We start from the raw sequence: 72,089 nt of genomic DNA on the forward strand, positions 1-72,089 counted from the left end.
GTCAACCTTGGATATCATTCATTAGGTACCATCCAGGACCTTTCAATACCTGAACTGCCCTAGGAATCCTCCTGCCTCTGTTTCACCGGCACTGGGATTGCAAGTGCGCACAGCCACACCATGTTTTCCACAGGCTCTGTCTGGACTGAACTCGGGCCCCATGCTCACCTGGCAAGTGCTTTACCGACTGAGCCGTCTCCCCAGCCCTGCAATTGAACTGTGAGGCATGGCTTTAGGAACGTGTGTTTCAGGTCACATACATCCCTTAGATTTATAATCCAGAGACCACAGATAAAGCTCAAAGTCAAGTTGCCCTGGTTACTGGAAACCCTGGTGGTTGACATACTTCAGTCCTTCTGTAAGCCTAAAGCTGGCTTCTGAAACTAACCATTCCTTCCGTTTTTATTTTGACACCAACTGTGCATTTCTTGGCCCCTTCACACACACACACACACACACACACACACACACACACACACACACACACACACACAAATAATGCCCGCTCCCATGAAATTCCATAGAGTCCTCTACCATCCTCATTTTATCTGTTCAATTTTTTTTTTGTCTTGCTATTCCTCCCTCGTGACCTCATAAATGCTGAACATTTCAGAAGCAGCAGTCGCTTTTGAAGGAAGGCTCTACCTACCCATCTGAAAGGTGTTAAAGGAAAAATCCAGAAAACGCCTTCACACGAAAGCGGGAAAGAGAAGAAAAGAAACAAACAAAAAAAAATTCCTCCCAGACTGAGTTGCTCGGGAAAGCAGTGGGTTTGAAAAGCCAGGCTTTCCCTGACAGATGGCAAGCAGGAGCACTCAGCTAGACGGGTGGTGCATGGGGCTTTGCTCTGTGGCAAATGCAGAGACAATAAAAAAGCTTACTGATTTTAAAGACAGCCGTAATTAACTAGGTCACTCTGATAGAGCTTTACCAAGGCAGAACAGCCAGGTTTGAGGCTCTTGCAAAAGGGATAGTGTTTCACTGATTTATAAGTCAACTCTAGGATAGCAGAACTTCTAGAATCCTAACGTGGGTGCGTGGGTATGTGTGCCTGTGTCTGGGTTTCTGTCCTGCTGCATGCACAACTGGATCTAAGGTTTCCCATGGCTTGTAGCCATCTGACGTGTTCTCAGGCTTAGAAAAGCGGATAAGGTGACCCTTGTGCTCAGTTGCCTTGGGCAAGCAAGAGAAAGATCTGTCAAGCCGCGGGTCTCACTGTTAAAGCTGGAGTTGAGAAATGTCCTCCAAACAGCTTCAAGTCAACATTCGCTGTGACAGAAGCAAGACTATTATTTAAGGTAACAGAGAATGTCAAAAACAAACTGCGCCTGGCGTTTTGACAAGACACTATTGAGGGAGAAATTCTTTTTCAGTACTTGTGTAACCGTTGGAGAGAACGCGACAATTAATATCCTGATGTCTGGGTAATAGGATTTCCAGGAGGCTCAGTGGCGGCCTTCTGAGCCACATGAAAGGCACAAGCAAGTGGAGGACATGGGCAAGAATAATTTGAGACGATGAGGTCCCCGGAAAGGAGCTGAAGAAGTGTCAGAAGCCAGCCAGGTACCTGGTGGCTAATTAAAACGTAACTCCTCCTCCTGGAAAGCTCACTCCTGGACAGGTGACACTGAGGAGGGGACTGCCATCATCCCAAGGGGACAATCGGTAGAGAGAACCCATCTCACACCTCTGGTCCCTGTCCTCCTTCTGGTGGTCTTCCTCCTTCTTGGGGCACCGCCACCGGGTCATCCCTCCACGGGCAGTAGCCCAGCCTGAGTCAGCCAAGGCCACAGCACTGTCAAGCTACCACTGAATCAGGATGGTGACAAGTGGCCAGGGTCCTGCCCTCCCTCCTTAGGAACCTTTGCCCTGTCAAGGAACCCAATGCAAGAAGCATGCCATGTAGTCAGCAGACGCTGTGTGTGGGTCACTGCACTAGGCTTCCCCTTGCTTAGACAAAATCTAAGGATGTGAGCAAGGTGGTTCAGGAGGGAAAGATGCTTACCATCAAGACCGAGGACCTGAGTTCAATCCTTGGGACCCATATAATAAAGGAGAGATCCAACTTCCACAAGTTGTCCTTTGACCTCCAGAGGCATACTATGTCAAGGATACACATACAGACAGACACACACACACAGAGACTGACAGACAGACACATGAGAGAGAGAGAGAAAGAGAGAGAGAGAATAAATAAAATGTAATAAAATTAAAAAAAAAACTTCAGAGAGATAACCTGTTCTACAGAGATGCATATGAGCTGTTTCAATGAGTAGATGAGAACAGGGGAGGAAGGGAGCTCATATGTGATGGGACATGGCTGGGGACACCCAGTATAAGTGATCATCTAGCACACACAAAGCTCGTGGCTCAAACCCAGCAAGCACTACATAAACCCGACTGGTGGTCCCTCCTCTAATCTTAGCATTTGGGAGGTAGAGTCAGAAGGATCAGAATTTCAAGGTCATCCTCAGCCACACCATGAATTGAAGGCTAGCCTGGGCTATATAAGATTATGTTTCAAAAACAAAAACAAAACAATATTGGATGGCCCTTATAAGCCAGGTCTTCTAAACAATTATATTCAAAGTTAATAGCTCTCAAAAGATTATATTGGGGTAAGGGTGGCTCACTGCATGAAGTACTAGATCCAAAAGAATGAGGTACTGAGTTCAGATGCCCAGCACCCATGTAAAAGTTGGGCATGGCAATATATGCCTGTAACCCCAGCACTGGAGGTATATGGAAACAAGCAGGTTTTGGAGGAATAGCCAGAACAGAGAACTCTAGATTTGGTGGGAGACCTTGTCTTAAATTCATAAACAATGTGGAGAGAAATAGAGGCAGACCTATCATTGATCTCTGGACTCCACACGTGCACGTATGGGCTAGCAACCCCCCACACACATTTGCACACCCATATAACACAAACACACACACACACACACACACACACACACACACACACACGCCCCAAAGTGATATTGTGCATATATCACGCAGATCACTGGAAGCAGTTGCCCAAACTGTAAGGAACTTACCCAGAATTCACGTGCTTTCTACTGAGTCCCTTCCCTAGCTTTCTTCACCACAGCCCGGGATCACACTGATCAGTCTCAGAACAGTTTTCCAATGAAATTGTGGCAATGCTAAAGAGAGCCATGAACTGTTGTAACGGAGGCAGTCTCAACTTGCATGCCTCCTGAAAGTTACCCCCATGGGCAATTGTGTACCATACCAATGCAGACATATATAGGTGCTTATAGATTTTAAATAGCAGTTTTTAAAAGGTTTATTTTAATTATGTACTCATATGTGCACATTGAGTGCAAGTGTCCTTGGTTGCCAGAAGTGGACATCAGCTCCCCCCAGAGTTGGAGCCACGTGATGTAAGTTCTGGGAACTGGACTTTGATCCTGTGTCCTAGCAGCAAGGGTTCTTAATTGCTGAACCATCTCTCCATCTCCACAGGAACCATTTAAAATGCCAAGAGTGGCCAGTCCCTCCATCTTAAGATCCATCTCCCACACTTTCTCTGTCTGTTGTGTTCACTATGCCTGTCTATCCCATCTCCCAGGATCTGTTATCCCATCTGTGCCTATAAACTCACAAAGGAGTTCAATCCCCCAAGTCTCCTATTAATGATATTCAGAGGGTTGGAACATAATCTATGATGGGCTAACAGTATCTTCACAAAGCGATTTATGTGCTGTGCAGCTATTTCCTCTAAATTAAAACACTCCCTCCCCTACAGAGAGGCTCATTAAGACTGAGGAACACGCTGTCTTCGACTCTTTATATATATGACCCATCCCTGTGGCTCCCTTAGGGCTGACACTCATGTCATACAGGTTATATACAAAACTCCACCACCCAATACAATAATTCATACAAGTTGCTCTCAGAACGGACTTTTTGAAAAAGTCGGAAATCAAATTTGTTAAAATTCTCTTTACTATTCTGTAAGAGTTCTCTATGGGACTGATTGGGTCTCTGGGAACTGCACTGGAGCATCTGCCTTGGGAAGAGGCCTGAAGTCCAAGCCGAGGTGCTCAGAGGAAGAGCCCTCTGGGAACACACTTACCAAAGTCTCAAAGAAACCTGGTCACACAAGGGAAGAGTCCATCTGTGAGTTACTCTTCTCGTTGTGGAGAAGGAGTTTGTCTGGGCTCATGGGTTGAGGGTATAGCCCCACAGTGGTGGAGAAAGCATGGCAGCAGGAGGGGGAGGTCACATTGCAACCACAGTCAGGAAGCAGAGAGCCTACAGGAAATGGGGCTGGCCTATGAAATCTCCAGGCCCATTCCTAAAGTTCCTGTGATCTTCCCAAACAGCGTCACCACCTGGGGACCAAGTGTTCAAACACATGAGCCTGGGAGACACTTCACATTCAAGCCATGGTCCACCTAAGGGGTCTACAAAGCCCTTTACTTGTGTTATTATTGTGTATGGAGTGTGGTTGTGTGTGCATGTTTCATGTGCACAAATGTGTACATGCTAAGGCGCACATGTGGAGGTCATAGACATCTTACAGGATTTGATTGTCTCTCGTCACCATGGAAGCCAGGAATCAAATTCAGGTTGTCAGGCGCCTTTACCCCCTGAGCCTCCTGACCCACCCCACCCTCACTTCTCTACAGAAAATCTTAGGTTGCTTTCATGTCAACAACGACTGCTGTGTCAAGCCATTCATTATCAGCAATGAAATAGGAAGCCAGGCACACAATTCATTATTGGTCAGAGCTGCTGAAGGACACTCAGCAGAGCAACAAGAAGACCCCTCAGTCCTTGAAGTCAGATGAGGGTCTGAACTCCCTTCTACCATTAATAAACATGGACCCAGACAGCCTCAGAAGGGTATCAATCAGGCTGGGAAGGTGAATCAGCTGGAGAGTGCTTATCCAGCAAGCATGAGAACCCGAGTTCAGATTCCCAGCACCCAGCTAAGAAGCTGGGCATGGTGATGTGGGTTTGGTATTTGAGTTCTGGGGAGGTGCGCACTAGTGGGTTCCTGGAGCTCACTGCCGCGACAGCCTCACCAAATCGGTGAGCTTAGCTCATCAAGAGAATCTGTTTCAAAAATTAAAGTAGAGAATGACAGAGGCAGATACCTCTGGTGTCCATGTGTGCATGCACAGGTAAATATGAATACACACACACACACACACACACACACAAGGACAGAAATCAATCCACACAAGGGTGTTCTGGGGATGTTTATAAATACAAAGTTGCTCTTGACATGTCCCCTTCCCCTCACTTCTTCTTTGAGAGGACAGCAGAAACAAAAGCAAACCCCTTATTCATTCTCACCATCCTAGGAATTAGGTAGAGTCCTTATCTTATGTATCTGAAATATATCATTATGTTACATTTTTACCATAAAATATTTCCTTGTAGTTATGCTTAGAACGTAGCACCAAGAGATACCATTCTAGTGAAAAATAGAATGCTACTTCTCTGCACCGACAGCATGGGGCATTCTGGGTGAACACTGGTATCTGGCTGTTCGCCCTCTGAGGGAAAAGTCACAGGGACTTGCTGCTGGTCAAGGCTGTAGGATGAATCAATGTGTGGCAAAGGAAGGTTAACATGCTGCTTCTGGGCTCAGCAGATCCCCGTGCTTGTAAAGGTCAACACTTTACCAACTGAGCCATCTCCCCAGCCCTGAAGCACTGTTTCTTTTCATACCAGACACTATTCTAACATCCCAACCAAGTTACATCTTTAAGCAAACTGCCTTTTGAAAAGTCAAATAAATATATCAAACATTTTTCACTATTTTTTTTTTTCTGGGGAAAAAACCCAACTCAACCTGACTCAACTTTGGGATAGGTTTTACATATATTCTGGAAAGACTGGCTTCAATGTGCAAGCGGTTACTTTTTCTTAGACATGCACGATCTTGACACACACCCAGTTTGGGGACACTGGAAAGTCCGCCAGGATCTGTCCTGTTGACAGCATTTGTGTGGTGTCTGTGTGTGTGTGTGTGTGTGTGTGTGTGTGTGTGTGTGTGTGTGTGTAGAGGCCAAAAGATGACCTTGGGTATCATTCTTTCTCTGGTGCTGTCCAGCTTGGCTTTTTAAGACAGGGTGTCTCATTTACCCAGAACACATTGATTTAGGAAGGAGAAAAAGCTAGGGGTGGTAGTACCACTGGGAAGAAAAAAAGATCCCTGGGGCTTGCTGGACAGATTTTTATTTATTTATTTATTTATTTATTTATTTATTTATTTATTTATTTATTTATGTGTGTGTGTATGTGTGTGTGTATGTATGTGTGTGTGAATTAGCACAGGCCACAGGTACCTGCATATATGTGTGTAGGTAACTATGGAGGGCAGAAGAGGGTGTCAGATACCCTGGAGCTGGAGTTATAGGCAATTGTGAGTTGATGGATGTGTGCTGTGGGATGGTCTGTATGTCAAATGTGTTGTTGATTGGTCAATAAATAAATCACTGATTGGTCAGTGGCCAGGCAGGAAGTATAGGCAGGACTAACAGAGAGGAGAATTGAGAGAACAGGAAGCTGGGTGAGGGAGACACTGCCAGCCACCATCAGGACAAGGAAGATGTAAAGTACCGGTAAGCCACAAGCCACGTGGCAAGGTATAGATGAATAGAAATGGATTAATTTAAGCTGTAAGAACAGTTAGCAAGAAGCCTGCCACGGCCATACAGTTTGTAAGCAATATAAGTCTCTGTGTTTACTTGGTCGGGTCTGAGTGGCTGTGGGACTGGCGGGTGAGAGAGATTTGCCCTGACCGTGGGCCAGGCAGGAAAACTCTAGCTACAGATGTGGGTGCTAGGAACTTGACTCAGGTCTTCCAGTACAGCAATAAGCACTCTTCACAGCCGATCTGTCTCTCCAGCCCCCCAACACACCTAGATTTTTATGCACGGATCCACATGATCAAGCTCAGGTTCTCAGTCTTACTGGGCAAACAGTTTCCCAACCTAGCCATGTCCTGGGCCTATCATCAACCCCTTCGATCCTCATTTTAAATGTGCCTGTCTACAGATTCCCAGGCCAGGCTGGTGGAGACTGTGCATAGCAGATGTACCCAGCTGACCGAAGGTGACAGGATGGCACTGCGTTCTACTGCCATGTTCTGCTGTAAGACAGCAAGCTCTTGTACAAGCAGAGGGATTCCAAGTGGAGCCACCACTGTCACACTTTGGTTGAGCAGACAGACGTTCCCAACAGATCCGTGAGTGGCATGTGATTGGGGGGGGGGGGGCGGAAATGGGACAGGATGAGCTGTGTTCCATGGCAGATGCTCCCAGGGAATGTACTGCAGAAACTTCTAGACACAGACTCGGCACTCAGCCTCTTTCTTTCCTTTGTCTCCTTCACTGCTAACCACAAGAAATTTGTCAATGACCACAGTTCCTCAAAAGTGTCTCAAAAAGAGAGGTGAGCTTGTGGGGAAACAATTCCAAAGACACTCAGTAGCACTAAAACTTTACTGTTTTCAGAGCAGTACCCAAAAAACATTTTAATATCTTCTTTATTGTTTGACAATTCATATATGTTTACAATATGTGTATCTTGATCATATCCACCCCAGCTCTACCCTCCCACTACCAACAGACATACTCCCCCCCAAACATACTGCCCTCCTTCCTTCTCCAAAAAAAATTGCAGATAGCTTGGTTAGTAAAGGGCTTGCTTTCTAGCTGGTCCCAGAAATTATAGAAAGGCCAGGTGTGGCGGTGCATTCTTGCAAACCCACTCTGTGGCAGCCAAGTCGGGTGTATGCTGGGGCTGGCTGGTCCGTCAGCTGAGACTGCACTGCAAGATCCAGGCCAGTGAGAGACCCTGCCTTAAAAACAAACAAACAAACAAGAAAAACAAAAAAAAACCAAGGTGGACAGCACCTGAGCAAACACACCCGAGGCCATCCTCTGGCTTCCATGCGCATTGCACAGACACCTATAAGCACACTAGTGTGTGCTTACACATTAGTTTCCAAGGACGTTGTTCCCCAAGTGCTGATCACTTTGAAAGTCCACCTTCAGGGAGACCATGGAACAACGGGCAGCTACATACCCTTTCATGAGAAAGCAGAAAGGAACACAGTTGTCACAGTAGTTTTGATTTGGAGCCAAAGCTGCCCTTGTTCGTGACAATCCCCACAGACACAAAACCTGTGAGATGGTGAAGGGGAAAAATCGCCTGTATGTGGCAATCAGTTTTGACACCAGGCTCATCAATAGCCCGGTCTTTCCAGGGCACGTCATTATCTATCCTATCTGCCAAAGCTGATCCCTAACAACGTTGTCTTCAGAGCTGTTGACATGCCTGGAGAAAGTCTATCTTGTAAATCACGGAAAGATGACAGGTTCTCCAGATCGCATCAGTGACAAAGGGAAGCGAGGCACACAGGAGCAGAGGCCGGGGCTCTTGCTGGCAAGGAACTCCAGGTACTACCTGTACTTTGACTAGGGAAAGAGCTGTTCCTACTCTTCTTGAGACCCAGAAAGAGATCACTGATTTAACCTACATATCCCAGCTTTTTAAGAAAACAAAAATGGAGAGCCAGTGAAACGGCTGACCGGACATAGGCATTCAGCATTCACTACCTTATGATGTGAGTCTGATCCCCAGCAACTACATAAATGTAAAAGGAGAGAAGCAACTCCCAGGTTGTCCTCTGATCTTTACCTGCACACCATGACACGCATGTCCACACAACAGAGTGACAGTAATCATTTTAAATGTAAAGGGGAATGATTAGAGACAGCAATATATTATGGTATAAGAGAATGATGAGAGCAGTCAGGGGGGTACTGAAGTAGTGAAGCCCTTGTCTCACATGAAACTAAGTCCAGTCCTAGCATCACACAACACAGATATACGAAAACACATACACATGCACATGTACACACACACACACACACACACACACACACACACACACACGCACACACACACAGATGGGAGGGGGAGATTCAATCAAGTCAGCAAAGGAGGCAGGGTACAGCTTCTCCCCTCTTCCTGCCAACCTATAGAAACAAGAACAATAAAAGCTTTTTAAAGAATTTGCATTTATACTGAAAAAAAAAAATGTGCCTTGGACCAGAACCTGTAAGGATTTCTTGAGAAGAAAGCAATCACAGGGAAATGCTATCTCAAGATGCCATGGAAAAAAACTGCTGAAAGAACCAAGGACCTTCTAAGTGCAGAGGTAGCTGGTGTCCAAAAGTGAAGAGGGTAGCTGACCTTCTTGGTCCCGAGGAAGGAGCCAGGCTAGCCAACCCTTCCACATTTTTCCCGTTTCTTAACCCCAGGTGGGCAAAAACAAATCAGAATTTGCATTATGTGAGTGTTGGCATTCATCTCTGATGCCTAGCAGGTCGCCCAAGGCATGACTCCGCATCAGAGGGTGGCTGGTGGTCAGCCCCTCAGGACCTGTCCAGCAATGCCTCTTTAGAAGACTGAAATTCTAGAACACAGATATGGTAGTTCACTCCCATAATGTCAGTACTCAGGGGGCTGAGGCAGGAGGACTGACTTCAGTTCAAAGTCAGTCTCAACCACACAGATATCCTGAGAGTAAGACTTATCTCAAAACAAACAACAACCATGGCATTCCTATCCCCTAAAAGAGTTTAGAGTTGACATCCTCCAAAGTTATGGACTCTTATAAATTTTCTTTAAAAATAGAGACTCTTGTGGTGCTTGGTGGCACACAAGTAATCCCTGACTCAGGAGACAGAGGCAGAGGCAGGCAGACCTCTGTGAGTTGAGACCAGCCTGCTGTACAAGGAGAGTTCTGGGATTACACAGTGAGACTCTTTGGAGAGAGGGCGGGGAGGAGAGAGGGAGGGACAGACAGATGGACGGATGAATGGTCAGACGGACAGACAAACAGACCCTGGAAATTAAAACTGATCACTGAAATTAAAAACACCAAATGGAAACCACTAAGGAGGGGCTCTGGGAGCTGGAGGGTCAAGTCAAGCAATTTTAGAATGAAGCATGACAGGGACCAGCTGAGCGGCATCCCAAAGTCAGAAAGAGAGTTGGGGATGCTTTGTTTCGAGGCAGGGTCTCACGTAGTCCAGACTGGCCTACAGTCTGACATACAGTTGAAGATGACCTTGAACTTCTGATCCTCCTCCACCTCCTGAGTGCTGAGATGATAGCCATTTGCCACACAGTACTCAGCTTCTGTGATGCGTGGTAGGCAACTGAGCCACATCCCCAGTCCTCTCACAGGCCGTTTGTAAGGAAAAGAAACTGAGATAATAAGAAATATCAGGAGCAAAGATGGGGGAAAATGTCTCTCAACCGGATTAAAAGATCATTCAGGTAGATTCTTTTCATGATAATTTTGCCCTGTGGCTTTATCAACCTGACATGACTCAGAGTCCTCTGAGGGGAAAGCCTGGGTTGAGGAACTGCACAGATCAGGTTGACCTATGGGCATGTCTGAAGGCACTGTCTTATTAACTGATGATCCTAGCCTGTATAAGAAAGCTAGCCAAGAATGAGCTTGGGAGCAAGTGCTTTTCAACTCCATGGTTTCTGCCTCCAAGTGCCTGCTTGATTCCTGTCTCTCAAAGATGGACTGTCACCTGGAAGCTAAGCCAAATAAAGCTTTCCTCCCCTCAGCTTCAGGTCAGTGTGGAACAGGACAACCAGGATAATGACAGATACCTTACAAAGTAAATAGACGATGTAAAGGACCCTAGTTAAAATGCTATGCAGACAGAGATAATAACGTCACTCCACTGACAAAGGGAGACATGAGAACCTTTCTTTGCATCTGATCGGAGACCATCCCAGGCAACAAACATCTCTATCAGCATGAACATCATCTATCTCACCCTTGTGTATGTCCACTGCGGCTCCCCTCCACCTACTCCAGTGAACTCAGTAAACAATTGTTTCAGTCATCCCTTGAACCTCATCAAGATCTGGAAATGGTCCAAGAGTTCCTGTCAGCCTGCAGACCCACAGGCTGCCTCAGAAAACAAGAGTATTGGTTGATTCCCATTGTTGTAACCAAATGCCTGACAAGCAGCAGCTTAGGGTTGGCTTATTTCAGCTTGACTTCCGTGAGACATGAAGGTAGTTGTAGCTGTAGGAGCCTGAGGTAGCTGGTCCCTTGGCATCCGGAGTCTGGAAGCAGGGAAATAAACAGTGGTGCCTAGCTTTATTTTTTTCCTTTTTATTCAGTCCTAGATCCTAGTTGTGGGACAGTTCCACTCTTATTACTGTCTGGGAACACCCTCACTGACACACCCAGATCCTGCCTCATAGGAGGTTGCAAAGCGCGGCCACACAAGGGTATAAATCTCCTTCAGATTTGCAATCTTGACTGCAATCACAGTTGTCTTGATCCGACCTTAGGACCCTCCATTTATATTTCACATCGGGTGGTGCCAAGCTGACCCACGAATATCAATACAACAAACCTACTTTCTTGTGGTTTAAATTCCTCAACTGTTGAGCCCATCCACACTTGACACAACCATACCCACTGGCTTGGTCCTTGACAGCCTCAATGTTGGCCGGCAATTGTTCCTTCCTTTCTTGTCCTTTCCCAGCTGTTTCCCCAAACTCCAAAGCTCTCCTGTTGCCTGCCCATCTCCTCATTCCCAACAGTGACCCAGACTGTGAGGTTTTCTCAATGGTATTAGTGTATGTGAAATATTTTCTTTTTGGTTTATCTGCTTATTTATTTAAGGCAGGTTCTTACTGTATAGCTTAGGATGACCTAAAACTGGCCATCTTCCTGCCTCAGCCTCCTGAATGTTGGAATCACAGACAAGCACTACCAAGATATAATGGAGGTGGTTCAGTTGATAAAGAACTTGCCATAACTTGGATCCACAGTAGCCATACAACAAACATCCAGGAATTGTAGTGTGTGCTCATAATTCCAGCTCTGGGGAGAGAGCCGAGTAGGTCCCTGAGCTCAATGGTCAGCCAGCCTAGCTTTCCAGGCAAGTTCCAGGTGAATGAGAGACCTTGTGGCTGGGGAGACACTATAGCCAAAGTTGTCACCTTGCCTCCACATGCAGGTGGACACATACACAGAGAAATGTAACGCATCAGAAAGATTGTTTTCTAGAAAGAAAATCAGTGAGCACCTCCCTTATCTACAAAGTTAATTAACCCTTCCCGATGCCGGGCCTGCTGCGCCCTGCCCCAAACCTTCTCCCCCTCCACCAAGGCACACTCTGGCTTCCTCCTATTCCTCTTTCTCCAGCTTCTCTGCGCACATTCTAGAATGCCCCACCCCTACCCTCCAAGGCAATCCCATCCATCCCCACAGTCTCCGTTATTGTCACATACAGGTGACACCTTATTTACATGCAGTCACCCAAATGCCAATGTCTGCGTTTCTCCAAATACCCCTTACAAACCTCAGTGTCAGCATGTCACAGCCAACCCCCTAACAACCTTCTCTGCAGGCCTCTCTAGGTTTAAGGAAACACCACCTACCTCTCTCCTCAAGCCCCTTGTAATCCAGGTGTGGTGGTGAATGCCGCATGTGCACACAGCACTTGCAGAGAGCTACAGGAGGATCAGAAGTTCAAGTCATCCTTCGCTACATAGAAAGTTCAAAGCTGGCTTGGGCTACTTGAAACATCAAGTAAAAAAGGGAGAAAAAAAAATTTCCAGAACTGAAGACATAGGTCCAAAAATTGAAATTGCACACTGAATCCCAAGTTAGAAAAAAGAAATCAGAGTGAGTGTGTGTGTGTGTGTGTGTGTGTGTGTGTGTGTGTGTGTGTATGTGTGGTGGTGGTGAAGCCTGGAGGGTAAAATCAAGTTAAAACACCCAGAGTGAATGACAAGCTTGTCTACAAAGCAAGAATCACCCTGAGAACACGGGCAAGTTCATCTTCTGCAGCGTCAGACCGCAGAAGACAGGGTTGAAAATCTTCAACGGGAGGGCCAGTGAGAAAAAGTTGATTCCTGCAGGCTGTGGCACGCACACTCCCAAACACCCCAAGTGCCAAAGGAGAAGGGAGGAAAAGGTGGACCCAGAATTCCAAAGCCTGGTAAGGGCTTTTCCAGCCACACAAGGCTTGAGATTACTGCCTGAGGCATCAGAGCATTGCCTCATGCAGCACACACTGACTTCAGGAAACTGAGCAACCATGAGTGCAGAGGATTCAGTTAGGCTGACTCTGTCTGCATCTCACCTCAGTAAGAGAGGATGTGTGAACCGTCTGCATTACCCAGAATGCCCTGGGCCTCAGTGGAGGGGGATGGGGCTCAGTGTAGATGAACATTTGAGCAAAGACTTAGCAAGGGCTAGGGAGAGGTGGCTCAGCAGGGACGGCACCCGCCTCACAGGCAGACCATCTGAGTTGGATCCTCAGAACCCATGAAAAGGCAGGAGAAAGCCGACTCTGTGAAGCATCAGCAGGACTCCAACTAGGGAATTTTCAGTTTTCTCAGAATTTAGTCTCAGTTTTCAGAGGCCCAAATTCCTAAAAGTTCAAATAATGAGAGCAGAGACACACCATTGACAATGTTTGCCATATTTCTAAGTGCAGAAAGATTTGTGTGATTATCAAAATAATAAAAACCATTTTATTTTTACCAGAATTACCCTTTCTTGTTTATCATTTTCATTTGATAACCCTTCTATCCCAATGGATTTGCTGAGTTTTCTTTCATCATTTCTTAGCATATCCAACCACCTGTATTAATTTTATAAGATTAGTCTACAGTCTTATATCTTAATATTTATCATGAAGAAAAAGGACTCACACATGGTGATAATTACATATTTAATACATCTTGCTTTCAACAGCAATTTTCAAAGAAAACATATCATAGACCTTATAACTTATTAAAGATTTTATAGTGTTTACAAATTTGATTCTAAAAATAGACCTTATTTACTCTAATGAACAGCATCTGAAAGACAGACTAATAAACGATAGTGGTGTGTTCTCCACTCCTGTCATTGGCCTTGCATACACATACTCCACATGGACACTCTTGGAATGCTCACACCCTTAGCCTGAGAACACAAAGCACATTACACTCTGGTGTACAAGATTTCAGCACTGCTTTAAAAGAAAAAGACTTAAAATATGTACTTGACACTGTAGGAACGCATGGGCACATGCACACACAGACACATGTATACATTTTCTCTCACACATTCAACACATAAGCACACGCACACCACAGTACTCAGAATCATTTACCCTCGTGTGCCAGATAATTAACCATTTCAGAAAGGAAGAGCGAGTGGAAAGTCCTCTGATACACTTAAACCGTAAGTAAATGGAAGGAGTTGTTAATGAGATGTGCCAGGAAGCTCTGTGAGTGCTCTCTCGATTCACTCTCCAAGGACGGAACCATTCAGCAGCAGACATCAGCACACAGGGAGTCCTGCATCCACCATCCTCAGACTGCACTTGTGAAGGCAACAGACTCAGGCGTCCCAGAGCTGGTGGGTTCCATGGCCCGGCCCCACCAGCATGACCTGCTTTCTAGACCCAGTAGTTCAGAACCTTCACTTTGATCCATGTGCCCAGTGTTCCTTAGTCATCCATGTGCTAAAGCTGTGAGCTTCAGAACCAAGTAACAGCTAATATCACTTTGGTTTCTGTGGCAGAGAAAAGGCCACACAGTATTCCCCAAACATTTATCTAGTCAAATCCCCTAATTTTTAGTTATGTTTTTCCAAATTGAGACTCAAATTAGGTTAATGCTGGTAACGCCCCCTGACATCACATATACCTCTGGTAAAGTCTGTCAACATAGAAAAGTAGTCTTTGGATGCCTGCAGTACTGCAGTTTAACACCATCTACGGAAGTTCATCGCTAACACAGTAAGATCGAAACTCTGAAACAGAGACCAAGCACACGCGGAGTGCTCGTAACGCACACAGCTGCTTAGAAACAGGAAAAGGCACGACAGTCAGTGAGAGGTAAGACCAGCTACCCATTTGCTTTCTGTTCGGTTTGTTTTTAGCTTTCTTCTTCTGTTTCACTAAATTTCTAAATTGTTCAAAGCATTCTTATTCTCTGTGACAGTAACAGCATAGTTTGGCACATCAACATTGTGATACAATGCATGGTATGTTTAAAAAATTTAGAAATTTCATGTACTCATAAACATATCTTTCATGTAGTGCACATATATCTTACATTTATTGAACTCAAACACCGAAAGGTTGGTAACTGATTTACAGAAGCAATCACAGACTGCAGAAACGTGTGTGTCACACACACACACACACACACCATCAAGGAAAAACTGCATCCTCGCAATTTTACAGTCCAAAGTTTCGTTGGTGTGCCTATCATATACACGTCGCTTTCCCATGGCTTCCTAGAGAAAAGACTGATTTTTGCCTTCTTCACTCTTGATGAGACTTTTCAGGAATAACTTTACATTCATACTGCAAGGTTAAAAGGTCAAAAGTTAACAGATTTAAAATCACTTGTGAATTGCAACTTCCAAACAAATTACAATGCTATAAAAATGAATGTCTTAATCTGTTCACTTTATTCCTCAGAGAACGAAGAGTTACACAATGGCATTCTCAAAGTGAAAAATCTACAGGCAGCAGTGGAGGACACAAAAAAACACAATTTCCATACTGCAGGCTATAGGAGCCGGTGATGCAGGGAAACCCTGAAATACGAAGGGCACAGTGTGTCTCTTCTGTGCTCATAGATCAGCCAAAGGTGATCCATGAGCTTCAGGACAGTGCTGAGTTTAAATCATTATTTCCAATCACTCTATGATTTAACAAAAAAAAAAAAAAATATATATATATATATATATATATATATATATATATATATATTACAATATAAAGGATCGAAATTAAAACAATCTTCTAAAAAATATAGCTACCAAAATGAATAGTTGAAATTTAAAGGAAAAGAAACACAGCGTTAGAACTGGGTGTTCAGATTATCAAAAGGACAGCAAGTCAATCACAATTCTCCCAGCTGGCCAAACTCAAGTAAGAGCAATTACTGCTGTGGCCTCTGAATGTTACTGTGTAACTCTAGCTCCATGACCTGGGTTATCAGTGTCTTTTTCCATTCATAACTAAAATGAGAATCTTGATCAGCTTGAAATGGTCGTAGTTTATAAACACTATAATAATATGTCCTTTTCATTTTCAAAACTGTCCCTTTACTAGGGGCTGAGGATGTGGCTCAGTTGATAAGAATGCTTGCTGAGTATGAAAAAGGCCCAGGGTTCAATCTCCAGGACCACATAATCCTAGTGTAGTGGTGCAGGCCTGTAATCCCAGCACTCAAGAGGTGGAAGCAGGAAGACCAGAAATTCAAGGTCATCCTAAGCTATATAGTGAGTTCAAGACAAGGTGGGCTACTTGAGACTCTGAATCAAGAAAAAAAGAAATAGTTCTTTGTTGATGGACTAGAAAACTGTAAACTAACAAAAACTAAGCAACAAGAATCAAGTATCACTATACAGCTAACCAATTCTACCATACCACCCATAACCTAGTTTTCCTTTTCTCTCCAGCTGTTCCTTAAGTATCAATACTCCTCAGATTAAATTCTTCCAAATGATTTATTTCAATGAAAGTACAAGAGAGTTCAAAGAACACTGTCTTCATCGAGGTGTTCCCTTGACCAATGGCCATTTTGAGGAATGGTATCATGCACCTCACACACTCCATGGGCCTCAGCTTACCATTGCCAGTTGACGACCAATGTTTCCCATTGTTATGCCTCCAGCAAAAAATATGCATGGCAACCAAGAACGGACATAGAGAAAATCTGGAGATGTGTATCTAGAACAATAGAAATATTTTAATAACCCATGGAGCAAAAACAAGGGCACTCAAGACAAGCATAATGAAAGTAAGTGATATTGTACGTTAAACTGGCAAACTCCATTGAGATCCTCAATTCTGAATGCAGTTTCTGCTGATTTACATAGCAGCCAGGTAACAAGAAGGTCAATACTTACTGATAAACACCATTGTAGACTAGCAGTTGAGTGACAACAGTTGCTAAGAAAGCGATTCCAACGCCAAGGCCAAAACCACTTCTAGATCTGTCAAAAGTCCACCACAGCCCTACTGACAGTGCAGCCAGCGTGAGAGAAAACTGGAAGCTGTTGTCAAAGTCTACTTTCTGAGACCTGTGCTAAGGAGCCATCACAAAATAAGGAAGCAGGAACTATGTCTAAATTCCAAATGCAGAGGGCATTAACAGATCCCGCCTTCTTGTAACCCATCCAGGAAAAAAAAAAAAAAAAGGCTATACACATTCCTAATTGTAAAGTCAGGCACTCTTTAGGAAGTGCCTTTGTGACTAAACATGTAACTGTGCACTTTGGATAGTAGTGCTAAACAACACACCTTTAAAAAAAAAGAAAGAAAGAAAAAAGAAAAGAAAACCAATAATACTTCTCAAAAGGGTTTAGAAGTACTTGAAAATCATACAGGAACTTGGAAATTGAAGACCTGACAGCTATTAACAGGGTACCACACTGGCTGTGTGATTTACTGACAGACACATTTTATAATAATGCAGTTCAGAACAAGAGCACCAAGGACACAGCATCCCTTCTATTATGTCAACTGCTCTGGTTTTAATTTGTTGAGGATAAAGCCTTGAAGTGAACATTACCTTCTCCCCTGCCAAAGTATTCTAGTGCCTGCGACTTTCTAGCAGGGCACTTTGCTCTGATGATATTTTATTTCTGGCACACACTTAAGCATCTATTCACAAATATATGGCCCCTTTTACTCAAAAATCTCTAAGTAGAATGAAGTTTTATGAATTCAATTTTCTGATTTTTTTATTTTTTGTTAGAGGATTACACTAAGAAAATTAATTCTGAGTGTCATTAAAAGGGAATTTTCTATGCCTCAAAGGCTCCACCTTGGCTCTGTAACTGCCTCCTTGTTGGACTAGAGATCTGACCAAACTAACTGGCCTTGTCAGTACTACAAAAGTCTCTCATTTCTTTGCCCCCCAAAACATGCCTATGAAGCCATTTCCGGATTCCAGGGATATCACACTTTCCCCCACCATTCCCACATTCTCACTAAAGCAGCATACAAAACCCCTGCTTGCCAAGTCCTCAGCCTCTGAGGACAGCTGTATGCCACTTTCTAAAGATCAGTCCTTGTGAGTGGCTGATTTATCAAGAAACTAACAGTCCATCTGGGAAAGTTTCTCTCTTCTTTTAGCTGTCCTTGTACGTACACTCTAAACACAAGGTTCTCAGCACCGATTCCTTTGTGCAAGAGGCATTCACATAAATAAACAGCAGGAGACAATAGTAATGGGGTCCATCTTGCTAACTAGATTAAGTTATTTAGCACAATAAGGAGGCTTTTAGGGTAAATCAGTCAAATATATCAATTTCAGAAGCTATACCTTGTGGTTTTCCAAACGCTAAGTAACCTAATATGAAAAGTCTTTGCTATAAATTTTGTAAACATCTTCTATTTTCTTTAAAGGGTAGACGTGACAGCTAAGATTGCTATGCTTAAGTATTTCATGTAGAAACAAAGGGAAAAGGGAACAAAGCCAAAAACACATATTAAACGCTAAGGCTTTTAAAGTTGTAGAAAGGGCTGTTCAAATTCCTCCACCTAAAAAGCAAACACAAGGCTGGGGAGACGGCTCAGTGGGGAAAAGGGACTGCTGTGCAGGCAGGAGGACACGCCAGGATCCAGCACCCACAGGAAAAGCTGCGGGGAGAGGCAGGCAAAGATGTAGGAAAAAGTCATAGAGACGCTTGGCAGTTTGTAAGCCAATTTCAAATCTTTAAATTAGAGAGAGAAGAAATTAGAAGGGCGATACCCTGCATGTCTGGATAATGCTGCGCCTGAGAGCCAAGAGCTACTAAATGAAAACCCTAGTGCCAAGTGTGAAACACTTGCTCATGAGTTGTTGGCCAAAGAGGCCCCAGAGGCTTCCAAGACAATTCAGGCTCTTGCTATTCCTCTTGGTTACCTACCAGAACTAGTTGGTGATAAGACCCTATTGCTGAAGATAACATAAGGTGTACTATGTAATTGCAAGGTGAGTAGAAATTAAGCCACAACTCAGCTGCCCCTGCAGGCTAGCTTTCATAAAGCTGAAGGCAAGGCGCTATACTAGCTGGTGGGGGAGAAAAGGCATCTTACTGACCTGTGAGCCCTATGATGTACAATACCAACCTGCTAGGCCAGGTACGTGCACAGGTGCAATAGTGGTACCCCGGTTATGTGGGCACCAAGCACTCTCTTCTTACATGCCAAGCTCAGTCCACAAGGGAGAATTCATACCTGTACTAAACGCAGTCAAAACCCCAAGGCTGTGGGGGACTTGGGTCCTGGAGGTGATCCTGCTGCTGTCAAGCTGTCATGGTGCCATGCTGTCTCCTAAACATTTACATTTACCCCCATAGATAAATGCTACCCCCATCCGTCCTTAATCAGATAAGTCTCTTTTTACAATGAAATGAGTGGGGGGTAAATACAAAGACAGATGGCTGTTCCAAGTGCCAAGAGTAAGGGATGAGTGAGTGAGTGGTCCTACACAGGACTCTACACTACTCCCTGCAAGCTTCAAAGGTTACTGTAGAAGGGGATGTGGAGAGGATAGAAGGAGCCTGAGGGTGAGGAGAAGGGCGGGCAGTGAATACTGTCTTCTGGACATGCCACAGCTCATACAGAAATGACTTCACAGGCATGGCTGCCTACAACAGGCCTACTGATAGCCAATCATGGCTACAGAGAGGCTCATGGAGTCCTTCCTCCACCTCTCCCTGATGAAGTCCTGGCTACTGATGGACTGTGAGGGAGAGCAAGTCATCCTCTTCAGATGTGTACACACTGAGGAGCCCACCAAGCTCCAAAGGATACTTCCAAAGGATACATCCACTGCCACACAGGTGAAATCCCGGTGAAATTCAGTGGATATCAAAACAAATAAAAAGGAAAAAATCGACAAGTCAAGGATGGGGGGAAAGGACTTGCAGAGAGGAAAGATTATTATAAAGACAGGGTGGGGTCACAGCCTCAGAGTGTGCTGTACACACAATGTATGAAACTGTCCAAGAACAAACTCAATAAAAAGTATTAAAATGAAAGAAAGATAGAAGTCAGGATGAGACGCTGAAGATCACTGGTAAGGATCCAGATTGCATTGATACAGGTTAGCAAGTTGGTCACACTGTTCCCCAATGAAAAATACAAAACAGAAATGTTGAAAATAAACCCCCAAACAAACAACAACAACTGCACAGAAAACTACGCCAGAGGCTAAAGCGGAAGGGCTGAAAGTCAAAGCCAGCCGGGGTTAGCTAGCACAGTGAGACCCGATCTTGTGATGAAGTTGGGGGAGCACGGGTGCTTTCTGGTGTTGAGTAAAACCAATAAATGTCAGTATAGCCTCTTTAAAACTGTACTTTTAAAAGAGTACCTAAAACTACCTTACTCGCAAATCCTGAGTCCTTACCTGCAAATCCTAAGAGAAGAAAGAAGGAGGGAGGGGGGTTTGAAAATGTACCTGTTTCATTTTTGAATGAACAAAATTACATGTAAGGAATTAGCAGCCTCACAAGTAGAGTTTGGACATGGAACTGCAAAGGAGCTTAAGCAAGGCTCTACCCCTCTGCCAACCTCACACTTGCTACCCTGGTGTCTCAACAACTGGGTCAGCACCTTGTGACAAAGTGAGAAAATCCGAGTTGACTACAGGGGCTACAAGCCTCATTACTGCATGTTTCATAAAGGATACAGCACTGGCGTGATTGATACCCACGAACACCGCTACGCAGCGCATGACACTGGACCACTCTCTCTTAAATTTATGTGGTTCTCCTAGATGCCTGTCAATGCAGGGGTACAACAACCCAATCACAGCTGTGAAAAGAAGAAAAAAAAGTCAGTCAGCACCAGCACTGCACGGGCAGCATTAACTACACAAATTACCACAGCCACTGCCTGAATTCAAGGCTCTTCAAAAAGAAAACTGTATCTGAATGTCTGAGTGATGCTGGCATCTTTAAACTTACCTTCCAAAGGAAACAGGAGGAGCAGCACCCCTGCAGAGAGCTCTGAAGAAGCTGCAGCACTCTCAAGGCTACACACACTGGAAGAGGTGGGGGGCGACTCACAAGGAGCCAGAGACTCTAACTCATGTAGCTCCTAATGGTATCTTCGAGAGTTGAAAGCACCAAGTCGGTCCACGGTTACCCTCTCCTCACTTAAGTATGCTACTTATCACAAGCAGAATCTAAGGGAAGCTAGGCAGCTGGCCTGTGAACTCACACCAGGCTCCCCAGGTCCTGACTGCCCTGCCCTGCCCGCCTCCTGTCTGCACCCAGCACTCTCTCCTGACAGTCTTTCACCCCATCTTTCTCATAGCACCACTCCAATGACAACAAAAGGCTGCAGGCAATCGTCCTTGTACACACAGAAAAGAGGAAGGGCACGGGGTGCACAAAAATTACAGATTCGCTAGGGATGACAGTACACACCTTTAATCCCAGCACTCGAGAAAAAGTTCAAGGACAGCTTGGTCTACTTAATACATAGTCAGACCCCTGTCTCAAAAACAAACAAAAAACTACAAATTTACAGATAATATGTAAGTTTGCTGTTAAAAAGTAAGAAGAAAACCTCAGTGTGGTTTTTGCTTTGGGAAATAACATCTTGACTCCTACCTGGGTAAGTAATAATAAATACAGTACCTGTGTATAAGATATCCACGACTAAGACCTCAACTATTCTCATCCTATCCCTAACTTTACTTAGCAAATCTCAGCATTTTACTCACTTAGAAGACATAACATTAACGTGTACGTTTTGTGCATGCTCAGGAATGTGTTCTGGACCATGTGGAGATCAAAGAACAAGCTTAGCTGTCACTCCTCAGCCACCAGTCACTTTGCTGTTTGAGACGGTCTCTCACTGCCCTGGAACTAGGTGAGTGGCCCAGTAAGCCCCAGAGACCCACCTGCATCCACCTCTTCTGCACTGGAGTACAAACACGGACCACCATGCCCAGCTTTCTTTCTTTCTTTCTTTCAAACATGAGTGATGAGTGGTCAAACAGAGGTCCTCACGCTCCCAAGGCAAGCACTTCACTGACTGAGCCAGCTCCCAAGCCCACAGGAAAAATGTATTTATTTGCTAAAGATTACTTCTTAAATTTGTGTGTATGTATGCATGTGTGTCTTTTAGTACCCATGTGCATTTGGGTGCCATGGAGGCTAGAAGACGACCCAGGATCCCCTGAATTACAGGAGGTTGTAAGCCAATGTGACCAACTCAGGTCCTCTGAAAGAACAGTAAGCACCATCTCTCCACATAAATACACACCCTTTTAAAATTTAAATATAAATTAAAAAAGTAAAAAAGAAAATGAACACTGGAAACCAACTAGTGTTCAAAAGCCACAGGCAAGTAGAGCAATGGAGCAGCATGGGAAAGAGATGACCAGCTCTATGCTCTTTACACCTTAGCTTTAGCTGGGCACAGGTGGTTCACAGGCCATCCTGAGACCAAAGCTCAGCAATGCAGAGAGCTCCAACGGCTGCTAGAAAATGTAAGTCTCAGGGCCTGGTGACAGCTCAGTTTGTGAGAGCTGGCCTCGAGAGCCCAGGGAACTGAGTGCAAACCCAAACAAGAAAAGCCAAGGTGGACTGTGTCTGAGGGGTGACAGCTGAGGTTATCCCTGGGCCTCCGCATACATACATGCGTGTGTACCTACACATGCTTCTACATACACATGCACACACACAAAGAAAATCCATGTTATGGTCCTATTTAAAACGCACTACTGAAAAATCCCACGGGATGAAGTGACAGCATTTCTAAATTTCTACATGATTAAAATGACAAGCATGCCTAATAATTGAAACATGTCTAAATGACACTTTTTCCTCAAGGGGTATCGCAAACAGCTCATCTGCCTCGCCATTCCACCATTCTCTACAGAACATATGCATACACATATACAGATGCATACCGATGCTGATGCATCCACCTATCACCTCTCTACCATCTATCATCCACCTAGCCACTCTCTGTCATCCACTCTCATCTATCACCTCTCTAGATATCAATTAATTCTCTCGATCCCCTGCATCTTTCTCCTGTTTGCCTGTGGCTGAGAAAAATCCAACCAGAGCAGGCATTCCAAGTCAATTTTCCTTAGCAGCTGATGCCACAGGTAAAGAATTATCATACAGAGATGCTGACATGTACGTGCAAAAGTATAAATAAGTAAAACTGACTCTGTTCCTATGCAAGCGAGAGACAACTGAGAAGAGAAAGGGAAAACACAAAGAAAAAATTTAAACGGCCATGCTGCCAACCTTGGGATTTGCCAATAAAAAACCAAGTCCGCTGAGTATGCATGGTGCTCAGCTGCTTACTGAGAGGGAGAGTTTGGGGAAGCTTGTCACTTGCCATTAAACGTCTCTCTTTCTTTCCTTTAAATAAAAGCATGGCAGTCTGATAGGAATATACACAGCGCAGTGCGGATCCACTGTCTGAGAGCTCAGTGGAGTATGCCTGGCCTTCCTCTTCTCTCTGTACCATTTTTTTTTTTTAAACAAGAGGCTTAAAATCATGCTGTGTAAAATCGTATGCAAATACAATCCTGCTTAATCAGATGGTTCTCTGATGTAAAATCACGTGTCTTCTGATATCTTTACGTGATTCCCAGTAACAATGTGCCAAGAGCAGAGACAAAAGGAGTCTGTGCAGGACCAGTAGTAAGCCGTCACTCTCTCAGGGTGGTGTGCTCAGCGCAGCGAGGCAGGACAAGGAGCACAGTTAAATTAGACATCCAGCAAGGAGGGGGCTGAAGACAACCAGACCACTCAGCAAGACACTCTTGCACGGGAGACACAGCAGAAGCAGATCATGTTTTCACTCAGCAACACTTAAGCCCCATAATGGACCTTGCTCTTGGTATTTGCTGGGGATTTTCAAAGGGGAAAAAAAAGAGGGCTGGGGAGATGGCTGAGTCGGTGAAATGCTTGCTGTGTGAGCCCAAGCACTGGAGTCTGAGCTCCAGAATCTACTTTAAACACACACACACAACACACACACACATATACAAACATACACACCACACACACACATACACACACACACACACACACACATCACACATACATACACACACATCACACACACACACACACACACACACATATACAAACATACACCACACACACACACACACACACACACACTGAGGTGCAGAGACAGGTAGATCCCCAGAGTTTGCTGGCCAGCCAGCCTCCCCTACTTGGTGAGTTCCACGCCCGTGGGAGATTGTCTCAAAAAACAAAACAAAAAGGTCGATGGCATCTGAGGGAGAACAGCTGAGGCTGTCCTGTGACCTACACACACAAACACACATACACACACACAGACATGTACACATTCATAAACAAGAGCTGTGTTTTCTCGGCAAAGTGACACACCATTCCTGAAGGCTGGACCAAGTGCTGACAAGCTGCCGAGGGCTTTCACCTTGTTCCTGCACATGAGCAGGGTAAAGTGCTGGGCTGTCTGGAAAGTTCCACAGAAGTGACCCTGCAGGCAGAAGCATGGAAACAATTCTCTCCTCAAAGGGAGGTGCCTGAAGGAACCAAGGCACAACCAGAGACAAGCAGCATTACCAGGAAACTGTAAGGTTTGAGCATGAAGGGAGCATGGGGCCCAGAAAGGCTCAGAGTATTATAAAAACAGCCCCGAGTATGTCACAAAAGGCTTTAACCCTGTGTATGTTCAAGATTGGGCTGGGTGGTGGTGGCGCACGCCTTTAATCCCAGCACTTGGGAGGCAGAGGCAGGCGGATCTCTGTGAGTTTGAGGCCAGCCTGGGCTACAGAGTGAGTTCCAGGACAGGCTCCAAAGCTACACAGAGAAACCTTGTCTCAAAACAAACAAACAACAAAAAAAAAAGATTGGGAAAACCATGCCACCACATTGTGTGTCAGAGACAGGCAATCATTCTCACAGCCCAGAGTGCTCAACAAAACATGGAGGCGGGATGGGTCAAAACAAAGACAGAAAAAAATGACTAGTATCTCCAAGCCCAGGGGGTGGGGCCAGGACCACCAAAGGGAACCCTGTGAGCTGTGTGGGCTCACCATGGAGGTGGAGCGGGGGAGGAGGGTCCACCAAAGGGAACACAGTGAGCTGTGTGGGCTCACTGTGGAGGTGGGCTAGAGAGGATGGAGACCTCACTAGGAAAGAGGTAAGGAACTGCTTGACTAGAAGAATCCTTTATATGACTTTCACAGGTCTGGCTACTTGTGACTTTGGAGACAACTTCTCTGCTTCTTTTAGCCACAAAACAGCAATTGTCTTTTAAAATATGTATTCATTGGCGCTAGTAACAGTAAGCCTCTAATCCCAGCACCCAGGAAGTGAAAGCAGGATAATCAGGAGTTCAAGGCTAGTCTCACCTACAGAGTGAGTTTGAGGTCAGCTTGGGATGCATGAGATTTTTATTTTATGGTTTCAAATATAACAAGACTATAAGAAGACATCCTTTAGAAGGGTTCCTTGATGATCTCACAGACACAAATTTTCCAATTCCAGCTCTGGTGCACCACACATAACACCAGCCTTCCTAAGCTCTTCCTAGACCTCTGTGATGAAGACATCACACACTTTGGTCACAAGGCATGGAGAAATCAAGCTGGTGCTGACAGGAAGCTTCCTCCGTGCTGGCTAGCTTTCATAGTACTAAAGGTGCTGTGCAGGCAACGGGGGTGGGTGGGAGGGGGAACTCATCAACAGTCTTACTTAGCTGTGAGCCTGTGAGTTACAGTAACTGGCATGGAAAGATCTGCCCATGGGTACAATGATGGCAAGAATGTTAGGGCGATCCCCAGAAGAAAATACATGCCGAGAACATAAGAGGTGAAGCTACTCCTATTATTTTGCTAAGTGGACATACTATCAAGCTCCCCTCTAACCTGTACCTATGGCCGTAGATTAGTGCAGCTATCACATCTCACTGGGGAAGTTTCCTTGTGTAGCAGATGGCAGTCAACACAGAAACATACAACCGGTGAGAGCGCAGAGAGAAGTGTCTGCAGAGCGCTCAGGCACAACCGGGACATCTGTGTCACAGCCCCCCACTCCAAGGCTTTAAAACCATCCGAGACGATAGTGGAGAAGGACTGTCAGCACCAATGGTCAGGGAGGGCCCTGGGGAGACAACTTCCGGACATTACAGGGCTGTGGCACTAGTGAACAGCAGCTGCGGCTGCCTGCACAAGATGACGCCCGTCAGCATTCCAGCAGGGAGCAGGGGACACTGTCCAGCTGCCACCCCTAGCGGAGGAGCTGACAGCTGATGGGTTGCTGAGGGAGGAAGAATCAGTTTTCTGTAAGCACGTGGCCCTAAGTAGGGTAGCCACTACCCAATGGCTAGTTCCACATCCATTAGCATATGGGAAGTACAAACTGTACTTGGAGTCTGTGAGATTCAGAAAGGAGGTTAGGGTGAGGACGTGAAGTTGGGATGGGGTGGGAGGTAAGGGAGGAGTAGGAAGTGAATCTGATCAAAATACACCGGACGGGATGGGTATGGTGGCACAAGCCTTTCATCTCAGCACTCAGGAGGCGGAGGCAGGTGGATCTCTGAGTTTTGTCCAGCCTGAGCTACACTTTGAGTTCCAGGCCAGAGTTACACAGCAGCACCCTATCTCAAAACAAATAAACTAAAAGCAAAATCCCGTATGTATGAAATTCTCAAAGAGTTAACACAAATATTTATGTGTATATACACATGCAAGTAACATTATGTGGACAGAGCAGGTTGTGCTTACATATTTAGGTAGGGGTGTGTGTGTATGTATGTATGTATGTGTGTGTGTGTGTAAAACAACAATTACAGAAATAGAGGCCACAAATTAGAAAAAGTAAGGTGGGGTACATGGGAAAGGCTAGAGGAAGGAAAGGGAAGGGGAAAAATATTTTTTAATTTCAAAAAAAATTAAAGAAATTCTCCCAAAAAATCCTCTTAAAACAAGAAAGAAGATGAGAGGAAAGAAGTGTGATCCACAGAAGCTTGTGAGACCCCCCCAACAGTGCCTCAAGAAGCCACCAGCTTCCCAGGACCACACTATAGGGACAGGTGACTCCTGTTCCTTTACAGTAAACAGGATGCGACCCTGAAGCGGACAGCTGCTAGATCTAGAACCCAGGTGATCTGCACCCTGGAGGAGACAAGAACTACAAGTTACTGGGAAGTGTTTTCTCTTCTGCATTTAAATGAAGGAAAATACAGGTAGGTCAGCAGATAAGTGAGAAGATACACATTCTCTTCTCTACTTGGACCATTACCCAGGAAAACCAGGACGAAGCACCGTGAGGACTTCTCTTAACTGAGGGCTCCAAAGGTTCCAAGGCTACCTGAGCCACGTGGAATCTGACTGTCCACATAGCAGGGCTACGTTACTGTCCAGCAGGTTTCATGAGATTACTTGAAGACATCCCACCAGTCAACCTCAGCTCTTGGACAGACACACCTGCAATCTCTAGCTCTGGGATGTAAGGCAAAGAGTGCCCACGTTGTGTCACAGAGTACTCCTGTATACTACGGACATATAGAATTACAACCATTTTCTCCCACATGGCTATGAGCACCTTCTATTACTGTATTATATAACGTAGTGTTGACCTACTGACCTTGTCATTAGACACAACTAAAGAGCTGTCCATTACAGAGCTCGGCATCATTTGAGCATCTGGAAATGCTCTACTTGGCCATCAACAGGCCACTACTGAAAATAGTCAAAGTCACTAACAGAATTATCAGGATTTTGTGCAAAGACAGTCTACCTCATTGATCTTTTCAAGTATTTACTATTCTTCTGGTACACTTAAAAACCAGACAGCAAAAATAAAAGCATATATAAAAATATAAAAATGCATTAAGTTTTCAACTTGAATAAAATTATTCCACTTATCAAATTTTTATCTGCTTCAAACATAAAATTATAGCCCATACATCAAAACTTTTAAACAACAGTGAATTATTACCAAAATAACTTAGTAATATTTAGATGAAGTGAGAAAAATAAAAGATGTTAACTGCCCGACCCCGAAGAAAATGAGAATTGGTTTTATGGTTAAATTTGAAAGGTGCAGGGTCAGGTACCCAGAGTACCTACTGGATGACTCCAGGGACAACACTGAAGGCAGAGATGATCCCGGAGGACAGAAAGCAGAGCCCCTGCAGCCTGAGGCTGGGGTACAAAGGAATGGAAGAGAGCACAAAAGAATCTGGGAATGACAGAAATGCTCCACAGCTGGGGGCCCGGGGGGGGGGGGGGAGGCACACTACATGATGGCATACATGTGCCAAACATATCCAACTTCACTCACAGAGTCCACTGCACTCTATTTAAACTATATCCTCAGCTCGGAGGGTAAAGTGCTGTCCACAAAAGCGTGAAGCCCTGAATTCAGATCCCCAGCACCTATTAAAAAGTCATTGTGGTGATACACACCTAGAATCCCAGTGCTGGAGAGATGAAGACAGGCAAGATGCCAGTCTACCCAACTGGTAGCATCCAGATTAAATGAGAGAGTGTCTCAGAAAACAATTTAGAGAATAATTGAAGAAGACCCCCAACACTGACCTCTGGCCTCAACATGCAGGCACACACATGTTTATGCAGCACACCCACACACATGTGCAACCCTCAACCCCCGACACCCATCTGTCACTTAGACAATACCCTATTCATTTGTAAGCAACACAGAACACAATGCCTCACACATACCTGAGGCTGTGCCGCAGCATGGTGGTACCCACCATGCAGATGAAAAGATGCTTGTGACCACATCAGGTGGAAAAAGTGTCACGTTTCTCTGAATCTGGAGCAAGTTCAACACTAAGGCAAGGAAGACTCCAATGAAGAAGAGCACCACCCCTCGGATCACCACATTCACACTCTGGCTGGTGACAGAGGAAATGTAGGGGCCACACTTTTTGGGCCCAGGTGACTCGGTCTTTCCTTCCGCCATGGTTTCATAAGTCCAGTAGGCCTAAGCCGTAAAATAAAATAAGGCTTCTCAGTGGAAAAGGTGAATTATCTGTGAATCGAAGCAGACCAATGTTTCAATGGTACCACATCTTGTCTGAACGTGGAACCTACCAGAAATCCTACAAGAGAAAAGAAGAAAAAAATCAGCATGTGTCTGATACATGACTGTACAAGTTTTCACACTTCAGTACTAGGTAGCAGATACGGAATGAAACAACAAGTTTGTACACTAGTTTATTTAAATTACTTACTCAATAAGAAAACCCTTTAAAAGAGCCTTTATATGCATGCTGTAAAAAATAAAACATAAAGTGCTACATGTATATTTACTAGGGTACAACAGGTGACTTAAGAGACCTGAGCCAGAGAGCTAGAGAGACGGCTCAGCAGTAAGAGGTCTTGCAGAGAACCTAGGTTCCCAGCACCTACATGCAGCTCACAAATGCCTGTAGCTCCAGTTCCAGAGGAGTCGATGCCCTCTTCTGGGCTCTGTGAGCAGCAGGCATGCATATGGTCCACATACACACATCAACACTCACAAACATAAAACACAAATCTTCAACATCTGAAATGACAGCTCAGCTAGTGAGGTGTTCAGAGCACAAGCAGGAGGCCCCAAGTCCGATCCCCAGCACCTACAGGAAAAAGCCGGGTGTGGTGACTTGTACCTGGGATGCATGCCAGGGGTGGAGACCGGGAGACAAGAGGATCCCTGGAGCTCACTGGCTGCCCGGCCTAGCCCTATCTCAAAATATCAGTGGAGGACAACAGAAGAAACCCCACGTCTAAACACACGCACACACCCCTACCCCTCAGCACTAAAATAATAGAAAAAGTTTTCCCTACCTCAGAGAACAGCCAACTAGGTAATCAAAAATACTTCTACTGGGATCTACAAGATGAACACCCACATCTCTAGATTGTCTGATTGTCTGCATAAACTCCACCCCCTCAGTTGCAACTTAATATCTTTTTTTTTTTTTTTTTTTTTTTTTTTTTTTGGTTTTTCGAGACAGGGTTTCTCTGTGTAGCTTTGCGCCTTTCCTGGATCTTGCTCTGGAGACCAGGCTGGCCTAGAACTCACAAAGATCTGCCTGCCTCTGCCTCCCGAGTGCTGGGATTAAAGGCATGTGCCACTACCGCCCGGCACAACTTAATATCTTATACTTCCCCCAAAAATACCCAACATATTCTGACTGAAGACAATGGAGTTTTTGATAATAAAATGTGACTTGCTCATGAGGACAGTGTCCACAGAACAAAAACGACCCATCCCTGTGTTTAATGCTTACATTGCTGAATTTCTGCACCCAAGCATCCTTTGAAAACCAGCCCAACAAGCACCCACCTACACATATACCAGCCAGAAAAGCCAGACCTCAGCCACTCTTCCCAGAAGTGTGCCCCCAACCCACAGCAGTGTGGTCAGCCAAGTGTTGCAACCATGGGGTAACTGTGATGAAGCAGAGGAAGCAGAGGAAAGGCATCAAGATGTGCAACACAACTCAGTAACTGCCTTCTGAGGGTAAGGTTCAGTGTTCGTTCACTCCTCTAGAAAAATGATTGCTGGGGTCCAGCTGGGGTCTCCCCAAGACTGTTGTGTTGACAGTTTAGGCCTCATTGTGATGATGAGATCTTTAAGGGGTAAGGTCTAACCTAGAGGTGGTGGTGGGGCAGCCTGGGTTTGGCACATTTATGGTGATGATCAAGAATACAAGGTTACCCTCAACTCCATAGAAAGCTAGAGGCCAACCTGGGCTATAAGACATCTTTTAAAAAGGGGAAGAGACACACACCAAAAGAATGTTCTTAGGCTAGTTGGGGCCACTGCTCTGGGAGGGAAGAGACTGAGACCTCAGCCCCTTTGCTCCCTAGCTGGTAATGTGATCCCACCCTTTCTCCCACACTCCTGCCTTCGAGATCCTTCCCAGAGCACAACTGATGCTAGCCAGATATGCCCTTGGATCTCCAGAATGGAGAATAAAATAAACCTGTTTTCTTTACAAAGTTAGCCTGCCTTCAGTATTTCCTTGCAGTAACACAAACTAATCAGTCAATGCAGTGATCGTTCACCTGTGTTAAATCACGTGGGAGACTTTGCATGTCCCTTTCCAAGCACCTGACACACGTGATTCACTTAACCCTCACAATATCCCTAGAGGATGGTGACCATCCTGGGCTGTGACACTGTCTCAAAAACTAAAATAATAACAACAACAACCCTGAGAGCTAAGTACAATTACAAGTGAGGCAAGCAAAGAAGGGTTAAGTCTATGCACCTGGTAAGAAGCATAGCTTGAATCAAACCCATCACTCAACTCCCTTGCTTTCTCCATGATGGTGAGCTTCTCAAACGGCCATGCACCTTGCTCTCACTGAATACTAACAGTTTTGAAATGTGAAAACTCTAGGTTGGTATTTTGCTTTGTCATTTATTTTCATCTTAATCAACTACACTCTATCTTGGGCGTCTCTGTAAGTCAGTACCTAAGCGGCACGTCCTGTGACTTTGTGAGTGGGCAGGCTTGCCACAGCGCACATGTGGAAATCAGAGGACAGCGGTGGATGTCAGGGCTCCTCTCCCACCACGTGGGTCCCGTGGAATCAAACCCAAACTGTCAGACTTAGCACAGGCTTAGCTTTACTGAGCCATCTCACACAGACAGAACTTCGAACAGCTACCTCGTAATTATCTGTAGACCTGCTTTATGGGTTATAAACTTTTTACGTCGCTCTTATTCACCATTAGATCTCCACTGTATCTCTGCATGTAGCAATCTTCCTGCTTAGCCCACAGGGATAGGTGCTCCACACAGTTGAAGTCAGGTTCATTCTTCTAAGATCAAACTCTCTTGGGCTCAGCTCAGCAGTCCTTTGAAAAGGCAAATCTAATCATCTAAAATACACTGCCTCTAAGTTTCTAATTTTCAAAACTACCTTAAACATAAATTTTGGAACAAAACTCAATGTCTCAATTTCAGAGTGGTGCTTATGTATGGTCCACAGCCATTATGAGCTCAGCAAGATGGCTCAGTAGGTAAGGGGTCTTGCCACCAAGGCTGATGACAGTGTTTGATTCCCAGAATCCATACAGTAGACAGAATGAACCAACTCCTGCACACTGTCCTCTGAACTCTACACACATGTCGCATGTGCACACATGTGTGCACACACAGAGATGCACACACACAATACATAAATGTAGTAAGAAACTTTTAAAGAAATTGCTATTATGAAACAGAAAACCTATAATTTTCAATCCCATTTAATGAACACTTAAAACAATAAGCTTTGTTTTTTTTTTAAGGTGGGGTTTCACATAGCACAGGCTAGCCAAGGTTGGTCTTAAATTTCTGATCCTCCCACCTCCACCAACCCCCTTATGAATGTACCCCCTACTCCTGGAGCTGAGATTATGTGTGCTACCAAACCCGACTGTGAAGTGCTGAGGCCCAAGCCCAGAGTCTTTCCTCATTGAACCATCTCTCCAGCCCTACGGAAGAGAAATATACATGCACTACATCAAGGTGAAAAAGATGCTTTAAAGTAGAAAACAACAAGAAAACAAACAAAATACCACAAATGGCTCCCTTCCACACTGCATGCGACCAACAGTGTGCTCTCCTGCCTCGACGCTAAGCAGGCATAGCCATCTTAGCCCTCCACACAGCATGAGTCAAGAAACCACTTGTTCTGCCCATGAATCTTTCCAAAGTGGAATTAACAGCAACATATACCTTTGGTTCAACAATATTTTTAGAACAATAAATTACTTTAATTAGCTAGTCCCATCCATTTCCAGAGATAGCTGGCCAGAAACTGCCAGCGAAGCCTTGTGGAGTTTAGGTCAGGCGATCTCTTGCTGTGTGGAAACTGTTCTGAGCCTGGCATATTATTTAGCATCCCTGGCTCCTGGCCACTAAATGCAGGCCTCCCCTGCTTGTGATACCCAAAATTGTACCCACAGTATTTCCCAATCCCCTGAGGGAGGTTCTGTCCTCCAAGGGAGCTGCTGATTACTGGAGACTCTTTCCTCATCCTGCCGGTCTCCTGAAGACCTTGGGAGCCGTTCATTTGTGTTTTTTCCACTGCTGTTTATTTGACCTTTCCTGGCAGCCCTTCTTCAGTTCCTACTTCACCCCCACAAGTCTTCTTGAAAAAGAACACAGCATTTGTTTCATGTTTATTTGAAGCAGAACCAAAGGACTAACTGTGGTTACATCACAGCACAATGATATATAATTACCAGGGACAAAAATAAAGGCTACAATACTTCACCATCAATGTCCTAAAATTTAAGGACTGGAAGGGGGCCAGGAGACCATCTAGTCTATGCAAAGTAAAAACAAAAAAGTGTATGTATGCATTTTTTCAGAGTTTATACACATACTCAAAATTCTCCAGTATCCAAAGTCAACAATGGGCCATCAAGCCAGGCAGGCAGGCCAGTGTGGTGGCCTAAACCTGTTGAGGAAGAGAAGGAGGCAGGGAGGGAGGGAAGAAGGGAGGGAGGGGGGGAGGGAAGGAGGGAGGGAGGTGGGGAGGGAAAGAGGGAGGGGGGAGTGGGGGAAGCACAATCAACCTAACTGTTCTTTCTCACTTTAATAGTGTTACAAAGTCTTCAGGTGAATTAACAACTCCAGGAAAGAGTGAATTTAGCTGGGCATCCTGGAGCAGGGATACAATCCCAGCACTTGGGAGGTGGAGGCAGGAAGATCTGGAACTCAAGGCTATTGTCAGCTATACAGTAAGTTCAAAGCTAGACGTGGAGGCATGAGACACTGCCTCAAAACACAACAAAGCGCAGTGCAGTACTGCATTTGGGGAGCAGGGGGTCGTTTCTGGATCTTTCTATGACAATTACATATAAATGCGTACAATAACCAGGTTGGTCAAACAGGAAATCCCAGAAAAATCTTCACTACCTCCTGGACAACAGTGTAGTTTCTTCTACCTGGCAGCCTCCATTTTCTTCTAATAGAAAACCATGTTTAATGGGCTGGGGAGGAGGCTCCAGAGTAACAGATCCAGAAGCCCAAGGTGGAAACAAAGAATCAACTCCTCAAAAGTTGTCCCAGCATCCATACATGTGCGGTCTCTCCCCCACATATACACTGATGATAACAGGAATAATAAAGAAAAATTGAAGAATACAGTTAAAAAAGCATGCTTATAATCTCTGTACTGCACTAGGAGGGTGGGTATTTTAAAGGCTTTGGAACAAATGTAGCGTCATTTATTTTAAAGTCCCTTTAGCGATTCACATTTTCTTAAAACAAATGCAACTATATTTTTAAATATTACACTTAAATCAAGTGGAAATTTGATTTTCCGAATCTTTAAATTTTATCAAAAAACTTAGATTATTACAAATAATTTTAAAGCACAATACCTCAATGGCTCCTGATGAGTCAATGTTAATAAATAGTCAGGTGTTTTTAATTCCCATTGTACAAAGTCGGAGAGGTTAATCTGTAGTTTTGTTTTGTTGTTTAAAACAAGATTTCACTATGCAGACAGATCTCGTGATTCTCCTTCCTTGTCTTCCAGAGTGTGGGGATTACAGACTTGGGCCACCAAACCAGGCTTCAAATAGGCTGGGAAACTTTGCAAGATGGCCAGGTGGTTACCAGGTAGCCTTATTTGGGCCAACCTGGCAGCCTCCGTGAACAGAGTCCGCTCCACTGCCCTTCACAAACACCTCACAAACAATGTGGGTGACGCACAAGAAACTGCTTTTAAGGTCCTGTTCAGGAGCTACTATTAACTAAAAGACAATGCTTTGCACATTCTAAGAGAAAACTTACCAGAGGACAGGCAGTATTCTACCTTGAGCCCTGACCTACAATTCCCATGAAGTATATGAATGAACACAGAAGAAGAGTTCACACAGTTTTGGCAAGATCCATGACAAATGATCAAACCTAGAAAAATACTGTCCCGTGTGATTCGTGTTAATGGACTGATACCATTACTTTCAGACAAAAGAGAGGCATAAGTAATTCAAGGCATTTCACAAGTAAATAGAAGTTTGTGTTGGCCCCCAAAACAACTTATAGGTAATAAGCATTTGAAAAAAAAACACACACAAACAAAATAGACGAACAACCAGTTGGAATCTAGGCTTTTGTTGTTGTTGTTGTTTTTTGTTTTTGTTTTTGTTTTGTTTTGTTTGTCTTAGAAGTAGGGTCTCATTAGCCCAGGCTGACTTCAAACTCAATACATAGCCACAGATGACCTTGAACTTCTGATTCTCCTGCCTCCACCTCCCAAGTACTGGAATTTCAGGCATGCACCCCCACACCTGGTTAAAATCTAGTAACTTAAGAACCATTTGATTATTAACAATTATAAGCAAACAAGATTATTCATTTTCCAGAAATTAGTGGTCACATTGGTAAGTTTTTTGCATCCGCTGATGACTGCCTCTTCAGGGACCGAGTCAGATACATAACCAAATAATAAAGTTCAATTACTACCGCCCTTTTTCTTTTCAACACATGCTGCACTCATTAAAACAACATTCACAAAACAGAACAAGCACCAGCATTACAAAAACACAATTCAAGGACACGGTTTAACTCTCCTTAAAGAAAAGCACACAGAAAAGACTCTCAGCCTAGATGCATCTGAACTCTGGAGAGAAAAAAGTATTCCCTGAATATACTGAAGCTCTTTTCTCTCCACATTAAAACCTAAATACAGAAAAAAACTAGGCAAGCAACAGTCACATAGCTTACTGCTTTAAACAGAAAGTTTAGTCCTTGAAAATGCCACTCTACTGTTTGAGGGTAATTTTCTAGAAACAATGAAAACACTATTCTTACTGAACTGCACACTGTCTTTTCCTTTTCAATGTCCTCATCTAAAAACACAATTATCAGTTTAAAAAGCATCAACCTTTTCCCCAAACACAAATGATTCACAGACTGGTCATTCCATACCAGATTGTTGAGCTGAGTACCATGAAAACAAATAAAACCACTAGGATTACAAACCCAGAAAAAGAATGGAGGAAGAAAACAGGAGAACACAAGCTCATTGTTCTCCCTACAGGGCACTGATGAGTAGGGGGCACCCCTTTATTCGTTTTCATTCAGTGGTTCACCATCAGGGCCAAACCCCAAAGGTGAGGGGGTGGGTGGAAACGGGACACACACGACATGGAAGCCTTCATTTTTCTGGACCCAGGACTGGAGCCTGTCTTTCACGGGCACGATCAGTTTCCCTGCGATGCTGATGCTAGCCGGATTCAGCGGCCCAACTGTCAAGCCTATTCGCTCTTTCTCCAAGAATTTCCTCACCAATCCTACAAAACAGCAAGCCCTTCAGGGTCTATTTCCCCCCACGACATAGCTAACACCACCCCCGAACAACTTTTCCCAACATTAACCGGACTCGAGTTATTTTCACTCAAGTTGTAACACCCTTTTCACGTCCCTAGCCCCATCCTCAGCAAAGCACTGTTTTCCTTTACCAGGCAGCACATCCCCACTGAACGACCCTAAAACCCCAATTACTGTCACCAACCGACTTCTAGGCCCTGGCAAGGGCTCTCTCTGGCTGAACCCACGGATCCACCTAAAAGGGTTTCACTTCCGATCCCAAATCCCTACTCTCTGAGTGTCCTCTTATTTCGGTAGATTCCAAACTCACTACGATTATGTACCTAATCTCGACCCATCCCCTGTACAAGCCTGAGTCTTTCTCCCTGGCTACAAGTCATCCAAGTCCTGTCAGGTGTACGCTGGACAGCCTGCCCATCTCTGTCCCCAAACAGACCTCCAGGGTCGCCCTTCCCGCCGTCCTCCAGCCGTCTTCCACTCGGACACTCTTCCTCTGTCCCGAGACCTCGGCGCCCCCTACAGCCTGCCCCCCACCCCGGGCCCGCTGCCCCCTTCTAGAGCCCGCTGACCTCTCTCCAGGTAAACCGGGTCCCCTCGCCCAGCAGGCCCCACCTGCGGGTCCTGGATCCCCCAACACCTGCCACCAGGATGCCCAGCCTGCAACGTTAAAGCATAAATAGTTCCTCTTCCCGAAAGCCACCGCACTCCTCGAGCCGTCCCCTTCCAAATAAGCTCACCTGCGCTCTGCCGGGAGACCCCCAATTCACCCCCGCCTCCGCCATCTTCAGGGACCGGCCCCCGGGACCTACTCCCCTCCCACAGCTCCGCCGGAGCCGCACTGCGCCTGCGCGGACCGGGCGCTTCGCGCAGAGGGTAGGGGCAGAGGTACTTCCGGTTGCGGCTGCGCGCCCCTAAAGACGGGGCAAAAGGGCTTCCGGTCTGCAGGAAACTCCGGGCTGGAAGGAGGCGGGGACCTTGTCTGGGATGAGAAGCTGCGGAATCTGCTGTTGTTGGCGGACTCCGCAGTCAAGGTTTCTGACGGGCGCCTCGGCTCTGTGGGCGGAGTGAGGGAATCGTGCACGGACGCACGCACGGACGCGCGGCCCGAGGCTCCGCCCTCTGCGTGGGCCTCGCTGGCGAGCAAGGTGGAGGGTTCTGCACTGTTCGCCTTCCGCTTACTCCCTCCCTGGAGTCGGACCTGAATATCCTTTCTGAACACGTATTAAAGGCAGCTGTTCTCATTGCTCTATAGAGATTTGCACCAAAGAACAAGCAACACAAAACCTTAACACCTCTTAACTGTCGAAATCATCATCTCCTTTGAATTAAAGAACATCCTCTTTTTGAGACAGGGTCACACTACGTAGCCTTAGCTGGTTTGAAACCACCTAAGTAGACCAGGCTGGCCTCACTGAGAGCTGCCTGCCTCTACTTCCCCAGTGCTGGGATCAAAGGTGTGCGCCAGCATGCCAGCTAAGACCTTCCTTTTAGAACAGGAACCAGTCATTAGAGGGTGAACAGAGCTTTGGAGACTGTGCAGATGAACTTTTGTTTTGGATGAAAAATGATAAAGGGAAGTTCTGTTTTGTTTTGTTTTATTCCTTGAAATTTTTGAAGACTCGAAGTTCGTGTGGGGACGTGGAGGATGGATCTGGGAGATGTGGGGAGGTAATGGGGGGTAAATATGATCAAAATAACATTGTATGAAATCCTCAAAAAAATCACATTTTAAAAAGAAGAATCTCATGCATGTATGCAATGTATTTTGATCATACTCCCTGCCCCTCACTACATTCCTCTATAGTATGTTTTTGAAACCCAATACCAAAATCTGTCTTGATTACCTCTCCTCACTGGGCTGTTCCATGTATCACTTTTTTGGGGGCCCAGCCAAAAATATGTTACCACTGTAGTCTGATGATGTTGGTCTTAAGGAGAATTTTGTAGGAAATATGCACCTGAAGTAACTGCTATTGGTTAGATGCCTTTGTTGTGGTGGTGGTGTTCTTTGAAATGGCAAACAATCAAATGTACTTTTTTTTTTAAACTGTTTCTGGCCCTTTTATCACGTTTATTTCTGAAAATTAAAAGAGAAACTAAACTCAGCATGTATTAATATGACCTTTCTTATATTTCTAATGTTTTTCTCTACCTCTTAAATTTAATTCCTGCACGTTTGTAATGCATAGTATATGAAGATCTGAGCTAATTGTGCTGCACAGATGAAGAATTTTATAAGGAAAAATAAAAGCACACATGCTGTGGGATGATCCTTCTGTACTCTATGATTATGTTTGACTTGCACTGGTTGATAAAGCTGTTTGGCCTGTGGCAAGGCAGGAAAAAGTTAGGTAGAACAATCAAACTGAGGACTGGGATGAAAGAGGGTGGAATCCAGTGGGAGAGATGCTAGCCAGCTGCCCAAGAAGCAAGATGCCAGAGGCCCGGTAAAGCCATGGCTACGTGGCAATACATAGATGAACAGAAGTGGGTTAATTTAAATGTAAGAGCTAGTTAATAATAAACCAGAGCTAACTGCCATGCATTTTGTAATTAAGCTTTTGTCTGTTTATTTGGGACTGGGCGATCCAGACAGAAAACTCCGCCTCTGTTTACACACACAAGTGATGGTTAATCATCTTTGTCAACTTGACGGAATTTAAAATCGTCATGGAAACACCTCTGGGTGTATGTCTAAGGAGGAATTTCCAGAGAAGTTTAAGGAAAGAAGGAAGAAACACACTGCATGTGGGCAGCACCATTCCTTGAAGTGGGGTCTTGAGCTGAATAAATAGGAAGAAGCTCACTGAGCATCCGCACTCATGTTTCCTTACTGCACATTCAGTGTGACCTCACACCCAAGGCCATGCCTTTCCTATGATGATGGTCTGTGTCCTCTCAAAATGTGAGCCAAAATAAACCCATCCTCCCTAAAATTCTTTTGCCAAGTTAAATCCCAAGTGAACTGCTGTGAGGATATGAATTAAGTGGGTGGTGAAATCATACTTACTTTGGATTACTTTGAAGTTAGTTCCGTGCCACTGGGTTGCTGGTGATTTTTTTTTTTTTTGTAACCTCAGCTGTGTCTAGGCACTGACTGCATGTATGTAGTCATGTCCAATATGTCCATTTTCTAGGTTTTTCTTTTTATAGCTATTAAGTGAAATAATGGTTCCGGTGATTTTTACAGTTATTTTTTCTTCGTTTTGGTGTTTGTTTGTTTGTTTTGTTGGTTGGTTGGTTGGTTGGTTGATTGGTTGGTTTTGAGGCAGGATTTCTCTATGTAACAGTCCTGGCTGTCCTGGAACTTGCTTTGTATACCAGGCTGGCCTCGAGCTCACAGAGATACACCTGCCTCTGCCTCTGGAGTGTTGAGATTAAAGGTGTGCGCCACCATGCCTGACTTTTAAAGTCCTTTTAACTGTTAGAAATATCAGTGATATGATAGTTCTGCTGCTCCCTCGGCCCTGTGTTACATGTTGTTTGTTCTTTCAGTGGAACAGACCATTAGGCCAGTTGGAAAGAATAAAAACTGTGTAGCTAAATACAAGCAAACATCAGCAGAGGTCACTGGAGGGAGACACTGGGCCACTTAACGTTAATCATTGCTTCCGGGTGACACTTCACTAAGCCAGATTCTCAGTTTCTGAGAACCAGACACTTGGAAATCTTACCCAAATTAAAAGCACCCAAACATTAAAAACAAAGACTATGCCCATTTTTCTATTCAGTAACTACTTCTATTCAGATCAAACTCGTCCTCACACCTGCATGGCAAGCATTGTACTACCGAACCATCTCGACAGCCTTTAAATTCACTCTTAGACCATGTGTTCAAAACCCTCCTGAATTAGACACCAGAGTAGTTCTCAACCCTGACTGTGTATTAGGACCACCTGTAAATTTATCGAAGTAATGTGCATGTGCTCTGTATGACATCTTCTTAGGACCCAAGCTAGACCCTCTATGTATTCCAGTTTAATAAGCTGAAGGACAGACCTGGGCTCTTTTGGTGAAGTCCTTGTATAATCCTAATGTATTTCTGGAGAAACACTAATGCAGGCATAATTCAGAAGCACTGGCTTCTTCTAAGTTTGTCTGGCATTATTTGGCAAGAGAAAAAGGAGCAGAGGAGGCAGCAATTCAACACATATCCGTTCAGTCCCAGTGCCTGTGTTCTTAGCCACTCTGCACAGCCTTGTCAACAACTGCATACAGCAAGCAGCCCGAAACTCACCTAGACACAGAAGTAAATGAGAGCGAGCGCTTACCTTCGATAAGATCGTCTAGGGAAGCAGAGGTGTCCGTAAAGCAAGCCAGTCCGGCTCACGGAAACAGACACAAGCTAACTGAGAGCTCCCCTGGAGAGCAGACATGCCCTGCTTTAATCGAGACTGGTGTGGAAGGTGACCAATGGCAGGGCATGGAGGGTGGCAGGATTGCAGGTGTCAGCTGGGAGATGGTGCAAGCATTCACTGAGGCAATGGCAGAGGTCACAGGATTGGCAGTGCTAACTGGCCACCGAGGTGAGAGTGACAAAGAGAACTAAGTGGAAGTGGCCTCCGAGTTCTGAGCCAGAGAAGCTCAGAGGAACGGCCCTGTTGCTTTAGATCAAGAAGTCAGAGCTGAGGGTGGGGTTGAAGGACTCTGAAGGACTTTGAATGTTCAGATTGAAATGCCCTCTAGAGCCCTGGAAATGTGTGTCTATAACCCAAGTGAGCAAATATGCCCAGAAATTAAGATCCTAAGATAGTTCAATTGGTGAAGCATTGGACTTAAAAGCTTGAGGACCCGAGTTCCAGCCCCAGAACCCACATAAAAAGCCAGGTGTGGTGGCATGGGCTTACAATCCCAACACTGGGAAGGTGGAGAGAGGTGGATGTCTAGGGTTTACTACCAGTCAGCCTAGCTGAATTACAGAGATCCACACCAATGAGAGCCTCTGCCTCCAAAGCAGCAATGTGGAAAGCACCTGAGAATGATTGACATTTGAGGATATCTTCTGGCCTCCTCATACACAACACACACACACACACACACACACACACACACACACACACACAGATCAAGCTGTGGAATCACTGGCTGTTAGTGGGTGGTTGGAACCACACCTTGTACCATGTGCATGCTACATATGATTTTTTTTTAAGAAAAAAATATTATAAATAAAGAAGGAAAAACTCCTGACCTTGCTATACTGAAATATTTCAATAAGGTTATTTTCTAGCTGCAGTGATTTTAAACACAGTCAACTCATGATTACCCATATGAGTTTTAATACTTCCAAGACAGACCCTGGGGTCACTGCAAATTTAGTAGATGATACATAGCCATAGAGTACAAATCAGTTTTAAACGCTAGCTTAATATTTAAGAATGCTGCACAATGCATTTAGAAATATAATGGAAATGTCCTGCCACTGTCCCCTAGTGTTTCCACAAGAATGACTTTTATAGTTTTGATTTAAGCTATTTTGATTGTAGTATTACTTAAACTTACTGTAGTGACACTGCTCTAAATTTAAATTTAGATAAAAAAAATTCTTAGGCCTAAGCTCATAAACATATAGAAACCCTTTCAGAGCACTTGCATAAAGCACATAGAAACTTCAAATAACAGTAATATACAAGACATTTTCATGACGTTGTGCAACATGAATATTGAAGTAACAAGTCTTGTCTAGATTCTTTGGAAATAAAAGATGCTTTTCATTCAGTGCCCTGTGATGGCTTGATCACTCACCAATCCCTTTATCAAACCCTTGTTCACACACTCTACCCAATCGTTATTTGGTCTTTATTTAAAACACATGACAATTTACATTCCCTTAAAAAGAAAAAATCTGACAGCTACGGTTCTTTTCCTTCATTTGGTTCATTTGTTCATTTGAAAAGAGGGTTGTTTGTTGTGTTACTCGGGCTGGCCTTAAACTTGTAATCCCCCTGCCTCCAAGTGCTGGAAATACAGGCAAATGCCACTAGGCCTGGCTAGAAGCCAATTTTGAGAGAAACTATGTGGCAATATCGTGTTCAAATTGGTTCTACATGATCCAGAGCAGCTACTATTTGAAGGTTGTTATGTTGTTCAAATCATATCATTTCAAGATCAGCTTGTGAAATTGTGGAACATTGAGAATATAATCCTGACAACACAAAAAAAGCTACAAAGGCCAGTGTCTTAGTTACTTTTCTATTGCTATGACGAAACACCATGGCTAAGACAATTTTTAAAAGAAAGTGTTTAATTTGGCTTATGGTTTCATTGGGCTGGAGTCCATGATGGCAGAGCAAAGGCCTGGTGGCAGAAACAGCTGAGACCTCACACCCTGACCCATAAGCAGGAGTCAGAAAGAGCTAATTGTGAATGGCATAAGACTTTTGAAACCTCAAATCCCATGCCCCAGTGACACACTTCCTTCAATAAAGCCACATCTCTTATCCTTCTCAGTTTCTGAGGATGAAGTGTTCAACTATGGAAGCCTATGGGGCCATTCTCATTCAAACCACAACAGCACTTTGAGAAGCACTACCCTAGGGGTGATGCTTAGCTTAACTGTCAGCACAACTTGGAATCAACTTAGAATCACCAGGGAAGAGAACCTCAATGAGGGATTAGCTACATGGAGTTCTCATGTGGGCCCATCTGTCAGGATTGTCTTAACATGCTAAATTGACAATAAAATATATCAAAGTTCCCTGATTTAGGAGTTACAAATGTGAACTGGTTTTATAATGAGGAAATGTATGTTCTTGGATGAGTCTCTGAGAAGTCTATTAAGTCATTGGATGAAGTCATTGAATATTTTCTGCAGTCACTGACCTTAGTCTTGTTTGAGCTAGTAAACTGGACCACATTCTTGTTTAGGTGGAAGCCTTATCAGCATCCATATATATCCAAAAAGTTTGGGAGGTTGATCTCCAGCTTGGGGCCCATTACATGATCAGGTCTCACTCTTCCCATTCCAGACCCTGTCCCCTCAAAAAGCCCACCAAGGGTCAGCTCCTACCCCAGGGCCTGCTCCAGACCATGCCTACAGGCCACTTAAGACCTGGTAGCCATGTTTGCCACGTGATTCCTCTCCTGCCCTCCTGAGGGTCACCCAGGAGTTGCTTTGCTCTGTTCATTAAACCTGAATTTATTAATTCAGTTTGATTGGCTTATTACATGCTAGTTAAGATTGGCTTATTAGCAATGGTGGATACCCAATTACTGGGAATTCAAGACTTATCAATTCTAACAAACTATGAGGGGAAACACAATGAAAATGGCAGATATACTCATAAATTGATCTAGTCACAAGCAGGCAACCCCAACTGAATCCCATGACCTGTAGTCCCCCAGTCTCTGAATATTGCTAAGGGCAATACTGGCTACAGAAAAAAATAAAATAAAAGCCATGCATTCGAGGGCAAGGATTAGGAGTCGGGGCTCTCTGAATCACTAAGGTTCTAAAACAAGAGGGTGGTGAGGGCATTTACCCTCTACTGTTGTAACTCGGATGTTTTTCAGATGATTATTTTAGATAGCATTGATAATTAAAATCAATAAATCAAGTCACATGATCTTTGTGAGGCCCGGGATGGCTCATCACTCAACAAACAGAGCTCAAAGGAAACCAGGTCACTGTGGATGAGCAAGCAAACTCTAACAAGAAGTCATTGAGATGACCGGAAGATTACACATTGTAAACTGTTTGTCAGGGAGGCCATGACAGAGACCAGGAATACAGAGGTCACATTAGCTGTAATTACCAAAAGAGCCCCTACAATTTAAGGCCAAGAAAACATAAGAAGGTGTCCTCTGAGGTTTCTGGCCTGCTGTTTATCTGTCCTGCCGGGAACAGATCTCTGGGTACACAGCCTTTAAAAGTGAATTCATACCACGGGGCTTGCAAAGTTTTCGGGTCTCTCATCTCTAACTGAACCTAATGGATAGACATTATCCATGTGTGTGGGTGTGTGCACACACATGCACACTGTGTAGAGAGGCCAGAAGTCCATGTAGGGTGTCTCTCTCAGTCACCCTTCACCTTACATTTTGAGACAGCATCTCTCACTGAACTTGGAGCTCACCAACTGGCTAGACTGGCAAGTCAGAAAGCCCCAGGGATCCTCCTGTGTGTATCTCCCCAGCACCGGCATTGTGGGCATGCACCACCATGCCAGGCATTTTGTGGGTTCTGTGGATCAGACTCAAGTTCTCGTCCTTACGCTGCAATCACTTTTCCAATTGAGCTATCTCTCCAGTTCTGTCTTTATAAAACACTGACAGACATGGGAGAGGATTTCCCTTTTTTTTTTCCAAATATGTATGAATCTATATAAATATTTCATTTGATAGAAGACAAGGCACACGTATAATCCAATAGTTAAACTTCCCCCAAGAATATGTGTGAAAGCCAGATGATGTGATGGACATAGCTCACATCACAGGAACGAAAGGACTTGGATTTAGATTGGTTCTGGGATTTGAACTTGCCCTAAACAGAAATCTACCCATAGAAATAAAGAAAATACAGGGAAATGACTTTGAACTGAACTCCCTCATAATTTGAAAATCATCACCTTTTTAAAAGGATAGGGATTCATGTTTTGGCACGAATTAAGAGAACTCAAGCTTTTCAAACACATACCTTAGGTTTATAGAATAATTTAGTATTGAACAATCAGAGAAGTGAGGAGTTTGTTAGCTTGTGGGTGGCCTGGGGAATCATGAAAATGCTTGATAGTCTCCACACATCTCTTGTATCCTGTAGATTCTTAGCTCTCACTGCTCTCCTGTTGTTTTAGAGATTTATCTGCTGCCTTCAGTCTTACACAAGGAAGGCATGAGGAGTGCAGTAACCTGTACTCATTTGGAATCAGGCACATCCGGGTTCTAGTCTCCTCTCTCTACAATCAACCAGGTATTCCAAGTCAAGCTAGTGGACATCTCTCATCCTCCATTTCCTCATCACTAAACTGCTTCCTGTGATAAATCTGGGGAGGTCACTCCATCTGCAAAGTGGTTGCTGTGCAAGCAGAAGGTCTTGGGTTCAATCCTCAACATCCACAAAAAAAAAAAAAAAATGCAGTGGACAGTAATCTCAGCATGGAGGAAGTGGAGACAGGACCTAGCCAAATCTATGAACACCTGGTGAAAGACCTTGTCTCAAATAATAATAATAACAACAACAACAATGATAAGGCACAGTTTGAGGAGGTGGCTCAGAGGTTAAGAGAGTGTGCTGCTTTTGCAGTGAACCCAAGTTTGGTTCCCAGCACCCATTGCCTGGGGCTTACAAGTGCAGGTAACTACAGCTTCGGGGGATCCCACCCTCTCCTCTGGCCTCTGAGGGCCCCTGCACACACATGTACATATATACACATACACATAAAACAAATCTTAAATAAATAAGATGGGAAGCGGAATGACTGAGGATTAGACCCTCCAGTCTTCATAGACTGCTCACACCCACACACAAATATGTGCGTGCACACAGCGTACTTCATGTTGTAAGGAGTAAATACGATAGAGTAGTGATAAATGCTGATAGCTTTATGGGTATTGGGCTTAATCATTTTTATAGTATCCCTGTTGACAAATGACCTTCCCATCCCTGTTGAATGCCACCAGAACTGGGAATTCCTCACCCGAGGAAAAGACTTCCAATACGGGAGTCTCTCCTAGGGTTCCCTGGTTCAGCTTCCTTATGGCTCCTACCCATTCCTTTCTACATGAATGACAGCCTTTAAATTGTGAGAGTCTCCTTCCTCTCGCCACAGATTCGACTTACTTCTTTAGCCCCTATCAATGAGGGAGTCTTTATCCCTTTACTTCGACAGCTAATTTCTTCAATGACCCTTCTGTAGAGGTGTTTCCGGAGCAAGCAACAGGCTTTTATCCTGGATATTTCTTTTAACATAGTGCCTCGTTTTAGTGGCTTTTAGAAGGGTAATTTAAAATTTTTATTTTATTTGTATGGATGTTTTACGTGGAGTGTGTCTGTGCACCACAGGCAGGTGATGCCCGGGGAGTCCAGGAAAGGACATCAGATCCCCTGGAACTGGAGTTACTGAGTTGTGAGCTGCCACATGTGTGCTGAGACTCGAACTTTGGTCCCCTGGAAAAGTAGCAAACGGCTGGGTGGTGGTGGTGCATGCCTTTAATCCCAGCACTCGGAAGGCAGAGCCAGGCAGATCTTTGTGAGTACGAGGCCAGCCTGGTCCAAAGAGCGAGATCCAGGAAAGACACCAAAACTACACAGAGAACCCTGTCTCGAAAAACCAACAAAAAAGCAGCAAATGCTCCTAACCAGTGAGCCATCTCTCCAGCTCTATAATAGCATTTTTGACAGTCACATTCTACTTTCAAGTTGTAGTGAACTGTTAAATTTAGATAACTGTTTAAACGTTTTTTATTTATTATTTTTATTTTCTGTGTGTGGGTGTTATGTCTACATACCATGTGCATGCCTAGTGCCCACGGAGGCCATAGGTGTGGGATCCCGTGGAACTAGAATCATGAACCATCACATGGATGCCTGGGTGTTCTGAAGAGCACCCGGTACTCTTAAGCCCTGAGCTCCAGCCACAAATTTAGACAACTCCTGAATCATTCCTATTGCATTTTCTCCCTTCTGCTTTTTAATCAAAAGGGGGTGAAATTTTTGATAAGGGGTGAATGTTTAACTAGGAGGTTTATGATTTCCCTAGAGAATCTCTTCATTTTGAAACATGTTTACAATCACTACCTCTTGAGAGTTTTGTGATGTGAAGTCCATCACTCAGCCTCCTAGTGGCCCTCTTAGCTTTATGGCTCTAGTTTCATTTCTGTTGCTGTGATGAATAGCCCGACAAAATGCAATATAGGGGAGAAAAGGGTTTATTCATCTTGCAATTCCAGGCTACACTCTGTTATTGTAGAGAAGTGGAGGCAGGGACTTAAAAGCACCACATTCACAGGCAAGATCATAGACAATAAGTACATGGATCCTTCTGCCTCCTGCTTAGCACTTGCCTCCTCTTCTCTGCTCTCTACGGCTCTGGGGCCAGCCTAATGGATGATGCTGCCCACGGTGAGCTGGGTCCATTAACAACCATGACAACCCCCCACTAACATGCCCACAGGCCAGTCTGATGCAAACGATTTCTCAACTGAGAGTCTTTTCCTACGTGATTCTAGATTGTGGTAAGTTACTTAAGACTGGCCAGTATGTGTCTGCAGCTACATCAGCATGCTGTGAGACTACTTGAAACTTACTCCAGTGTCTTGGTAGATTTAGAAATGGCAGCACCAAGCACAGAGAGCACTAAGAGAATCCGCAGGCCTGCCTTTAGGAGGATATAATGACATTTGTCAGAAAGAGCGCTTTCTGTACAACTGTTCCAACTATGCAGCCAGTTCCCATGCAAGGCAGCACCATTAAAAACTGATGCATTCATACGGAAATTCAAGCTAACAACTTCATTGATTCATGTGAACTCTTTTTCTGAAGACAAGAAAATCATCTCTTTCTTATTTGGACTAGAAGATGCTCCAAATATCAGATTCACCTACCTGGAGGTTACAGCATTCACTTCTGTTATGAGATAAGACTTTGGGCAGTTTGCTTAATTCTCAAAACTCTTCAAATATTAATGGCAAGAATTATATTTTAACCCAAAGACCTTTTAGGGTCTAGTACATACAACTCAGCTAGGTCTGAGAGAAATCCATCCTGAATAGTAGCCAGTGTTTTCTTACATATTCCGCACCCACCACTGTTTATAAACCATTGATAAGCTGCCCCTCCCTCTCTAGAGAGCTGAACTGTAGAGGACCAGAGTCAGCTAAGTCATTTCACATCCCTCCTCTTTCCTTTTGACCTTGAAAATGGCTGAGGCCACCAGTCTCCTTCACCTTGGGGACATTCCTGTTCCAGAGAAGAAAATTCACCTCCTGTGCCTGCATGACTCTCCACATGAGCCTTTGTGATGTTACTGCTGTCACAAAATACCTAGAAATAGTAACTTAAGGAAAAAATGGTTTCTGTAGGCCCTCAGTTCTAGGGTGTAGTCCTGTGTTAGTTGGGGTTCTCAAAAGGAACAAAAGTGAGTAAACACACACACACACACACACACACACACACACACACACACGGTATTTATTAGACTGGCTAACAGAATGTAGTCTGTATAGTCCTACAATGGCTGTGTCATACTAGAGAGGCCAAGAATCTTGTGTTTGTTTAGTCCACGAGGCTAACCATCTCAGCAGTCCCAGTATGGCACTGAAGGCCTGGAGGACTCCAGGAGATAGACTAAAGTTGCTGATCTTTAGTTTATGTTGGAAGCCTGAAGAACTAGGTTCTAATACCAGTGAGGGAATGCAGCAGCAGCAGCAGCAGCAGCAGCAGCAGCAGCAGCAGCAGCAGCAGAGCAGATGAACTTGCCAGTGAGATTGAGAGCAAGCAGGCAGAAAGCAAAGCTTTCTTACATGTTCATCTATCTAGGCTACCACCAACAGGGGTCACCTAGCTTTAGGTGTGGGTCTTCCTACCTCAAACAATCTGATCAAGAAAATCCTTCCCAGGAGTGCCGAGGATCTTGTGCTTTAGTTGATTCCAGATACACTCAAGTTGACAACCAAGATCAGCTGTCACAAGTCTAACTATCATCAACTTGACACTCAACCGTATCTCCTTATATCACGCTTAATTTCCAGATGAAAACAATAACAATAACAATAATAATTTTTCCTAACATGATATAACTGTCATACGTAAAACTGCGAGTGCATGGTGTATTTTTAGAATAAGTGGCAAAGTTCCTGCGGAATGCTTCGTCTTTTAAATATGGTAATATAAATTAATAGCACTTAACCATTGCTATTATCTCAGCTGATGTTACATTACATGATAAAGAAATAGAGGAAAGAAAATGAAAATATCAGAATCAACATGTTCTCAACAAAATAAGACAGAAACACTCATGTCAGTTATAATCCTCACTTCTGGTCATGTGACCTTAGCTTCTATTTATAACTACCTTCCTCTACTACCCATCCTGTTTTTCCTCCACCCTCAGCAAGCACCTCAGCAAGTCTTGGCTCTTCTTATCCTGGAGAAGAGACCCATCCCTTCATTCCTGAAGGGTCTGGATTGGATTGATATAGTTTCACATTGATTTTAATTACAGGACACAGTGATACCAGGAGACATACTACAGGATCTCCTGTACTCCAGACATAATAATTTTCTTTACCTCCACTGTAGAGAAGCAATCCACTTTCTCGCTTCACTCTTCCTAACACTGTTATTTCTTTCTTAGGCTGTTGACTTAAGGGCATCAGAGGTCAGGAGGAAGCCTGAGCATTAAGTTCAATAGAATATTTGTTTTGTCTTCTGCAAGGGGTACTCCTACCCGCAACCAAAACTTCTAGGCCTGCAGAGGATAAGGTTGTAGGATCAGGAAGCAAAAGTTTTCCTAGTGGGTCACTAGGGGTGATAGTGAGTGGAATCATTCCCATTTCACCCATTTATTCCTGGACCTGTGAATAGGAGACATAGGAGAAGTAATACCATATATGGATGCTTATTCAAAGCACATACTGCCTTCTGGAGAACCCTGACTCAGCCCTCCAGGCTATTGTCTCATAAATGGTGTTGTGATTGTGTCTTCATAGTCCCCATTCTATCAGGATGACTGGAGAAAGAAGTTGACTGTCCACAGAAGGGGTCATGCTATCTTCTTGATTATTAAACTCCTCTGCTGAAGTCACCTTTTGATGAGCATTTACACGAAGCACAAGTATCTTCATATCCTTCACCCATTTAAAGAGATCTTTCCACATACTTATTCCCTAAAATGTTATTCTCACCAATTTACTAATCATGCTTTTTCCAAGTCCCTGACCATTGAGCCAATCCACTGGCCACAGCCCATGAATCAGTATACAGGTATACATCTGGCCATTTCTCCTTCCAAGCAAAATGTGTGTGTATGTGCACTATCCAGAGTTTTGTCTACTGTGAAGATTTCCCTTCTCTGGTGTCCTTCAGGTCATCCCGGAAAGGGCTGTAACATTGCCTTGTTCCCATCAAGTTGAGAAGATCAGTTATCACATTCCTGGATTAGTTACCTTCATGTTGTTCAGATGTGTGCTTCTGAATACTCATACCCTAGAGACAGTTCCCAGTTTGACTTCATGACTTCCTTTACTCTTCCTTCACTCTTGCTTTAAATTTCTCTGGTGGTTTGAAAGAAAATGGTCCCCAAAAGGGAGTGGCATTCTTAGGAGCCGTGGCTTTATTGAAGTAAGTATGGACTTGTTGGAGGAAGTGTGTCACTGTGGAGGTGGGCTTTGAGATCTCTTATATGCTCAAGGCATGGCCAGTGTGTTAGACCACTTCCTGTTGCCTATGAATCAAGATGTGAGAACTCCCAGCTCCTTCTCTAGCACTGTGTCTGCTTGCAGGCTGCCTTGCTTCCCACCATGATAATAATGGACTAAACCTCTGAAACTGTAAGCTACCATTTTAATTAAATAGTTTCCTTTATAAGAGTTTCCGTAGTCATGGTGTCTTTTCACAGCAATAGAAACCCTAACTAAGACAACTTCCATGCTTTGACCCGATCCTTTGTTTTCCAAAAATGAACACCACACCTCAATAAATGAGCTCTTACATTTGGGTACACACTCTGGGCCCGGAGTTCTCTCTGGATGATCCAATTCTGCTGTGCACCTAACTAACCAAGTAGCATTCGAATCACTTCCTGACCCCTCCTGCTATACTTTGTCGGTCAACAAATGTTATAGGAGTGGATTAGAGTCCAGAGGGCACCTTCTGAGACTTCTGAGATCAACATCCTTGAGCAAAGAGCTGGACCAGAGACACGCAGTGGTAAAAATATAAACAGTTTATTAAGAAAGAAAAGGGAATTGGTGAGAATGGAAGTTGTTCTGAGAGGTGGCAAAGGTCCGAGTCTCAAACGTCCTGTGTCATTAGATTCACACGGGGCGTGGCCAAAACAGGGACCCCTTAAGACCTGGGATGCATACGCGCCGGCTTGCTCTCTCTTGGCTACCTCGTGGTCTTGGATGCTGGTGCTGCGGATCAAGGCAGAGTTCTCTAGAGAACCGCATTGGACGGTGCCCCACCCCTCCGGGATCCCATGACCGACCAACTCCTTTATGTTGGTTTATCCTCCCTGCCCCATTTTCCTACCTCAAACTCTTCAGCTGGGCCTAGACGTCAAGGCAAGTGTCCTGAGAGTTCACCCTTCAACAAGAGAAGAGACACGTCTGAAAATGTGCACACAAGTGTGAAAAGCATCATGGGAGAGCCTGAGCACTGCACAGCACTGCACTGAGGTACCACAAAACACAGGTATTCCAGACTAGTCTCCTTTAACTCTGCCTAAATTAGCATTTTTCATGCTGCTCACTTCATTCTGGACACTAGCATCAAATATTCTAACAGGCTTACGCTGCCACTCTGTCTTGAAATGTGATAGCTTGTCTATTTTCTGTTTGAATTCATCCAAGAACACCTTCTGAATCCATTTCAACTTATCTGGTGCCAAAAATGAAATGTTGAAAGGATTTAATTCCTTTTCTTATCATCCTTGTAAATGTAGTACTATCAACCCTTTTCTCCTGTCTTCATCGCCTGCTACACACACACACACACACACACACACACACACACACACACACACACACACACGGAGCTTGAAGGTTCCTAGCTAGTAGTCACGTTTGGGAAGGTTATGGAACCTCGGGAGATGGAGCCTTGCTAAGGAAGTCCATTACATCATCCCATGGTGTGCACTTTGAGGTTGTATAACTTGGCCCCACTTTCTGTTCTCGCTCTGGTTTCTAGGTGTCAGGCTGGCCTCACACTCTTTCTGCTTTGCCTTCCCCACAATGATGGACCTACAGAAACATAAGCCAAAATAAACCCTTTCTCCCCTAAGATGATTTTGTCAGGTATCCTATCGCAGCAACAGAAAAGTACTAAGTATACTCACACACCGCAGGGGAGTGGGACTGGAGTCTGCAACATCAAGATTAACGTGTGGAAGAAGCTGACAGAGACAAAGGCAGAAAGCCCTTCCTCACCCTGGCTACACGAAACAAACAGAGCATGTGTGAGAAAAGTCCCAGACACACAAAAGCGAGAGGAGAGTGCTATGGCCATGACCTATAAAGGGTGGTGAACCTCGTGGCCCAGTGTCTTTGAACATAAGCCTTTCGCCATCTCACTAACTCATTCCCTTTCTCAGAGTCTCTTCTCTTTCTTAAGAGACTGTCTCTATTTCTATTATCTCACCATGTGTCCCTGGAACAATGTTGGAACACAGAACCTGGAAGCTTCAACAGGTGCCTTCTGAACTCAGATTTGCCCCAACACACACACACACACACACACACACACACACACACACACACACACACACACACACAAAGAGAGATAGAGGCACACACACAGAGACAGACAGACACATACACACACACACACACACACACACACACACACACACACACACACACACGTGCATGTGCACGTGCTCTTTGAGAATTTCATATGCACACACAGTGTGTCTTGATTATATCTACACCAGCTTTCCCCTACCACTCACCATAAACACACACTCCTTAACACATCCCTCCCCCGCTTTCATTCTGTCTCCTTTTTTAAATAACCCACTGAGTCCAATTAGTGTTGCCCACATTCCAATGCCTATGGGACTCTCATTAGGACACGGAAAATCTTCCACACCCGTAAAGAAAACACCCCACCCACCCCAGCAGCCATCAAAACCAATAGCTCTCCAGCCATACAAGTGACTGGTGAGCCCATCTCCCATCCGTACTGGGATCCTGACTGTTCTGGTCTTGCGCAGATAGCCACAACTGCTGTGTTCATGTGTGCAGCGGCCACGGCATATCCAGAGGACAGTACTTTGCAGCTATCCCCCAGACCCCCCAGCTCTGACAATTTTTCTTCCCTCCTTTCCGCAGAGTTCCAAGAGCCTTGCCAGGTCTGACATGAGCAGGCAACAGTCACTTATTCTCAGATTTGGACCAGTTATGACTTCATCTCTAACCATTTCTACTAGAAACCATGACAACCCCCTTCTGTACTTTGGCTCTACATAAAACCTACCCAACAAATGACCTCATAATACCACATGTTCCTTGTGGCCATTGCTTTTGTAAAAGCTTTGCTGGGTAACCAAGCCCAGAGGTGCCACATACAGATGATACACTGCTCCTGCACTCAACGATCTGAATGTCAGAGCCAGAACCGACTGTCCAGCTGGTTTTCCTCTGCCATCAGCTCCAGGTTACCTTCCTAAGGGGAACTGATGTAGAGGAATGTTGCTTGTCTAGAATGGTTGCACGGCTTGCAGGTGTATAATTAGTCACTAGTCAATGTGTAAATACTCCATAAATTGCTTCATTTGTTCATGGAAAATGTTCTGCAGAAAGAGGAGGTATTATAGCAGCCAGGGCTGAACACGAGAGATAAGGCATTGTGGGAAAGAACAAGCAAGAGAGGAAACACTGTCATGTGTCCCTCTTCTGGGATGAAGTTCATAGGTTCCCGCTCCTCGTTTTCTAAGAACATTGACTCCCCTGGGTGAATAATTTAAAGGACAAATTACAGCTCTTCTGAGTACCAACGCCAGCCATAAGCTGAAATTAAATTATATCATAAAGCCCTACAAGTAACTGGAAGAAGGTTCAGAAATATAAAGCCGAGGGAACCCAGAGCTAAGTATGAAATATTACTCGGAGCTGTGTCCTTGTCTCCCAGTGCTGATGAAGTGAAAAGCTGAGCACCATCCCATGCAGACTGAAAGGACCACTATCAAATAGTCATCCCCAGCACTTGGCAATGGCTGTTGCAGTGATTTCAATTCCAGTGGGGTATTGGAGGGAGGCAGGGGTGATAATGCTGGATCAGCTTCATGTCCTTGCTCTGTGGCTGACTCGTCAGGTGACCTTCAGCCAGTCACCTCCCAACCTGGGCCTTCATTCCCAGCTCTTCAGATGAAGTAAGATGAAAATAGAATTTGTGCTTTCAATTTTTCCCCAAACAGCTCAGATGCTCATGAGCTAATAAAAAAGAATGTGCCACTTAAAGTGTAGAAAACAGGAGTTGGCTCAGCAGGTAAGAGCATTCGCTGCTCTTCCAAAGGACCTGAATTCGATAGGCAGCTTACAAGCAACTGTAATCCCAGCTCCAGGAGACCTTACAGGTTCTTCTGGCCTCTGAGGGCACCTCCCCCTTCCCCTCTCATGCACTCAAACACACACACACACACACACACACACACACACACACATCACATAAACACAATTTTTTAAAATTAATATATAAAATAGTCTAGAAATATAGCTCAGGTAATGGAGTGCTTGTAACATGACTGAAGCCCTGAGTTCTGTATCCAACACCACATAAAACTGGGCATGGTGGTACATACCATAAGCTCAACGCTTAGGAGGTAGAAGCAAGAGGATCATAAGTTCAAGGTAACTCAGCTACATTCAAGGCTAGCCTGAGCAATGTGAGATCCTGCCTCAAAATAAAATGTAGAAAGCCCAATATCTTTTTAAAAAGTAAGTTTAACTAACATTCAACCATCTGGCCAGGAGACCATCCCTCAGGAAGGTTGGTTCCACCTGAAGAAAGGCCAAGGAGATGGGAGGAATAATTATCCCTTAATGAGATAGTGCTCTTGCACCTCCCTGAAGCCCTCCCTCCTGCAGGGGCTTATAGCTCTCCCTGCTAAGCCTGCTTACTCTTCTGAGTTCTAACTCAAAAAGAATAAATTTTCTGAGCCTACTTTTGAATTATTTAATCAAGAAGACCAAGGAACCACAAAGGGAACCTCGATTTCCACCATAACAGTATTAGGTTTCACTAGGGCATTTTCAAACATCTTTCTTTCTTCTCCTTCTCCCCCCTTGCCCTCTACCATTTTAGCTTTCCACAGTGCCTACTTCATATGTCATGTGGATCTTTCTGTTCCCTCTCCAGTGCTTCCTTTCCCCTCCTGTGGTCTCCTTTATAGTTTCATAACCTATACCAACATCCACTACTTATGTACATACACATGAATATTCATCCAAAACTGGGATACACACATCGGAGAGAGCATGGGATTTAAAAAATATAATATTCTCATTAATTCTTTGAAGACTTCCTTCATGCATATAATGTATTTTAATTATATTTATTCCCCATTTTTCTCCCAGATTTTCCCAGATTCACCACCACCCAACAAACCACTCCTCCCAGCTTCGTGTTCCATTTTTTTTCCCCTTTATAACACAGAGAGTCCTATTTGTGCAGCCCATTCACTGGGACATGACCAACCTACCAGGGACCATACTCTTAAAGAAAACTGATGCTTTATTCCCCAGAACCCATCAACTGTCCACAGCTGCTCAGGAGCCCCTCTGCCTTCTATACTGAAATGCTGACTGGCTTCATCTCATTTCAGGGTTTGTGCAGGCAACTTGGGCTTCTGGGAATTAATGAGTGCAGAGGGCCTACCACGTTCAGAAGACACTGTTTCACTGTGGTCCTACCTGACTTCTGGCTCTCACAATCTTTCTGTCACCTCTTCTGCAATGGTGCCTGAGCACTGTTGGGGAGGGACTATATTAAAGATGTCTCATTTGTGGCTAAACACTGACAGACATGGATTCTCTTTACTTTGTCCATTTCTGAGTTTCTGCATTAACCACTGTCCACTGCACAAAGGAACTTTTCTGATGAAGTCTAGATGCTGCAGTGGTTTCTGGGTTTAGAGATGTAAATTTAGAGGGAAGTTTGATACAATGTCCAGTTAGCAAAAATAGTAACAGTAGATTCACCCCGAGGCCTATGATCCCCCCAATAATGGGGTCCTCAGCCAGATTTACAGTTCCAGCATTTGTTCCTTCCTATGGCGTAGGCCTTCAATCCAGTCTCTCTGACTGAGAAAGAGATTGGCTAACCCTATAACCTTCATGCCACTGCTGTGGCTATGGTCATATTTGCCACACCAGTTGTTATTGTAGCTCACAGGGTTCACATCTGGGAAAGACTTCCAAAAACTTTTCTCCCCCAGCAACTACACAGCCAATAGGGAAAGCTTCCTGGTCAGGACCACTTTGATTCCTCCGAACCCTATGACCAAAGTTCGTGTTTGTTACTTTTTTCCAGAAATAGGGTCTTACCATCAAATTCTAGTCAGCAACCAAGAGCATGGCCTGTATTGTTGTGGAGGGGGTGTGTGTCTGGAACACCTTTGACCAACAACTCAAGGGCAAGTATCTATCCCACACCTGGCACTGAGATTTTTATTTAACAGCTTATGGCATCTGTTAGGAGCCTATGTAGGGTAATCCCAATTCAACTTTTATATGAATATATACATTTATGACACTTATAAAATAGTGGACTTCCATACATTTTTTTCAAATGTCCTTAATGTTAGTTATTCCTTCTCCACCCCTTCCTCTACCCTACCCTCTCATCCCTTTCCCAACCTCAACCTGTCTCTTCATTATTCTCCTTCATGTAACCAACATTTTACTACCTCTACTCCCCTAAGATATCAACGTCTCCTTACCACCTTACTCACCCCTTTCTAGTTACCTATATTCCATCTATACTCTAAATTAAACATACAGATCTAAAAATTTAATGCTAGGATCTGCTTATGAGAAAATTTCAAGGTTTTATTTTTCTTTATAGCTGAATAACAGCCAATTGTAAGTACATTTACATTATCCATTCATCAGTTGATAGACATTAATCTATGTTTCTATTGAAACAATCTGTGTCCATTCAGCAAAATTATAGTAGTAGGTTCACCCCTAGGTTCTTGACGGTATTTAGAGTATTGAGCATGTATTTCCTCCTGGGGAGTGGGCCTTAAATCCCATCATGAAGGGGTTAGTTTCCACCACCACATCCATACCACAATTGCACCTTTGGGTATCTCCTGCCACTCTAGTTACTGTTTTCATACCCTAGCTATTATGAAGAGAACATCAATGAACATGGATGAGCATGGGTCTCTGTAGTCAGATTTAAAGTCCTCTGGGTATATTCCCAGGAATGGTATAGCTGGGTTAGATGGTAAATTTGCTTCTAACTTTCTAAGGAATGGCACAGTAATTTTCATACAGCAGTTTGCATTCCCACCAGCAGTGCCTGAGGGATCACCTTTCCACACTTTTTCACCAGCATTTTGTTGTCTTAATCTTGGCCATTCTGACTGGAGTAAGATGAAATTTCAGGTACTTTTTTTTTTTTTTTTTTTTTTTTTTTTTTTTTTTTTTTTTTTAGAAGACGTGCTTTGGGGAATTATTCATTATGTATACGTATACAGTGTTCTGTTTGCATGTATGTCTGCAGGCCAGAAGAGGGCGCCATATCTCATTACAGATGGTTGTGAACCATCATGTGGTTGCTGGGAATTGAACTCAGGACCTCTGGAAGAACAGCCAGCGCTCTTAACTGCTGAGCCATCTCTCCAGCCCCAGATTTCAAGTACTTCTAATCCTCATTTTCCTAGTGGCTAAGGATGGTAAACACTTCTTAAAATGTTTCCTAGCCACTTGTATTTCTTCTTTTGAGAACGCTCTGTTTGGTGAGAAGGTTTTTTTGTTTGTTTGTTTTTCAAATTGGGTTGTTTGCTTTCTTGATGCTTAAGTTTTTGAATTCTTTGTATATTCTAGAAAATAATATTCTGGCAGATGTATAGCTGGCAGATGTTCTTAGAACACTATTTTCTTTTTTAGTCTTGATCCCCTCTCTTATTATATTTTACTGAGCATCAGCCTTTACTGCCTCAAAAAATGTTTCCTTAATATTTTTTAATAAGGATCCAGGAGATACATGGCAACTTTGGAAACAGAAAAACCTTAACATTTTGTACTACAACACTGTTTCTCCACACTGTTCCGAGAGGAGGGTGTTTGGTGACTGAGAGGGATAGTTCCACCCTGTATCCAGAAGTGAAGTAGGACTTTAAATACCTAAGGCTGACCTCTGAGGAGGAAACTCACCCTGCCTGTGCTGGAGTCACATTCCAAATACCTCATCACGCTGCCTGGGTAGAGAGAGGAAGGATTGAGAAACTATTCCTTTATTTAATCACTGCCAAGCAAGGACATTGGTAAACAGCCTGGCATCTACTTTGCTGCCAACGTGGCAAGTGGCTGTAAAGCAAAGGAAAAGTCTACAGAGCAGATACTGTTTGTCTGGGTGCTGAGACCTAGATCTTTTGGGTTTAGCCTTTGGAGTTTAACTACGTCGATACTGTTTGTCTGGGTGCTGAGACCTAGATCTTTGGGTTTAGCCTTTGGAGTTTAACTACGTCATTATAAGCTAAGTCTGATTAGCACTGCCTACTGTGACCAAACAGGGGACAGGGAACTGAAACCCTAAAGTTCAATGATGCTGTTGACCTCCTAGCCTACCTGATAAAGGCTACAGCAAAGTCCACAGACCAGAAAGATCAGCCAACTGGAATGTTCCAGGTCTTTGGATTTATTAACTAATATAATTTCAAAGGGCGGAAATGTAGACACAAATATGTAGAGACAAGATAAGAGATAAATTGATAGATAGATGATAGATAGATAGATGGCAGAGAGATGACAGATGGATAGATAGGCAGATTGATGATAAAAAGATGATAGATGGATTGATAGGTAGGTAGGTAGGTAGATAGATGATAGATAGATAGATAGATAGATAGATAGATAGATAGATAGATAGATGATAGATAGATAGAGATAGGCAGATAGATGATAGACAGGTGATAGACAGGTAGGTAGAGAGGTAGATAGACAGATAGAACCACATACATGGAAGACAAATGTTATGTTATTAGTCCACAAAAGAAAACACCTATTACTCATTCACTGCTATACCACCTCTTACATGCATGTGCCTGTGTGTGGAGGTCAGAGGACAAGTTCTTTCTTGGGTACCATCCAAGCTCCTTTTCTTTCTTCCTCCCCTTAACCCAGTCCCCCCCTTTTTTTCAGATAGCCTCCCTCTTAACTTAGAGCTAAGTGGGCTAAGCTGGGCATCCAGAGAGCCCTGGGGATCTACCTGTCTCCATTTCATCAGTTCTAGGATTACAAGTGTGCCCCACCATGCCTAGCTTATTAGCATGAATTCTTGGGATCAAATTCAAGTCCTCACACTTGCAAGACAAGCACTTTACTCGCTGTAGCCTACTACTATCTCTTTAAATAGACGTTTTACCTCTAAACCAGAGAGCTCTGTCTCAGAATTCAGGACAGTCTTTGTACTAGGTTTAATCACTGGGACTTAGTCAAGGTACTGTTCTTTGCTTTTCTTTGTGCTGAGAAGTCAGTGAAAACTTCATGCTGGGATGGAATTATCCTTTGACTTGCCTCTGGAAGTCCTGCCATTTGTTAAGATACTTTTAGGGTTAAAGCCCTCTTTCGGTGACTATTATAATCTAAGAATTCCTTAAGGCCCACTTCAAGCTCCTTCTCTACCTTGAAGAGTTTTCTGGTTGTCTTCGACCACAACACCCTTCCTTCTCTGAATTCCTACAGCACTTGCAGTATTGGTATACAATCTAGTGCTTTAATTTTGTTGAGCAGGTTTTTAGACTTTCCAGTGTTTGAGAGGTTACAGTTTCATTTGGAGTGCTGGTCTGCTTGCTTGCCTTTAAGATAGGGTCTCCTGTATCTAGGCTGGCCTTGAATTCACTATGTAGCCGAGGATGACCTTAGATTTCTGATCCTCCTGCCTCTACCTCCTGAGTGCTGTGCTGGCATGATTGGCTTGCATTTCCACACCCTGTCTACGCAGCGCAAGGGCTGAACCCATAGCTTCCATCATGCTGGACATCACTGTATCAGTTCAGCTATGTCCCCAGCCCTAGCTGGTTCATTTTTAAGCTAAAATTTGAGTTTTATTACAGAAAGAACCACCATATTAGACATGTCTGAAGAAAGTCCTCATTTAGGCAAGCAAAGGTTTAGAATACTAGAAAACAGCCTGAGATTAGATGAAGTCTTTTGAAGTTGACATCCTGGAACCTCTCCTGTTTTCATCAGTTGACTAATATGTTGAAAACAACTGAGAATTGCTTACAGAAAGAGACACAGCCTTTGGACTTTGATGTTATCCCTTGTCGTCCACAAGCTAAGTAAACATCAGAGCCACACACACCCCTTGCTCAGATGGCCCATCGTTCTGATTTGGGTTGAATAGCAGAATCTGAGGTGGTATAAATTTCCCTTTGTCATAGGAAATGATTTGTGAATCATTAGCTCTGGAGCTTAGGAAACAATCCAAAGAACACACAGATAGAATTGCACCACGGTAAAAGGTTTCTGTACACCACAGGAAACAGCAGTGTGAAGAGAAAAGAGACAACCCGCCGTGAAGAATAAATGAAAACCTTTGCTTGCTAGTCACCTGACAGGAGATTAATACCTGAAATTTATAAGAAAATGAAATGCCAAAAGAATAAATAAGCCAACCAGTAAATGGGCAGATCAACTGAACAGACACTTCTCAAAAGAGGAAATGGGGCTTGGGGAGTGGTTCAGCTGTTAAAATGCCTAGAACCCATGCAAAATATCCAGGCACAGTGGTGCAGGGCTGGGAAGGTGGATACGGGCAGATCCCTGGGGCTTGCTGGCCAGCTGGCCTACTCTACTTGGTGAGCTCAGGCCAATGAGACACCCTGTCTCAAAGGAGATGGCTGCTGTTCCTGAGAAATGATACTCAAAGTTGTCCTCTAGCCTCTAATGCAGACCCATAGATGTATACCCACATATACTCAAAGTCATATACCCATAAAAAGAACCAATGGCCAATTTCAAAGGCTTGAAAAATGTCCAATGTCTTTATCTACCACAGAAATGAAAATCAAAAATACCTTGAGATTCTATCTTACTCCAATCAGAATGGGTATACTCAAAAAAAGACTCCCAAAACAACAGATACTGTTAAGAATAGGGAGAAAGTCCTAGATAAAAGCTAACAGAGTGTTTGTTTTGGTTTGTTTTTTGCTTCCTCTTTTTTTTTGTTTCTTTTTTTTTTAATTTTTATTTTGCAATACAATTCAGCTCTACATATCAGCCACAGATTCCCTTGTTCTCCCCCCTCCCGCCCCCCTCACCTTCCCCCCAGCCCGCCCCCCATTCCAATCTCCTCCAGGGCAAAGCCTTCCCCACAGACTGAGATCAACCTGGTGGACTCAGTCCAGGTAGGTCCAGTCCCCTCCTCCCAGGCTGAGCCAAGGGACCCTGCATAGGCCCCAGGTTTCAAACAGCCGACTCATGCAATGAGCACAGGACCCGGTGCCACTGCCTGGATGCCTCCCAAACAGATCAGGCCAATCAACTGTCTCACCCACTCAGAGGGCCTGATCCAGTTGGTGACCCCTCAGCCATTGGTTCATATTTCATGTGTTTCCGTTCGTTTGGCTATTTGTCTCTGTGCTTTATCCAACCTTGGTCTTAACAATTCTCTCTCATATAAACCCTCCTCATTCTCGCTAATTGGACTCCCAGAGATCCACCTGGGGCCTAGTCATGATCTCTGCATCCAGATCCCTCAGTAGTTGGATGAGGTTTCTAGGATGACAATTAGGGTGTTTGGCCATCCCATCACCAGAGTAGGTCAGTTTGGACTGTCTCTCGACCATTGCCAGCAGTCTGTTGTGGGGGTATCTTTGTGGATTTCTGTGGGCCTCTCTAGCACTTTGCTTCTTCCTATTCTCATGTGGTCTTCATTTACTATGACAGAGAGGGAGAACAAGGAATAGGAGACCATAGTAAATGCTTCCTCTTTTTTAAAAACATTTGTGTGTGACTCTCTCTCTCTCTCTCTCTCTCTCTCTCTCTCTCTCTCTCTCTCTCTGTGTGTGTGTGTGTGTGTGTGTGTGTCCGAAAGGCAACCTATGGAAATAAGCCTTCTCCCTATATCATGTGGGGTCCCAGGGATCAAACTCAAAGCATCAGACCTGCCACTAAGCTCCTTTGCCTGCTGAGATATCTCACAGGCCCCAGATCTTGCTTTTTTTTTTTTTTTTTTTTAAACAAGATTGATTTAATTCTGAAATCAGCTGACCTCATCTGGGTCAGAGTTCTTGTCCCTCCACTATAATGACCAGAATTCTATTTCCTTGGGAACATTGACAAACACATATTGACAATTTAATAGACCCTTTTCTCATTTTCCTTTTAGAGGGCTGATCTTCCCTTTCTTAAGTAAATCTGGTCCTGACTTTAAAACATGGTACATGTTTGAAATATACTTTTTAACATTTGCAGATGCTAATGTCCGAGTGTATCAGACCCACCCTGGAAAGGAAAATTGCTCTCTTAGGACTTCTATCAAATCCCCAGACTTCTCCTGCCCGGGAGTTTGCACATTTGTGAAATGAGTATACTTCACAATAAAAACTGAGGCACTGGAGGGTGGGGACAACGCAGTGTGTGCACGAGCATGTGTGTGTGTGTGTTCCTGTAGTGAGTGTGTGCAGGTGCACCTGTCTGCATATTTGTGCAGAGGTCAGAGGTCGATGCCGAGCATCTGCCTCTGTTGCTTTCCATCTTATTGTTTGTTTCTTTAACACAGGGTCTCACTGTGTCTCCCTGACTGGCCTGGAACTTTGTATGTAGACCAGGCTAGCCTCAAACTCATGAAGATCTGCCTGCTTCTGCCTCCTTAATGCTGGGATTAAAGGCGTGTGCCACTATGCCCTCACTGGCCTAGAATTCACCAGTCAGCCCAGCTTGCTGACCCCAAAGCCCCCAAAATCCACCTGCTTCCATCTACCTGATATTGAGATTACAGGCACATGTAACCACACCTCGATTTTTTTTAATTTGTATTTACTCTTTTGAAAATTTTATGCATGTATACAATTGATCTTAATCTCTCTCCTCCAATTCCCCTCAGTCTCCCATCATATCTCCCTCCCAATTTCAAGTCCCCCTTTTTAAAATTTTATTTTAAACTTTGTTATTAAATTTTTAAAAAAATAGCCCACTGAGTCATGAGTGCTGTCCCACTGGCATGGGTTGGGGTCATCATCCCCTGGGGCATGGACAGGTACAGACGGCCATGCTCGCCTCTAGCAGCCACCAGCTGCCAACTGCTCCTCAGCTGCGGCTGCAGGTGGTGCTTCAGGACTCCCTCTGTCTTCCATGCTGGGCTTCTGACTGGCTTGAACTTGTGCATGTAACTACATCTGCTGTGCATGTGCAGTAGCCAAGCCATGTCCAGCAGCGGTTCACATCGCTCTTCCCCGTCCTCCGCCTCTTACATTCTTTTAGTCCTCTCTTCCAAGATGTTCCCTGAGTCTTGCAAGGGGGCTCTCTATAGATGTCCTGTCTGTGGCTAAGCACTCACTGTTGCTTATTCTTGGCATTTTGAGCAGTAATGAATGCACCTCCACATTAACCACTATCCACCACTGTGGGAGCCCGTTTTCAGGTTCCTCGTGGCTTTACCCAGCAGGTCCACATAGAGAGGATGATTAGGACCACGGGCCTGAGTGCAGGTGTCTGAGATGGTCTGCACTTGGCTGTGCTGGGGGAGGAGGTCTTTTGCTCCACCCCTTGGCGTCTCTATAAATACCCTGGGGCAGAGCTAGTCAAGGCTCATTGGAACAGGTTCCAGGCCCTTTCCAGGTTTCCTTTATTTTCTGTCTGTTTATCTCCACAATCTAAATCCTTCTATCTAATATTTCCTGCTGCTTGCACTCAAGAAAACTCTGGGGAGCTCTGGGGTTGGTGGGTAAATGCCCTGCACACCACAATAAGAAACTTCTCTGGCAAGGTTGGGAGCATAGATCTACATAGATCTACAGCAAAAATCTACAGTTATTCTCCTAAATATTCATAAGGTGGTTTGACAACATAACGATTTAGAAAAACCGATGTCACAAGGTTTCTCCTCTAGGGCCCATGATTTCCCTAACCACGTTTTCGGCTGTGTTCACAACACCAGCCATGAATTCTCTCCTCCCATGGAGCAGGTCTCACATCCAAGAGAGCATCCATAAGCAGCTTTGGCACTGTGGTATTAGCGGGCACATCCCGCCTAGCTGGTCAGTATTGCAGCATGTAAGCTTCAGGACCACTGATGTCTCCTCATCCCCAGCAGCTGGCTTAGCGCTTTCCAGCACTGTGCGTGGCTGAGAGCGGGGACAATTTTCTGGTCAGTTCCAGATTGACTTCTCTGTGTCCTGCAACCAAAGCAAGCGCTGCCTTCAGTGATAGGATCCTGCCATCAAGTTTCGGTAGGCACTAAGAGCGACAGCACTAGCCTCTAAGGTTTTTTTTGGTGCTTCTGGGGCCACTTGGACCAATAAATCTCAGGGAAGTAATTCACGCCCAGCACTGAGATTTTCATTTAATAACAGATATCTTCTGGGAACAGCATTGTTCACAAATATAGAGTACTTGAATTCAACCCTCCCCCCCTTAAAAATTACATTTTTTAATTAGAGTGCAAAGCAGTGGGGTTTCATAAGACTCCTTCATATATCCTAAGTTTTGGTTAACCAGTCCCCTACTCCTCTGTCCCAATCCCCACTCAAACCTTTTCTCACAGTATTCTCTCCGTATTCTCTCCGGTTCTTTCATATCACATACGCTGTACAATTCCCTCATTAAATTGTTTTTATCTGGATTTCAAGATCGTAGGTTCCCAGTCGCTTCTTCATGCACAGCTCATTTTGGTGAAGCCTTCCGCGGGCCCTTCATTGCCCCATCACCGCCACGCTGCCGTCTGCTTGCATCCATCCGCCGCCTGTATTCCTGCTCTCTTTCCTTGTCCCTGTGTTCTGCTAACACTACCACCAGCCCTGCAGCCTCCTGCACCAGGCCTGCCCACAGCTCCCAGGAATTTTGCTCCAGAAGCCTAGCCCCCACGGTCTCCTGTACCAAGTAGGGACCTCAGCTTCTCCTGCCTAGGCCTGCCTACGTCATCTGACTAAACCTCTCTTGCTTCCCTATACCTCCCTGGAACTTGCTTCCAGGTGCCAGTTCCGCCGAAAGCTTCCGGGAATTTTGTGGCAGAAGTCCAGCCCACATGGCCTCCTGCACCTGGCTTTTTATGTGAGTGCTGGGAATGCAAGCTCAGGTCTCCATATCTGCACGGCAAGCACGTTACTGACCGAGGCATCTCCCCAGCTCCGGGACCACACCTTTCAATCTTCCGTATGTCACTGTCTACAGACTTGTCTGCGGCTCTGCCCACGCAGATGCTCAGGCAATGCTTGCTAACTGAACGTTTTTATGATCGTGGGTAGAAAGACAGCATAAATGCAAAACACGATTTTCCCCTCGCCCGAGTCACCCAGGAGCATCATTCTCATTCGGAGATGACCACGTTTCGGAAAGAAGGTCTCATAAAACATACAATTTAATGAAGCCATCTGGGAAGACGGTAGTCATAGAAATGCAAGATATTGATATTATCTGGCTACTTGGGGAAGGACCATGTAAATGAAGGTGCAGCCCAGCTCCATAATTCAAATTATGGTATTGATGTACAAGGTCTTTGGATGATAGACTTTTCAGATTGATAATTCTCACAAGTCCAAGGCTACCTCTCTCCACTCCTTGGCAATTTTGCTAGTTATTTTTGCACAGAGACTTTTTTTTTCACTTTTGGGGAAATAGATTTTATATTTTTTAACAGGAGTTTATCAGCATCATCTGAGAATCTTGAAACAGTTTTTTTAAATATGCCTTTATTGCTTTTTCTTACAGTTTCTCTTCTTTATGAGCAAGAAATGCTACACATAAGTTAAGCATGCCTCTCGCTCTTGAATAACTATGCAGAGTGTTGTGCAGGTAGCAAGCTGCCTAGTCAGTTCGGCTGCCTTCTCTTCTTCTGTATTCTTCTAGCACAAACATGTCTTCTGCTTCCGAGGTGGTCCTGAAGTCTCCTCTGGAAGGAGCAAGTCAGTATGGTGTGTTCCTGGTCAGCCAATTGTTCACTGGGAGCCAGATGCTAAAACAGTTCTGTAGAAGGGTTCTCTAGAGGAGCAGGACAAGAAGAAATTTATACTACAAAGAGGAGTTAATAGATCGGCATGCACCAGACATGCCTGGGTAATCCGACAATGGATGTCTCCATGCTGGAGAGACTGTGAACTGCGAAGATGCTCAGCCTAGGATGCACATACCCCAGCAGTCCCAATCCTGGAGCTGGAGGCCTACAAGATGTTGGTAGAGTTGCTGGTCTTCAGTCTATATTGGAAGCCAATGGAGATGGAGTCTGATGTCAGCAAAGATTAGCAGCAGCAACAGCGACAGAATAGACCCATTTACCACCAGCAAGAAAGCAGGCAGGCAAAAGCAACCTTGAGTTTTTCATAGACCTTTGTTTGTGCATACACGTGTGTGTGTGTGTGTGTGTGTGTGTGTGTGTGTGTGTGTGTGTGTGCTTGTGCATGTCTGCAGTATCCTTGGAGGACAAGGGACAGCATTGGATACCCTGGAGCTGGTTACAGGTGGTTGTGGGATGCAGGAATATAGGTGCAGGGAACCAACAGCGAGTCACCTGCTCTTGTCTGCTAAGTTGTCTCTCTAGTCCACTTAGAACATTTTAAACTGGCCCACCATTAGAAGGTGTTGTACACTCTGGGAGAAGATCTTCTCCCCTCAACCAGTCCTTTCTGAAAATGTCCCCCAGATCCCCCCCTAGAGGCATTTCCCAAGTGACTTGAGAACTAAGTTGGCAATCAAGATCAAATCACAGTTATGAGTTCATTCATACCAACGATTGCACCACAACAACATCTTACTAGCTCTGGCATTCCTGATCTTTTCTATAGTCTGGGACAGAAATAGAATGTGTTCCCTCTGCTTGACACACCACCTTGTGATGTATACTGAAGGAATTGCCATGGGCACTGAGGGTACAGCTGCCACTGCTGTGTGAAATGAAGTTTCTGTTGGCACTACCCCTCCATGTGTATATACAAAAAGAATAGGGTCCAATGTTTGAGTGTACCTGCTATAAATACTGAATCCATGTGGCTCAGGCTATCCTCACATACACACAATCACCACACTCACCAGATAATACACACCTCCATCCAGTTGCCTCACTCTTCCCAGAGGTGGGTAGACACTCGTGGACACAGTCTGGGTTTGATGTAATACCACATACAGGGTTTACTTGGAGCACGTGTATGATGAGGAATAGAGCTACAAGACTGTGTGCACACTCTGCCCGGTGGGTGACTGGGGTTCCCATGTCTTTTGTGGTTTGAATGTGAAGTGTTGCTCATAAGCTCCTGTGCTTGAGTGTGGTCCTCTGATGGAGATGCTGTTTAGAAAGGCTATGGAGTCTTTGGAAGCTAGAGCTTTACTGGAGGAAGTTGGCCACAAGGGGCAGGCTTTGAGATACATTCACCATGAATGTGGAGACCAAAGATGTTAGGCGTCTTCCGCTATCATTACCCTGTTTTGGGTTTTGGGTTTTGAGACAGTGTCCTTCACTAGAATCAGAGCCCACTGACTGGCCAGTGATCTCCAAGGGCCCACTTGTCTCTGCTTGACCCTCTCCCCTGGAAACATAGTGGGGTTGCAGATGCTTGCCACTGAACCCAATTTTTTTTTTTTTTTGTGATTGCTGGGTATCTGCACTCAGGTCTTCATGCTTATGAGGCAAGTCCTTTACCAAGTGAGCCATCTCTCCAGACCAAGCATAAAGGTTTTATAGCTCAGCTCCACATCCTATCAAGTCTCTGTTTCCTGGCTGCATATACAATGTGACCAGCTCCTGCTGCTCCTACTGCTCCAGCTGCCCCTGCTGCCCCTGCTGCCCCTGCTCCTCCAGCTGCCCAGCTGCTCCTGCTGCCCCAGCTGCTCCAGCTGCTCCAGCTGCCCCTGCTGCTCCAGCTGCTCCAGCTGCCCCTGATGCTCCAGCTGCTCCAGATGCCCCTGATGCTCCAGCTGCCCCTGCTGCTCCAGCTGCCCAGCTGCTCCTGCTGCCCCAGCTGCTCCAGCTGCTCCAGCTGCCCCTGCTGCTCCAGCTGCCCAGCTGCTCCTGCTGCCCCAGCTGCTCCAGCTGCCCCTGCTGCTCCAGCTGCTCCAGCTGCCCCTGCTGCTCCAGCTGCTCCAGATGCCCCTGATGCTCCAGCTGCCCCTGCTGCTCCAGCTGCTCCTGCTGCCCCTGCTGCTCCTGCTGCCCCAGCTGCTCCAGCTGCCCCAGCTGCCCCTGCTGCTATGCCTTCCCTGACGTGAGACTGTATCTCTTCTTAAACTTTAGCCAAAATAAAATGTCCTCTTCCAAGTTGCTTCTGGTTGCCTATTTGACTGCAGCAATGGGGACAATTAGCACAACTTCTCAGTCTTTCATCCTTTCCATATTGGATTATGCTAATGAAGACATTACTTCCACTGCTCATCTTCTCACATCTGTACATTTTTAAATTTTTATTTATTTTATTGTGTGTGGTGGCAGGGGCAGGGGGAACGTAGGGATGCCATACTGTGTGTATGAGGGTTCAAAGACAACTGCTATAGAGGTCCCAGGGATCGAGCTTGGATCATCGGGCTGGCAGCAAGCACCTCTACTGATGAACCATCTCATCAGCACCTCACCTTCTTGCACATCGTCTTGCATTGTTGTCACAACCCGGAAGCAGGCATGCCCAGAGCTGAGGATCTAGACCTTGCATTCCACTTTATCTCAGATGTGAATTTACAGATTCAGAAGTTGGATAATCAGAGTCTGCCAACAATCACCCTCTTTGGACTCTGCCAGGCACTGTCATGGTTCAGTCTCTATGAGACAGGCATGTTCTGAGTTTCGGTAGCATGAGCTAGGGTGGTTTTAAATCGTGGAAACCATGGTCTAGTAAATGCCACAGGGCAAGGCATGGTGTCCATAACACAATAGGGTAGCATATGCCTTACTTTTTGTTGATATAATAAAACACCAGGATGAAAAGTGACTTATGGGAAAAAAAAGTGCTTATTTTGGCTTATAGTTCCCAGAGAGAGAGTCCATAATGGAGACAGAAGCAATAAAGAGCCACAGCAGTTAGCTGAGGGATTGTATATCCATCCACATGCAAGAAACAGGCAAAGCAAACCAGTAATGAGCCAAGGCTCATAAACTTTCACCTGCACATGACACACACACACACACACACACACACACACACACACTTCACTTGTATGCACACCTGTTTCTAGTCTCAATGATGTTCTTAATTTTAAGAATTTCTGTTGCATAACTTTTCTGGAGGAGACATAAAGAAGCATCTATTCACCCTGATAGGGCAATAACAGATCAAAGAAACAGCTCCATTCAAGTCCAGCATAATGAACTAATGAGCTCACTGAGTAAGGGACTGCTTACAGGTGTGTGGGTGATGACACACAGCAGTAGCATCTTTGGAGATCCCCCTCCCTGTCTACCTGTTACTTCTTATATACTCTATCAGTCCTACCCAAGACCAGGTGGAGCTAGAAGGCAGGAGGGGGTGGTGGTAGCATCTCGGGTGAAATCCTAGTGATCCTCTCCTCCCACTCCACCTATGTCTATGAGGGGGTGTTGGAAGTTTTGTCACCATGACTCTGCCCTAGATACCTCTGTGCTCTCTTATTTCACTGTTTAGACTGGAAGGCGGTGCAAAGTACTTTGTCATTCCCTACAGCAGTCTCTTCTCAATGATCATGTCACACTCAGAAGAAATACCCATTACAGACTACAAAACATCAAATTATAATACCAATGTGATGCCAAACAACCACAGTATCCTTAGGTAGTAGAATGCTAGGTCCAAAAACAAGTAGGGGAACGATCCCATCTAAATAGCCATCAGTGACATGTCTACGGCTGCTCTGTTGAGAACACCAGCAGATTTGCCTCAAATTAGAATCACATATACATTCTTGCTAAGGAAGCAGCTCAGCGCCTTGCTCAGCCATCATCAGAGAAGCTTCCTCAGCAGCCGATGGGAACATTATGCAGTGAGTGAGAGACCTTGGAACACATCAAATCCCTCCCCTTAGTGTTCAGGGAACCCCTCCAACGGGGAGGCAGAAAGAGTGTAAGAGCCAGAAGGGATAGAGGACACCAAGAAAACAAGGCCCGCTAAATCAACAGGATTGGCACACATAAGAACTCACAGAGTCTGAGGCAGCATGCACAGGAACTGCACAGGTCTGCACCAGATGGGGTCCTAGAGCTGAAAGAAGTGGACACATGCCCCTGTGCCTGATTCAGAAGATATCTCCAATTGATAACCACTTGCAAATGAAAATTTAGTTTTTTCCAAAGGAGTCTCCCTGGGAAAACAACCCTTTGGGGGTAGGGGTGGGGTTGAGACAGGATTTCTCTGTGTAGCTCTGCCTGGCCTGGAACTCACTCTGTAGACCAGGCTGACCTTGAACTCACACAGATCACCTGCCTCTGCCTCCCTGAGGGCTGGGATTAAAGGTGTGCACCACCACCTGTGGAAACCAACTATTCTTAAGGATAGGCTTTGTGCCCAGCAGCAAATGGCCAACAAAAAAGGAACCCGAAAGCATCTCTGGAGGTTCCTTGTCTCATAATATTGTGTCAGAGATTTTACTTTCTTAATCTTATTTTTAAATTTATTTTTATTGTATTTATATTTTTTTCTTTTCTCTTTTAACCCTAAAGGTTCTTTGCACATATATTATGGCTTCCAGTTTAATGTTTTTTACGGGATTCCTGAGTGTGAGAATGAGTGGGTCTCTGCATCTATATCTCTTTCTTGATTGTTTTCTTGGGATATTTTCCTTCTATTTGTTTATTTTGTCTTATTCCAATGTGCTAGTTTTTGTTTTGTCTTATTTTACTTTATTATTATTATTCCTTAGAAGCCTGTTTGTTTTCTAATGAGAGACAGAAAGGGGTAGACCTAGATGGGAAGGGAGAGGAGGAGGAGCTGGGAGAGGTGGAGGGAGGGGAAACTATAATCAGAATACATTAAGTGAAAAAAATTATTTTCAATATAAGGAAAAAAATATAAGAAAGAAAGCTTTTGCCTAAAACATTAGGCAATTATGGGAAGCAAACATTTACTTTTAGATTTGTGTGTGTGTGTGTGTGTGTGTTTATACATGCACATACATGCAAGGTGCCCACAGAGGCCAGAAAGGCCATCAGATCTCCTGGAGCTGGAGTTTCCGGTGGGGTTGAGACTCCAGGTGTGGGTGCTGGAACTGAACTCCAGTCCCCCACAACAGCAGCAAGCATTCTTAACCACTAATCCATCTCTTCAGTCCCCAAAGCGTTTATTTTTAAATGGCATATAGAGAGAGAAGTTGTCCTTCCAGATAACTGCCCATCTTAGCTGACGTTGGTTTTCTTCTGAGCTAGTTGTCCCAAGAGGGGAAGACAGAGAAGATGGTCTTCCTCTTGGGTCATGCTGTTGGTGGGAAGAGGAGAGTTTGCTATGAAAGAATTAAAGGAATACTAGTTCATATTTAAAATCATTTGCATTCAGGAGCCTGAGGCAAGAACAGCTTTAGATTTTCCTGGTTTGCAAACCAAGTTCAAACAGCTTGGCCAATTTCGGGGTTTCAAAATTAAAGGTATTGGAAGGAAGGGAGGAAGGAAGGAAAGAAGGAAGGAAGGAAGGAAAGAAGGAAGGAAGGAAGGAAGGAAGGAAGGAAGGAAGGAAGGAAGGAAGGAGAGAGGGAAGAAGGGAGCAAAGGGGGAGAGGGGAAGAGGAAACAGAGAGCTGG

At 44.6% G+C, this 72,089-nt stretch overlaps 1 protein-coding gene and 1 long non-coding RNA gene across 4 annotated transcripts; both read right to left on the reverse strand.

Annotated features, from left to right (window-relative positions):
* Window positions 1-13,746: 13,746 nt before the first annotated feature.
* Window positions 13,747-37,224, reverse strand: Insig2 (insulin induced gene 2). 3 transcript variants are annotated; one of them, XM_059280456.1, is made up of 6 exons: window positions 37,100-37,224; window positions 28,753-29,135; window positions 20,722-20,846; window positions 16,949-17,115; window positions 16,670-16,769; window positions 13,747-15,392 (listed from the first exon to the last, which is right to left on the reverse strand). In XM_059280456.1, exons 2-6 carry the CDS (start codon window positions 28,994-28,996, stop codon window positions 15,351-15,353), a joined length of 678 nt encoding a protein of 225 aa, XP_059136439.1. In that variant the 5' UTR covers window positions 28,997-29,135; window positions 37,100-37,224; the 3' UTR covers window positions 13,747-15,350. The 3 variants fall into 3 exon arrangements, with proteins under 3 accessions (XP_059136439.1, XP_059136441.1, XP_059136440.1); XM_059280458.1 differs by lacking the exon at window positions 37,100-37,224 and having other exon boundaries at window positions 28,785-28,929; XM_059280457.1 differs by lacking the exons at window positions 28,753-29,135; window positions 37,100-37,224 and adding an exon at window positions 24,477-24,635.
* Window positions 37,225-51,273: 14,049 nt separating this feature from the next.
* On the reverse strand, window positions 51,274-53,351 carry LOC131925859 (uncharacterized). Its single transcript, XR_009383368.1, has 3 exons — window positions 53,201-53,351; window positions 51,550-51,603; window positions 51,274-51,431 (listed from the first exon to the last, which is right to left on the reverse strand). It is a non-coding gene; the product is annotated as an uncharacterized LOC131925859 (long non-coding RNA).
* Between the last annotated feature and the right edge of the window lie 18,738 nt (window positions 53,352-72,089).

Source organism: Peromyscus eremicus, chromosome 15 (assembly GCF_949786415.1).
Source record: "Peromyscus eremicus chromosome 15, PerEre_H2_v1, whole genome shotgun sequence".
NCBI classification, from domain to species: Eukaryota; Metazoa; Chordata; class Mammalia; order Rodentia; family Cricetidae; genus Peromyscus; species Peromyscus eremicus.

Bases quoted from the DNA above. Each gene is read 5' to 3' on its own strand.
- Insig2 (XM_059280456.1), bottom strand. From the start codon at position 28,996: ATGGCGGAAGGAAAGACCGAGTCACCTGGGCCCAAAAAGTGTGGCCCC. The intron at 17,116-20,721 runs GTATCCTTTATG...CACAGGTCTCAG, and splicing joins GTATCAATCACGCCAGTGCT to AAAGTAGACTTTGACAACAG. The intron at 16,770-16,948 runs GTAAGTATTGAC...CTATTGTTCTAG, and splicing joins GTCTACAATGGTGTTTATCA to ATACACATCTCCAGATTTTC.